At 44.7% G+C, this 70,911-nt stretch overlaps 3 protein-coding genes across 6 annotated transcripts; 1 reads left to right on the top strand and 2 right to left on the bottom strand.

The window, feature by feature from the left end:
* Positions 1–983: 983 nt before the first annotated feature.
* Tmprss5 (transmembrane serine protease 5) lies at positions 984–20,491 on the bottom strand. Of its 3 annotated transcripts, none has more exons than XR_015626387.1 (13): positions 20,340–20,491; positions 14,354–14,456; positions 13,971–14,069; positions 13,227–13,349; positions 11,183–11,318; positions 10,870–10,983; positions 8,692–8,735; positions 7,854–8,016; positions 6,795–6,973; positions 5,769–5,871; positions 5,182–5,324; positions 4,736–4,888; positions 984–3,247 (listed from the first exon to the last, which is right to left on the bottom strand). XR_015626387.1 is itself a non-coding variant. In NM_153311.2 (13 exons), the coding sequence occupies exons 2-13, from the start codon at positions 14,427–14,429 to the stop codon at positions 3,239–3,241; spliced, it is 1,338 nt and encodes a 445-aa protein (NP_695223.2). In that variant the 5' UTR covers positions 14,430–14,456; positions 20,340–20,412; the 3' UTR covers positions 2,311–3,238. The 3 variants fall into 3 exon arrangements, 2 of the variants coding, with proteins under 2 accessions (XP_087416816.1, NP_695223.2); NM_153311.2 differs by having other exon boundaries at positions 2,311–3,247; positions 5,773–5,871; positions 20,340–20,412; XM_087560690.1 differs by lacking the exon at positions 13,227–13,349 and having other exon boundaries at positions 5,773–5,871.
* Positions 20,492–37,652: 17,161 nt separating this feature from the next.
* On the bottom strand, positions 37,653–65,840 carry Zw10 (zw10 kinetochore protein). 2 transcript variants are annotated; one of them, NM_001429477.1, is made up of 16 exons: positions 65,663–65,840; positions 63,352–63,486; positions 61,108–61,209; positions 60,871–60,948; positions 60,551–60,726; positions 59,404–59,553; positions 57,894–58,085; positions 54,685–54,848; positions 51,274–51,456; positions 49,544–49,779; positions 47,141–47,212; positions 45,414–45,583; positions 44,683–44,813; positions 43,722–43,853; positions 42,792–42,994; positions 37,653–41,120 (listed from the first exon to the last, which is right to left on the bottom strand). In NM_001429477.1, the coding sequence occupies exons 6-16, from the start codon at positions 59,483–59,485 to the stop codon at positions 41,000–41,002; spliced, it is 1,686 nt and encodes a 561-aa protein (NP_001416406.1). In that variant the 5' UTR covers positions 59,486–59,553; positions 60,551–60,726; positions 60,871–60,948; positions 61,108–61,209; positions 63,352–63,486; positions 65,663–65,840; the 3' UTR covers positions 37,653–40,999. The 2 variants fall into 2 exon arrangements, with proteins under 2 accessions (NP_001416406.1, NP_001019972.1); NM_001024801.2 differs by having other exon boundaries at positions 60,567–60,726.
* Positions 65,841–69,724: 3,884 nt separating this feature from the next.
* Positions 69,725–70,459, top strand: Cldn25 (claudin 25). Its single transcript, NM_001398571.1, has one exon. It carries the CDS (start codon positions 69,725–69,727, stop codon positions 70,412–70,414), a length of 690 nt encoding a protein of 229 aa, NP_001385500.1. The 3' UTR covers positions 70,415–70,459.
* The last annotated feature ends 452 nt before the right edge of the window (positions 70,460–70,911 follow it).

The following is a 70,911-nucleotide window of genomic DNA, read 5'->3' as shown; positions in this document are numbered from 1 at the left end:
ACTGGCTGGTCACTAGTAATTTATTGCAAATAAGTCTCAATGCTCCAAAAAGAGAGTTGGCTTTTCTATCTCTAAGTTCCCTACAAAGCTTAACACATCTGGGATCCCACATAGTTCTCATTACTCCCTCTCTGGACTTGAGTTTTCCTTCCTTGAAGCCACCTCCAGTCTGCACTCTAGCAAGGAGGGGGCCCAAGGGAACAGAGCTGACAGGCTGCTCACTTTTCTTTCTTTCCCAAGGACTTGTCTAGCAGATGCTAATAAAGAAGAGCGGGAGCTTCTGAGTCCACAGATGGGACCCGCAGCCTGACAGAAGCCACCAGAGTTTCCGTCCATGAGCAGAAACTTCCTTTCTGCAAATTCTCATGTGCAAGACGATCTCATCTGTAAGGTTTTAGTCAGACCTTGAACTCAGGGGTTCCAAAAGTCTCCATCAGGAGCCTCCCACCTCTCTCTCTCTCTCTCTCTCTCTCTCTCTCTCTCTCTCTCTCTCTCTCTCTCTCTCTCTTTCTCTCCCTCCCTCTCTCTCTCTCTCTCTCTCTCTCTCTCTCTGTGTCTGTGTGTGTGTGTGTGTGTGTGTGTGTGTGTGTGTGTGTGTGTATACGAGCATATGCAATTTTCCATGTGTGCATGTGGAGACCAGACATTGACATTAGATATTCTCCTCCATATTTCCTCTCTTTGTTCTTTCAATGAGGTCTCTTACTGCACCTGGAGCTGGATAGTTAGACTAGTCTGGCTTACTAACAAGCCCCAGGGATCCTACCTCTACCTCCCCAGCACAGCATGTGCCGCCTCACTCAACTTTCTATGTGGGTGATAGAGATTGGACTTGGGTCCTCATGCTTGCATGGCAAGCATCAGGCAGTACGGAAATACCTGTACTTCCAGATCCAAGGAGACCAGAGCCTTCTGGTGTCTGTAGATACACATGTACAAACCATTCTCATCACCACCACCACCGCCGCCGCCACCACCATCAATATTTTTAAATTATATTTATTTACAGGTGCCATGGGGTACATGTAGAGGTTAGAGAATGAACAGAGAGTTGGTTTTCTGCTGCCAGCTTTTGGCTTCCAGAGATCAAACTCAGACCATAAGACAATGTTAAGTGCCCTTTTCCTGTGAGCCACCTTTCTGGCCTCTGGGATCCTACAGGTTGTTGTAGGGAAGCAGGTGACTAGGTCAGGTGATCTGATAAAATACCTTGCAGTTCTACACGTCTGTGCAGTATTGGACTATTTCGCTCACCCATGTGCAAGCTAAGGATGTGGGTTGATAGTAAAGAGACAAACTCAGGTCTTACTTCTCTAGTGCCTAGGAACTAGGTCTTCTTACCGGAGTCACTAAACCTTTTTGAGCTAATCTTGTTGTCTGCAGAATAGATGAAATAATACCTTTACCACACGGATGCTGTGAGATCACACACATCAACAGGTTTTCTAAACTGCCAAGTATGCTCACATGTCATTGATAACTAGAAGGCTATGAGGCTATAATAATAACCATTTCCCGCTAACCAAACAATGTTTGTAGCTGTCATATGAAGTATAAAAATGAGCGTAGCCTGTGGATTTGCTTTTAACTCCTCCCTTCCCAGGGGAACCTTCTGTCCCCTCACTGCCTCCTTTGGGGAAAAGCCAGGGAGAAAATGCTGGGCTCAGGCTGGAGGCTGAAGACATTTTACCATCCACCAGAACTTTGCATAGGCAATGTGAGCGTTGACTCTCAGTAACTTTTTCTACAGGTAATGAAGCCCAAAGTAAATTGAGGCCTTTGTGTTTCAGTGCACAGCGTGTAAGGAAAGAAGATAGACCCTCCAGGAAGAATAATTACTTGGATAAACCCTCAACAAATATGCTGATAAACTCACAAAGTTCTTGTTATTGCTCAATGCTAATTGCATTTCCCTGGGTAATCACCATGAAAAATTCATTGAGTTTTTTTGGAAAGAAGATAGCCATTGCATTTTAATTGCTAGAGACCAGCAAGTAAGGAAGAAGCTTCCCTGGGAAAATGCTAACTGGGAATAAACTCAGGAAGCGATCTCCCCAGGCTGAAAGATTTAGTTCCCTCAAAAACAGAGCTAAGGGGAAAAGCTGAACCTTGTGGGTAAACCAGCCTTTCTAGGAGCACTGACTTCAGTGCTCAAACTCAAAGCCACAGACCCCCTGGACAGTTGGTCTCTTTGCTACAGATGGTGACATATATGTTGAGCTAACTTAAAGAATTTAATAATTAGGAACCTACCAAAATTCCATAAATGATGAGTTGGAGGCAGAATCTAAGTCTCAAGAAACATATATAGGAGGAAATTTGTATTTCTATTCAGTAACACGTGTGACAGTGATGGCTAGTCTTTGCTGACAAGTATGCTGGATTTTGAATCACCTGGGAGACACACCTCTAAGTACATCTGTGAGGGACTTTCCTGAGAGGTGTAACTGAGACTTGCCCTGTATGTTAGGGCCTCTAAGCAATGGCCGAGGTCTACGACCAAAGCCCCAGCACCTCCTCTCCCTGCTTCCTGACAGAGTAGCACCTCACATTCCTCAGCACAGTAGACTGGATCTTTTGTCTCTGAGCCAAAGTAAGTTCTCTTGACCGTGTATTTCATCACATTAGCTAATACAGAGAGGGAGGACCTCAACCAAGATTATATATAATCTCCACTTAATATCAAGCAATTTACAGAACTGTCGTGTGAAAAACAGCATCCTAACCCAACTCCATCCTTCTTACCTTGTAGACCTCTGCTTCACGGAGGGCTACTTAGAGTTACCTCAAAACAGGACCAGCATGGGGGGGATCTTGATTTCGATGCCTTTACCTGAGCTGGTCCAACCTTAACATTATCTGCCTAAGACCCTTGAGACAGGGCATCTTCTAAAGTTGAACTTAGGCCTTCCCTGGCCTCAGAAGAAAACAGGGCTGGGGCACCTCCAGCATCCTCCCAGTGGATGCACATGGGGTGTGTGGAGAGCAGAGGGCAGTCTCCCAGATGCTTCCAGAAGCCTCTTCTGTCTCCTCTGTCTTCTTATCCCTTCCTCTCATCATCATTCCCAACCCAGCCCCAGACTCTTCTCTGTTGTGGAGGTTCTCAGATGAGAAAGACAAACTAGAAGTCAGAGCCTTTGGGGAAAGGCCCAGTGACCCAGATGCTAGTCCTCAGTCTGGGATGATCCATGGGAGATCCACAGTTCTGTGTCGCAGGCAGCAGCTGCTTCTTCTTCAGCTAGCGGACCTGCCACGGAGCCAAGAGACATTGCTGTGTAATAAGACTGAAGAGACCAGTGTCATCTAACAAGGAGTCACTATGTGGCTCTACCTCATGCCAGGCAGGTGACAAGATTTCATGTGCCCCAGACTGGTCTGGAACTCTAGCCAAAGACGACATTAAACTTCAGATCCTCCTGTCTCCATCCCTTAAGTGTTCCAAATACACATGTGCACCACCATGTCCCATTTATGGCTCAAACCCAGGACTACTTGAACACTAGGCAAGCATTCTTCCAACTGAGCTAAATCCCTCATCCCCTTAAGTGACTTTATATTAGCACATCACATTCGGAAGGTAGACGTCTGTCTACCAAATGATCCCACACAGATCTGCTGCTCTAGGATTTTTTTTTTAAATAAGATTTATGTATGGATGCAGAACCCCAAAGCTCTAGAGTTTGCCGCATGCCAATGGTTCTGAACCCCAACCTTAGGGATGCTGTCCACCATCACAGCTTGTGAAAGACTACTTAACACAAATACTGTGCTTCTTAAAATCTTTCTGTGGTGTGGGGGATGGGGGATTATGATTGACCTGTAAAGTCAGAGGACAGCCTCAGGTGTCAGTCTGCACCATTCACCCATCTTCTTGGCTGCTGAGTACACCCAGCAACAGCCTGGGAGACTCAAAATACCGTCCTGTCTCTGCCTCCCATCTTGCTTAGGAGTGCATATACATACTATACCCTTCTGTGACCCACCCCAGCTGTCCATGAGTTCTGGGGATTCGAACTCCCTACACTTACATAACAAGTACTTTACCCACATTGCCATCTGCCCTGCCCAATACTATGCTTTGATATGCACTGTCACACTTGGTCCTCTCTCTAAACAGATTCAACCCGAGAGTCATCCAAGACTTTGACTGCTAAGTCCTGAGCTCTGTCTGTGGAGTAGGAAATGCAGCTGCTGGCATCTGCTTTAGAAGTCATGGATGAGGGGCTGGGGATTTAGCTCAGTGGTAGAGCGCTTACCTAGGAAGCGCAAGGCCCTGGGTTCGGTCCCCAGCTCCGAAAAAAAGAACCAAAAAAAAAAAAAAAAAAAAAAAAAAAAAAAGAAGTCACGGATGAGTGATGTTGGAGTAGATGATAGAGCAGTAACACTGTGGCTACCCACCCTAAGCCTAGTCAGGCTCAGGACGAATTCTCTTCTAATCCCCACCAAAGGGGAAAACACAGCCAAGATGGTTATGACGAGAAATCGTGGGCTTACCAAGAGTAGGGACTTGCCAAAGGTCACCCCCAAAAGGCAGATCCAGGTCCCAGACTCAGTTTACCCTTTCCCAGCTAGTGCTCATATTACTAGAAATCCATGAGGGTTGTGTTATAAATGTTCCTTCTCTCTCTCCCCTCTCTGGTGAACATTCCCTAGCCCTATTTCCAGCCCTCATAAGTCCCCGGTGTCCTAAGGCAGTTCTTTCAGAGACAGTGCTGCTCTTCTGACCCACACTCACCTGCACAGTGTCATGGATCCAGTCCAGGAACTCTGCTACTTTGGCATAGACACCTGGGCGATTGGGCTCTGCACAGCCACGACCCCAGCTGACCACCCCTACAAGGTGCCACGTGTCACCACTGGGACACACCAGGGGTCCCCCACTGTCTCCCTGAGGAATCCAGGAAAGGAGACACAAAGAAACAAAAGTCAGACCTGCCTGATGAAGCAGCACCAGTCTTCCATGGAGAATGAATTCTCCTGCAGGAGAGGAAGGCTCCTGCTTCTTGACATTATACCCGCTGACTTTACCTTCCATAACACTGTTTGTAGTATGAAGTCCCTAGGTAGTCTGCCATCCCCCATCCATGAGCACTAACCAAGGGATCAAGCTGCAGCAAGTTTCCTGCCCCCTCCTTCCACCACCAGGAGGTCCCCCATTCCTCCCTCCACGACCAGCCACACCTGGCACGCATCTGCCCTTCCATCCAGGTAGCCGGCACACAGCATGCGGTGTGTGAGTGCCCCACTGTACATGCATGAGCTGTTGCAGAGATCGGTGCTAAGCAGGGGTACCATTGTGTCCTGCAGTGTATCTGAGCTATGAGCTGTAGAAGACACAGAGAGAAGCTGCAGGGTACCAAGCCAGGCCAAAAAGGCAGGACATCAGGAAAGAGATGAGTCACAGCTCTTCAGGACACAAGGACCCATAGAAGGAAGAATGGGCAGGACAATGGACCTGGGCCAGAGGACAAGTCTTCCAGACTCCCAGCTGGGAATGAGGAGACCACGAGGAAGATGCAGTCTACCAAACGCTGAGGTCATGATGCTCCTGGGACCAAAAGGAGGAGAGTGAAAGAGCCCAGGCTGCGGGAAAAGTGTTCAGTGGTTGTTCTCCATAGGAACGCCCAGGCAGGGGAGACTGAGTACTCAGGAGTCACCAAGGGGGGAAAAGAAGTGCCTTTGTCAGGTGCCCAGGGGAGGGGGAAGTGCCGCAGTTTAGAAGATGCCTCTCCCTCCCCCACTTTATACTGAGGGCCCTCGGAGCTCACTCACTATGGCTGGGGTCGGTGTGGCCCCAGCCAGACACCCAGCACTGCGACCCTTGTGGAAAGTGCTGCTCCTTGGCCGGCAAACACACAGCGCTCACAGTGTCTGTGGAGAAGCACATAGTTGTGGTCCTGGCTCAGGCTAGGCTTCTCTCCTGCAGAGCCTGAGTGAAGAGCCTCCTCACCCACTTCACAGTCCTGGGACCTGGCCTCCACCACCAAGCTTGCTAGACAGAGAGATAGGTTGGACAATGTCCCATCTGGGAGCGCGCGTGTGTGCGTGCAAGTGTGCATGCAGCCGTGTGTGTGTGTGTGTGTGTGTGTGTGTGTGTGTGTGTGTGTGTGTGTGAAGGTATGGCACCCCCTAGAGGAGGTGGACAGTGGATTCGTTGCCTTGCCCCATCCTGAGGGCTGGAGGAAGAATGGAAATTCTTCTGTCTCTGAATATCAAATTTCTAACAAGACCCATTTGTCCAGAATGGTTCTTCTCCTGCAGAGTGACCGATCCTTCTTGGGATGATGGTTTCAGAAGTGTGTGACATGTTCTATGAGTGGAACGAAATACAATTTTAAGTTGTACATTGACATTCCACAACATAAACATGCTTCCGTGTAACTGCAACAAGGAGAAAAATTCCAGTTGGTGCTGGACCGCACCCCTTGTGATGCTGTCAATCTCCCTGCTAACTAGAAGGAGGCCCTGGCTCCATGACATCTACGGAAGACCCCCAATCTAGAATTCTAAAACTCTCTTGTTTTCAAATTACAGATCTGTGTTAATTCGTGAATACATGTGTTTGGGACTGTGAGTAAAGGAGTCTGAATGGTTGTCCTCCAAAGAGCCTTGTAAGTGTTACTTCAGTTTGATCTCAGACGCATGTGCACGACCTATCATCCCCGTGAGCTGATGGGCTTACCATCTGCAGTGCTACAGGAAGCCTGAGGGATCAGCTCGCCCCTCCTCCCATCAGTGTCTGTTCCTTAGACACCACTGCACCCAGTCTGCTCATTCCAAGGCCGGAGCCTCACCTGAGAAGTTGATTGGTGTCCGGAGCTGCAGCAGAGCCACATCATAGTCATGGTTCTGGGCGCTGTACAAAGGGTGGGGAATGATCTTCTCCACCATAGTTCCCTGGTGTTGTCGGACAGCACTGTGGCTGACCAGCCCTGCATGAACCCGCCAGCTGGATAGACGGGACAGCCTGAAACTGTACATAGAAACCTACTGAGCCCAGGGAGGAGGGGGAAGGGAAGGAAGACAGAAGTAAGGTGGCGGGTGGCAGGAACTCCCTCGGGAAACCATTAGTGAGCTCCAGGAATCCAAAAGTCATGTTTCTTAATATTATCCCCAGTGGCTGGCAGGACACTAGACATGCAGTAGATGCTCAGGGACTGGACTGAAAGACAGTTTGGTCAGCAAAGTGCTTTCTCCACGCAAACATAAGGAGCTGAGTTCAGATCCCCAATACCCACATAAAAGGCTAGGCATGGTTATAATCTATAATCTAACACTAGGGAGGCAGAGATAAGCAGATCCCTAGAGCATGCTGGAACACACACACACACACACACACACACCCCAGACATACACACATACCCCAGACACACACACACACCCAGACACACATACATACACACACATCCCAGACACACACCCCAAATACACACACACACACACCAGACACACACACACACACACACACACACACACACACACACAGATGTAGATATGGGCACATAATTTAAAATAAAGTAAATCTTTAAAAGTGTAAGGTTGAAAAGCAATTGAAGAAGTCAGTGTCATGTGACTATCCTCCACATGTGCATACAAACACACATACACACATGCATACATGTGCACATACAAGGGAATGTGCATATGCACATGGAGGATGGGGAACATAAGAAACGTAAGTCTTTGTGTTATGGTTGCTATTGATGAAGAGCTGAACTTGGCGTTAAACAAGAACACTGCCCCCGCTTCGTTGAGACAGACAGCAGGACAGAGACATTTTATTCAGGACATACTAAAGACAGACAGAAAGGTGACTGTGACTCACCTCCCATCCACGTGGCCCTGAGACTCACCTGTACATGCAGTGGGCGGCAGTCACTACCCAGTAGGGTGCCAGCACAGAGGCCCCACATGTGTGTCGGGAGCCGAGCATCACACTAGCTTGCCACGGCCAGCGCCCAGAAGCCACAGCTTGACCGCCAACTATTCGAGAAGCCAGAGGTCTTGCCCCACACTCTGCAAACAGAAAAGGTTAGGATAGAAAGAAAAAGTGCCGAGTGCAGACGGAGGGCTGGAGTAGACAGCTTGCCTCTGTTATATAAGTAGGGGACAGGAAGTTAACGGTATTGGTTACCTCAGCCTGTGCACTGGCTGAGACCAGGGACCACGTCTATGGGGTCTGTGGAGCTCTCATGCCCATCCCATTGAACAAGTCAAAGTGTCCAGGCATGATGGGTTCAAGAAGGGACTGGTAAGTAGACAGGCGTATGGGGAAGTGAGCAAAGGAACCCTACGCAATGTTGATCACTTGGCTCTAATGCACTACCCGCCCCTCAGTCTCTCCCAGCTGCTGACAGAGCTTGAATCTGCACCCAGTAATAATGCCACTTACAGGGCTCTTCAGAAGGAAGAGGCAGAGAGTGGCAGTGGTGAGGGAGAGAGACCATCAGCCCAGCGCAGTGGCTGATGGGACACATGATAGAGATGTCAAGGGACTCTGTATGAACAGGTTGTGTCTTCAAGGAGCCCAGCAGAAAGATGAGCAGGTAGGCAAGGTCACGCCAGCCCAACTCACATATGCACACACAGGAACCTGAATGACCCCCTCCATACAGCTCTTCCGCACTCAGGAGACCAGGAAGACTCCCTCCCCTCCCACCACCGACTTCCTGATCACAGGATATGACTCACCAGAACATTTGAGAGAAACAATTCGGCCAGAAGGACAGTTAGTGCTGCAAAATAGGGGTGTTCCTAAGACACTAGGCAGTGCCACATAACGGCCATGTACACCCAAGGGCATGAGGAGTGGTCAGGGGGTTCCTCACAGTTTTGCTTTGCTTTCTTAAGACAGTGTATTACGGGACCCAGGCTGGCCCCACACTCACACTATAGCCAAGGATGGCCTGACCTTGCCACAGCTTCCCAAGTGCTGGGGTTACAGGCCTGTGCCACAACAATCAGCCTAGCTTTATCGTTCTTAAAGCCTTCCTGTAGTCCCAACCTTATGATGCCACCATTCTTATCATTTTCTCCCACCCTTCACAAACAACCAGGCCCTTCCAGGACAGCAGGCTGCCCATTGCACCCCAGTATCAGAGGGAAACAGAAAGCATTCATAGTCCTGGAAGATCTGCTTGGATAAGGTCCAGGAATTGACAAATGAGAAAACCCAGTGGTTTCCATGCGCCTTGAGTAAGTAGATGTTCATGAATGGCCATGCTGTTGTGAGTGACAAGAGCCCTCCACCCAGGCTTCTTCCAGGCCCAGCATCTTCTCTGTCCCAGGCCCACTCTTGTTTTTGTGCTCCTTCCTGCCCTTTCGCATAAAACTCAACTGCCTTTTGATCTGACATTCTTGACTTGCCCTTCCTGTCTCTTCCCTCCAGCAGCCCACTCCCTGGTCCACTTGGCTTCAATTTTCCTAACCCTGTAGCCCTTCTACCCTCCTGGGGGACTTGGGAATCCCACAGAGGAAAAGGGGCAGCTGGGGTCACTCGCTCTGCCTCCAGTGCATTCCTAAGAATGGAGCTGAGCCTTGAAAGAAGTTGAGCAAGTAGGCTGAGATAGCTCCAGAGCACAGATGGGGCATCTGCCTGCACCCTCCCTGAGGCTTCCGGCAGTTTGAAGGAGCCTAAGCTGGCCAAAGACCTCCCAGCCTGTGCTGCCTAGAGTAGAGTAAGAGGTTTGGTCCATCCTGAGTCCCCTTCTTTCAGATGCTCTCATTTTCTCTTGAGAGAGCAGAATTATACAAGCAAAGCCTAGCCACAGGAGTCCCTGACTTGGCATCAGGAGCCTGGCCCCCAAATTGACCGTTTATTAGTCAATCGGGATAAAGCCTTGGATAAAGTTGTTTAACCTCACTGAGCCTCAGTTTCTCTACCTGTAAAAGTGAATTATGAAGGGCTAGAGAGATGGCTCAGAGGTTAAGAGCACTGACTGTTCTTCCAGAGGTCCTGAGTTTAATTCCCAGCAACCACATGGTGCCTCACAACCATCTATAATGGGATCCGATGTCCTCTTCTGGTGTGTCTGGAGACAGCTACAGTGTACATAAAAGTGAATTATGGTTTGAATACAAAATGACCCACAAAAGTTCTCCAGCAAAGCACCTGGTCCTCAACCCAGGGCACTGTTTTTAGAAGTTCTGGAGCTTTTCCACCTAGAGGAAGCGGATCTCAGGAGTATGTCCTTGAGTTATATCTTATCCTAAATCTGGCCCAGTCCCTTTTATGTCCACATAAGCAGCCTCCTCCTACACCCATTCCTGTCAACATGGTGCTCTGATGTAGCACATGGAACCAAGCCATCACTGGCTGAACCATCTACAATTGTGAAGCAAAGAGGCCTTTCTTCCCTTACATTGCCTTTCACATGTATGGTCATAGCAACACACAGCCAAGAAAGGGGGTGCAAGAGGACCTTTCTAAATCCTGTTCCAGGAACTAACAATCTTGGGGGGTGGGTTTTGGCTGTTTGTTTGTTTGTTTGTTTGTTTGTTTGTTTTGAGATATGTCTCCTGCATCCCAGGCTGACCTCAAACTCTGTATATAGTTGTGATGACCTTGCTGACCCTCCTGCCTCTACCTCCTGCTCAGAATTTTAGCAACAATACCTCCCAGTTTATTCAGTACCGGGGATTGAACCAAGGGCTTGGTGTGTGCTAGGCAAGCCCTCTACAACGTCTGAGCCACATACCCAGCCTTGCATTTCTTGGGTGAGGTAGATATCATATGACAGGGCATGTGACCTGGGTTTGTTGCCTGTGACTGGGAAATGGTCTTCTCTGCCCATGTCCTCACCATCAAGCTGCCCTGCAGGAAGATCTTTCTAGACTGCCCACCACTCACCTAACCTACAGAAGCCCTACCTGGGCTGCCATGCCTCCTCTACAAGGCTTCCCGGTCTAGCAGAGAGCTGAGCAAACTCCTGGGATCTGTTGAGCTTGATGTCAGACAGATTCACTGCCTTGTGTTGAGTGAGCCTAGACAGAGGAAGAGAAAACAGGAAGAAGTCAGCTTCAAACTGTAGCCTGAGCGAGGTCAGGGGGTCAGAACCACACTGTGTATGAGACAGACATGGCAACATTGTGAATGAGCCAGAGCATGAAGGCGACTTCTGAAGGCACATTTCCAGCTCCAGTGTCCCCACAAGCCATCCAGCCCTATAAGTCTGACTGTTACCTGAAATATCCAAGACTCTGGCAGATGTGCATCCCCAGGGCAGGGTTCCAGCCCTCATGGCAGACCAGGAGCCAGTCTGGCCGAGCCCTTACTTGCACTTCAAGCAGAAGATCCTCACCATTTATTCTGAAAGATACTAAAAGCCCCATGTGAAAACCCTCCTGCTGCCCAACCAAGAGGAGCTGGACGCTTGGACCACCCCAGGTCAGCTTGCCTGCCCCCCTGGGTGCCTGGTCAGTGCTGAAAACAAAAGCTACCATTTTGTAGATATTTCAGTTCCGTGTTTTGACCATGTGCTTTAAAAGGTGCTCTGAGGCAAGGGAGATGACTCAGCAGATAAAAGCACTCATCATCAAGCTTGTCAACCTGGGCTGAACCCCCACAGCCTATGTGATAGAGAACCAACAAATTGTCTTCTGACCCCCACACTCAGTCAGTGGCAGACGTGCACACACACACACACACACACACACACACACACACACACGAGAGAGAGTAATAAACAGGGGTATTCTACCACACTCTTAACCATAACAACCCTACAAGAAAGCAGTTAACTCCCTCAACAGAGGGGATATCGAGGCACAAAGGTGAAAGCAACTTGTCCAAGACCAACAAGGGATAGATCTAGAACATAAGCCAAGTCTCCTGAATTCAAATATTGTGACAGTAGTAGTCAATGTTTATAAACTGCTTTCTCCCCTGTGTTGTTGCATATTCTCTCTGTGTCTCTCTCTGTGTGTCTCTGTATCTCTGTGTCTCTGTCTCTCTCTCTTTCTCTGTGTGTGTGTGTCTGTCTCTCTCTCCTCCTCCCCTCTCTCTCTCTCTCTTTCTGTCTCTCTCTCCACCCTCTCTCTCTTTCTCACTCTCTCTATTTCTATCTCTATCTCTCTCCTTTCCTCCCTCCCTCTCTTCCTCCAGCCCTCCATCAGTTTAACTGTGTTTAGAGACAGAGCTTTGAAGAAGGCATTTAAGATTAAACAAAAGGCCTTGTTCTACAGCTTCATTGACAGAGTCCTTTCCTAGCATGCACAAAGCCCTGGGTTTGACTCCCAGTGCTGGCTGTGGTAGAACAAGCCTGTAACCCCTACACTCCAGAGGTGGAGGCAGGAGCTAGAGGCCAGCTTGGATACATTAGGCACTTAAAGATGAAATGAGATCCTGGGGTGCTGGTCCAGGGGGGCCAGTGTCCTCATAGAAGACACCAACTCATTCATTATTTCCCTACCCACCTCCCAGCAAACAGAAAATACTGTAGGATGATACTGTAGGGAGCCAAGAAGAGAGCCCTCACCAGGAACCAAGCTGCTCTTTGTAACTGGACGTCTAGCATCCAGTCTGTGAGAAAATAAACGCACACCCCATCTGTAGTGCTTTGTTATGGCAGGCCAGATGGCGGATACACGGGCTCACAACTACGCTTCTTTTATGTATTTCCATGCTTTGTTATTACAATTGCACGCAGTAAATACTTTTCTTTTTCACTGTGCATAGAAAGAATTGGAAGCTCAAGGAAATAATGTACCCATCTAGCAATAAATAAATAAATAAATAAATAAATAAATAAATAAATAAATACATAAATAAGAAAACCCCAGGCTTGATCTAACTTCTATAACTCTTTCTAACATCCGACCTTTGGACAGCATTGTACTGTGTGAACTCCAACTCTTCCTGGAAGAACGGACAGTGGAGACAGCCAGGGGACAATGTGGAGTGATGTCCTCAGATGACCTGGTGGCCCTGCTGTTCACACACTGTCACCCCTACCGCTAGCTCCTCTTCCCCCACATAAGCTTCATTTCTCTACTGCCCTGGCCTCCTAACCACACCCCAGCTAAAGATCGGGACACTCCTTAGGGAAGACCGTAAGCCCTAAACCCGACCTCAGTGCTGCCAGGTAGACCTTGTTACAACTCCCATCCAGTAGAGGAAGGGACAGAGGGTGATGGCAAACTGCTGGTCCTTCATTTCCGTCCTGAAGTGTAAAGGGCCCCGAGCTAGGAGCAAATCTGGTTCCTGTAGCTTTGAGGACATTGCCCACCTGCTTTGGGAAGAGATGGAAGGAGTTTTTCCTCACTGCTCACTCCTGGGCAGCTCAGCGTTACCTCCTCCTCCTGCAACGTCACCGAGACGGGTGGAGAGGCAGCCGGCCAGAGATACAACACTAACAAAGTGCAGAGAAAGTCACAGAGAGACTGGGAACCGGGAGGAAACCCCCAGAAAGGCTCAACGTGCCTAACAAGTCAGTACAGCAGTAGGGGTAGGCCTGCCTTCTAAAGAATCTCTGTGGGGTGGGGATTTGGCTCAGTGGTAGAGCGCTTGCCTAGCAAGCTCAAGGCCCTGGGTTCAGTCCCCAGCTCCGAAAAAAAGAAAAGAAAAGAAAAAAAAAAAAAAAGAATCTCTGTCAGCCACACTGACTATAGATAGACCCCAATCAATCAGTAAGAGAGGCACAGGACTGTCTGTCAGACTATCCTGTGTTTCTATTTGTCTGTTTGTCTCTCACTAAGAACAGTGTCTAGGTGGGGGAGGAGGGAGAATCTGACTAAAGCCATGGACCATCCATACAAGTAAGAGGACTGTAGGGTCAAGGTGTTCCCTCTATGACCCTTAAATCCTTCCATTCCATGGGTAACCCCTTCCCTGTCTGGCTGTCCATACAGCACAGATGACAGAGGGGCTTGTCCATCTACATACAGTGGCTGTTCAGCACCTGCTTCCATCTCCAAGCTTCCCTCAGATCCTGTCCTCCTCCCCTCTTCAGACAGAAGGGCCCAGTACTGACCTAAGAGCCAGGAACCAACACCTGCTCCAGCCAGCAGCCCCAGGGCTCCCAGTATTACACAGCCACGTTGCAGGCAGCACCAACGCTGGGACTGAGAGACTATGAAGGAAGCAGAGAGCTGTCTGGGTTGTCTCCTCCTGCCAGCAAGCTTTACTCAACCTTGAAGTTCAAACAGGAGCCTGCCCCCAAGGGACAGAACCTGGTTCTGGTCTCTGAAGACCAACCAGATCCCACTCAGTCCTGAAGCAGGAAACAGCAAGTGGGGGATAAAGAATGAGATGTCCCACATCCTCATACTGACCCAAGAACGGTATAAGGGATGGAGGAAAAGCATTCTTTGCTGATCCCATCCTGTCCCTCCCTTGTAGCCCAGTGTGACTTACTGGGTTGCTGCTGGTCTCCCAACTCTGCTCTGAAGATCCCAGGCCCAGGACCCTCTTCTGTGCACCGGATCTCCATTGGGCATTGGTCATCCAATGTTGAACTCTGGAGAAATAAGGGTTAGAAATCCAGCAGCCCTGTACCAGGGCTGCCAAGAGAAGACCAAGCTCTCACCAAATTCCAGTGCCTATCTCAGCCCTGCCCCCAAAGCTATCTGTAAGTCTATATTTACCTTGGAGATGCCTATCCAGGCCTTTTCTGCTCTCCTGGAACCCCTAACCCTATCCACTTCACTCTCCCATGGCTGCAATAGCAAGGAGAAAACTAGAACCCAGACCTGCTCTACTGCAGAGCCCATGCTCTCTATTAACCATACTCTCTTCCTGCCTCCTGTGAGCATCCAAAAGCTCACCCCCTGAGGCCCGCCAATGTCTCACTCTAGGCACCTCCATTCCTTCCTATCTCAGAAAAAGAGGATGGATACAGACACACACTACATAAACCACCATAGAAGCCAGGATAAGTAATTCAGGATAAACCATCATGAACTAGAATTCCTCAAAGAATTCTCAGTCTTGTCCCAAACACAACTCATAGTATTCGTTAAATGACCACAAAGAGTTCAACTGAAGCACCAATGGCTTTCAAGAGGCATTTTTCTCCAACAAGATCAGGGACAGCTTCTAGAGGGGAGAGTCCCTAAGGCAGTATCCTCTTGGGTGAGTGGAGCTTGAGTTGATGTATTTTTGTCAGGTATTGTATGGTCAAAAGATGTTGATGAAGCAAAGATGAGGTGGTTAAGAAAGAAACGAGGAGTGGGTTGGGGATTTAGCTCAGTGGTAGAGCGCTTGCCTAGCGAGCACAAGGCCCTGGGTTCGGTCCCCAGCTCCGAAAAAAAGAAAAAAGAAAAAAAAAAAAGAAAGAAACGAGGAGAGTTCACATGTACGCCACCGGGAGCTCCTGACCCATGATGAGCAATGAAATAATATAATTACAAGCACTGAAAAGTTCATAACTAGGTCTTACAATCTATCCTGTGAAGTTAAGTAACTCAGACCACCACTCCAAACTTCAATTCACCTATCATTCTTAAAGTAAGAGCAATAACTCCCACCCTAGTCTCCTCTAGTTATAGTTGGTAAAGGGTCATCAGCCCAACCCTCAGGAAGGGATTAGGTTACTGTCCTGGCCAATACTCTCCATGTTATAAAGCCCAAGTAATCTTTCTAAGATGTGACGATGGTGGTCCAGTCTTTAAGGGTCCCAGTGAATCTTTGCTGCCTTAGCATCTAGCTAAGCCTCACATCAGAGCTCCTAGGCTTTCGGGATCTTACCCTACCTCATCTCTCCCTCCTTGTGCAAGCACCAGCTCTCTCCACAGCACTGTGCCATCCCTCAGCACCTTCAGGCGCTCTCACACTACACAGGTTTTGTGTCTGCTGCACCTGCCCCACATAGCTGCCTCCTACTGACCCTTCAGTGTGGAGGTCATTTCTTCAGAGGATGTCCTTAATTAAAGAAAACTTATTGACTTATGTGGGCCTCACTTCTTTCTCTTTCTTTCTGCACTGGTCTATATATACCGAGGACTGGCACAAAAAGGCATGGAAGGAGGAAAAAAGAAGAAAGGGAGGGGAAGGGGGAGTGAGGAAGGAGGTAGAGAGGGAGAAGGGATGAAGAAAAGAAGGGAGGAAAACAATGTGGTCCAAGGGACTTTATAAATTATAAAACACAATTTCAATAAGAAATACATGTAGGCCATAAATCCTTCTTCAAGGAATTTGTAATCTGATAGAATAAATATAATGGGGCTGGAGAGATGGCTCAGTGGTTAAGAGTACATGCTGTTTTCAGCAAATGGTGCTGGTTCAACTGGAGGTCAACATGTAGAAGAATGCAGATCGATCCATGCTTATCACCCTGTACAAAGCTTAAGCCCAAGTGGATCAAGGACCTCCACATCAAACCAGATATACTCAAACTAATAGAAGAAAAACTAGGGAAGCATCTGGAACACATGGGCACTGGAAAAAATTTCCTGAACAAAACACCAATGGCTTATGCTCTAAGATCAAGAATCGACAAATGGGATCTCATAAAACTGCAAAGCTTCTGTAAGGCAAAGGACACTGTGGTTAGGACAAAATGACAACCAACAGATTGGGAAAAGATCTTTACCAATCCTACAACAGATAGAGGCCTTATATCCAAAATATACAAAGAACTCAAGAAGTTAGACCACAGGGAGACAAATATCCCTATTAAAAAATGGGGTTCAGGGGGCTGGGGATTTAGCTCAGTGGTAGAGCGCTTACCTAGGAAGCGCAAGACCCTGGGTTCGGTCCCCAGCTCCGAAAAAAAGAACCAAAAAAATGGGGTTCAGAGCTAAACAAACAATTCACAGCTGAGGAATGCCGAATGGCTGAGAAACACCTAAAGAAATGTTCAACATCTTTAGTCATAAGGGAAATGCAAATCAAAACAACCCTGAGATTTCACCTCACACCAGTGAGAATGGCTAAGATCAAAAACTCAGGTGACAGCAGATGCTAGCGAGGATGCGGAGAAAGAGGAACACTCCTCCATTGTTGGTGGAATTGCAGACTGGTACAACCATTCTGGAAATCAGTCTGGAGGTTCCTCAGAAAATTAGACATTGAACTGCCTGAGGATCCAGCTATACCTCTCTTGGGCATATACCCAAAAGATGCCCCAACATATAAAAAAGACACATGCTCCACTATGTTCATTGCAGCCTTATTTATAATAGCCAGAAGCTGGAAAGAACCCAGATGCCCTTCAACAGAGGAATGGATACAGAAAATGTGGTACATCTACACAATGGAATATTACTCAGCTATCAAAAACAATGACTTTATGAAATTCGTAGGCAAATGGTTGGAATTGGAAAATATCATCCTGAGTGAGGTAACCCAATCACAGAAAAACACACATGGTATGCACTCATTGATAAGTGGCTATTAGCCCAAATGCTTGAATTACCCTAGATCCCTAGAACAAATGAAACTCAAGACGGATGATCAAAATGTGAATGCTTCACTCCTTCTTTAAAAGGGGAACAAGAATACCCTTGGCAGGGAAGAGAGAGGCAAAGATTAAAACAGAGACTGAAGGAACACCCATTCAGAGCCTGCTCCACATGTAGCCCATACATATACAGCCACCCAATTAGACAAGATGGATGAAGCAAAGAAGTGCAGACCGACAGGAGCCGGATGTAGATCGCTCCTGAGAGACACAGCCAGAATACAGCAAATACAGAGGCGAATGCCAGCAGCAAACCACTGAACTGAGAATAGGACCCCCGTTGAAGGAATCAGAGAAAGAACTGGAAGAGCTTGAAGGGGCTCGAGACCCCTTATGAACAACAATGCCAAGCAACCAGAGCTTCCAGGGACTAAGCCACTACCTAAAGACTATACATGGACTGACCCTGGACTCTGACCTCATAGGTAGCAATGAATATCCTAGTAAGAGCACCAGTGGAAGCCCTGGGTCCTGCTAAGACTGAACCCCCAGTGAACTAGATTGTTGGGGGGAGGGCGGCAATGGAGGGAGGATGGGGAGGGGAACACCCATAGAGAAGGGGAGGGGGAGGGATTAGGGGGATGTTTGCCTGGAAACCAGGAAAGGGAATAACACTCGAAATGTAAATAAGAAATACTCAAGTTAATAAAAAAAAAAAAAAAAAAAAGAGTACTTGCTGCTCTTCCAGAGGTCATGAGTTCAATTCCCAGCAACCACATGGTGGCTCACAACCATCTGCAATGGGATCCAATGCCTCTTCTAGCATGTCAGTGACAATGTGCACATATATATATATATATATATATATATATATATATATATATATATATATATACATAATCTTTTTAACAAAAGATTACAGGTGTGGACTACTATACCTGACTTTTAAAAAAAAGAATGAATATAACATCTCAAAACTAGACTCTAGCTAGGTGTGATGGGATATGCCTGAAACCATAACAGTCTGGAGGTGAAACAGAAGACCCACAAGGCCAGCTTTGGCAACAGCAACAAAAGCCTGAGGCAAAGGCAGGCAGATCTCTCTGAGTTTGAGGCCAGTCTGGTCTACAGAGGGAGTTCCAGGATAGCCAGGGCTACACAGAGAAACCCTGTCTTGAAAAACCAAAAAATGAAAAAAGCAAACAAACAAAATAGGACTTAAAATAAATTGGGATGGGTTGTGGATTTAGCTCAGTGGTGAGCGCTTGCCTAGCAAGCGCAAGGCCCTGGGTTCGGTCCCCAGCTCTGAAAAAAAAAAAAAGAAAAAAGAAAAAAAAGAAATTGGGACTGGAGAGATACCTCAGGGGTTAAGTGAACTGGCTGCTCATTCAGAAGCCCTGAGTTCAATTCCCAGCCACCACATGGTGGCTCATGACCATCTGATACCCTCTTTTGTCGTGTAGGCATACGTGTGAATGGAGTATTCATGTACATAAATAAATAAATCTTTAAGAAAGGAAGGAAGGAAAAAGGGATGAAAGAAAGAAGGAAAGAAGGGAGGAAGGAAGGGAGGAAAGGAGGAAAGAAGGGAGGAATGGAGGAAGGGAGAAAAGAAAGAAGGAAGACAGTTTGGTCAGTAAAGGGCTTCCATAAAATCACAAAACCTTATAGTCTATTCCTAGATCCTATGTAAACCCATGGCCTGGTAGAACATGATTTTAGATCTCTGGGGCTTGATGCAAGCCAGTAAGAGATGCTTTCTCAAAAAAGAAAGAAAGAGAGAGAGAGAGAGAGAGAGAGAGAGAGAGAGAGAGAGAGAGAGAGAGGGAGGGAGGGAGGGAGGGAGGGAAAGGATCATGACAGGTAGCATATGAAGAATGACACCTAGAGTTGTCCTATGAAATATACTTGTGTATGCACATGCGTGTATGTGCATGTGTGCATGTGTGCATACACACACACACACACACACACACACACACACACATACACCCCAAAATGTCTTGATTCCTTCTCTAAATCACCTTCTGTCTTGACACATTGGATTATCCCAAGCAATGGCAAAGCCTAAACCACTGACCCCAAAGCGATGTTATCTTAGGTGTGATTTTCAGGCATTCAGTGGAATATCTCCAGGGTCTTGATTCTGTGGCCTGCTAAACTGGCTTTCTTCGCCATTCATCTAGGGTAAGGAAAACCTGTCAACCTCATCCAGTACAGCCCCCTAAACCGTCCGAAAGTGGATTCACTAGCCTACCAATGAGCCCCAGGCCAGTTTAGATTGCACAGAAGGCAGCAACCCTAACCCTTCCTATAAAGTGAGACACCATCCCACCACCCCCACACCATTCACAGCCAAAGTAGGACTGGGCCTCCCACAGGGGGCTGGCCATACTTCTGGAAAAACATAGTTCCCAGTGTGTGTACACACACACACACACACACACACACACACACACACACACACTCCATCTGTGCCCAGAGATGAGAGCCAAGGAGAGCGGGCCATAGGTATGTGTGGTTTTCTCTGAGGATGTAGTTCCTCTTGAGTGGATGCCCTGTCCAATCAGAGAGCCCATTATAGAAACAATTCCCCAGCACACCCCACCCAGACTTTCCTCTTAATGCCTGAGACACTAGACTTCAAGCCTGGTCTCTCAAGTAATCACCTTGTCTCAGGCACCACCTCACCTCAAAATGTAACCTGCCCAAACTCATGCTATAGCCTGAAAACATGAGCCTCCAGTAGAAAGACACCTCTTTGCTGTACTGAGCAGGAGTCTGTTTAATGCTTTGCTCAGTACAGCCACATGCAAACTACTTATCAGCCCAGCATAGGGATGGCAAAAGAAAGGCAGTCTCGGAGATAACTCTAGCTCCACAGCCCATGACAGGATACAATTCCTGCCCTGGAGCGGCCAGTAGAGGCTCTTCTAACAACCTTGCATCCTGGAGTAGAGGGTGAGCAGGGATGGAGGGATGGCAGGGGTACAGCCTTACCAGGTGAGTCAGTTGCACTGATGTAAGGCAGTAAGGTCTGCTGGGCAGGGTGTGGCTCCTGTCCTCATGTCAGGATTGATTCAACAGCCCAGCCAGCGTGGTTGGAGGATGAAGTCTCCCTGGTTCACACACAACCCCTCCCCTTGTCTCCCACCCCTACACACGTAGACACGCACCAGAGAGACAATGAACTATGCTCAGGGCCCATGAATAGGCCCCTTGTTGTAGAGAATCGGGGCAAGGGCTGGGCTGGGCCTGGTGGCCCCAGCCCCTGCTATCTGCTAACTGGAAGCTTGGAAACAGAAAATAGGGAGGTGGGGCAGGCTATTGTTGCTTAGCAACCAGGTTCCTTGTGCCCCCCCAAAAATGTGTATACTAGCACAATTCCCCCCCCCCCCTTCTAGCTGGCAGGGCTGCACTAAAGAGTGATGTTAGCACGTGTGGAAATGTCTCTGAGCTCTACGGAATCTGGCCTTTCCAGCAGTCTCAGGATGTCACCAGGTTGGGGCTGACAGATGACAAGGTATCTTCATTACTGCCTTCTCAGCCATAATGCATCTCTCACCCGACTGCTAGGAAGTGAGGCCTCCTCACCCAGTTCACCCCTGGGATCCAGTAGCCATTGGTGCTCTCTTGTTTCTTCTTCTTCTTCTTTTTTTTTTTTTTTTTTCCGGAGCTGGGGACTGAACCCAGGGCCTTGCTCTACCACTGAGCTAAATCCCCAACCCTGCTCTCTTGTTTCAAAGTTCAAGATAATGCAGCTGATCCCAGACTAGAGCTGGACACACCTGGAGCCATGTCCCTTTAAAGGAGAAGCCAAGGGGTGAGTACCAGGGAAGCAGGCATTCTCAGTTACGATCTGCCGTTCATGGATCCCTCAGATGCGTCAGTTCAATAGCACGGGCTTTAGAGTCAAATCTCTCCCAAACACAGTTCTCCCACTCAGCCGCCCTGTGAATGGAGAGTCATAGTTCTTACCTCATAGGGTTGAAGATGAAACAAAATGAGATATTGAATATAAAATTCTTTTTCTAGTATCACTATCTTAGACTAGTGATATGGTTGTCAGAGAACTGAAGGGAAGAGATGGTTCTTGTGGTAAATGACCCAAGGTTAGAGACATCTACCCTAGAGCACCTTCCCCAAAGAAGACCAAAAAGGAACATTCGGGGAGTTAATGAAGCTGGAGTTCAGGAAAAAAAAGACAATATAGTACACCTTACATGAAATGCTGAAGCTGCTTGGCGCACTGAGGGAAGAACAAATCACTGAGATTTCTGATCTTTTGCTGATGCTTTTATTGACATAACCATGAAGACAGCATTCTCCCCAGGGATGTGAGCCTGTATTCCATCTCCCTGAGCCAGTCAAAGTAGTAAAAATTAGCTGTATCTATTACTCTTGCTTTTACCTTTACAGCAAGTTCAAGGCTATTTTGAGTGGCTCAAAATTTGGAATGAATATTCGAGATAGAATATAGCTAACTCTATTCGTTTTAAGATTCGTGTCCACATTATGTGTCTGTGTAAGTCAATGTGACATGTATGAAGGTGCCATTAATGGCCAGAAGAGGGGGTCAGATCCTTTGGAGCTGGAGTTAGAGGTGATTGTGAGCCCCGCAGCGTGAGTGCTGGGAACTGAACCGGGGTCCTCTGCCAACATAGGAAGCACTCTGAACTGCCAAACCCTACCTGTATCCTTGCCTGTGGTTCCCTCTTAGCTTTTGCTAACTTGGGGTCATAAAGGCTCCACTAAACCTCCTGACTATCATCAGCCGCCCCTCTCGCAGGCTGGGCCCCAGCTGCTCTTCTGGTTCTCTTTTTTGACAGATACAGTTTTAAATGACTTGCCACTCTTTATGTAAACCAGGCCAGTCCTGAGCTCATAGAGCTCCACGTGCCTCTGCCTCCTCAAGGTTGGGATCAAAGGTGTGTGTCACCACATCTGGCTTGGCTCATTTTTAGCTGAATAGAGACAAGCAGGTTAGGGCTCGCCCCCTGAAATGTTGTCACTGAAAGCTGTGAGTTGCTTGTTTGAGACTCTGCTTCCTCTCTCATCTCCCTAACTTCTTGCCCACCCCACCATTATTACTTTGCCCACGCCAACCATACTGTTACCTCCTGCTTCTTTTCCTCATGCACTTACTGAACCCACACACAGTGATGAAGACACAGAGATAGACACAGAGGAGAGACCTGGTGGCCAGAGCTGAGACTCCCTAGCTAGGACTCCTAGAGCAGTGCTCTTTAGCTTACAATGTCAACCACTTACTGTGTGTCCTGAATGAGCCTGGGTATGGCACAGGCTTATTTATCAGACCCATAGACTAGGCTAGGAACCGATAAAAATAACTCATTTGTGAAAAGTGAAATTACAGTGACATAGAAGTATAGGAGAGCAGGGGAAGAGTTGATTCATCTACCCAGAGAGCCCAGAGAGGGCTTCTCAAAGGAGAAGACATTTGGACTGAATTTTAGAGAGACGGGAAGGGAAAAAAAAAAGATGTGGCAACTACGGAAAAGGGTATTTCAAATAATTCCAGGTGATGCCTGTGAACTGAAAGAGAAAATTCTCTTCTCCACAAATGCAATGAGACAACCAGAAGAAAAAAAGTTAGAATCAAGTCTTGCAAAGTCCTGGAGATTACTCAGAGACCCGTGGCAATCTGGAAAGTGTTATTCAAAAGATGCAATGCTCAGTGAGTGTTATGAATTTTAACTGGCTGGAATCCCATCCCCCTCACCCCAGCTCTGCAGTAGCTTTAAGGACCAACATCCCACAGGAACACTGAACAGTCACAAGAAGGGAGAACACAGGCTTATAGCACAACTTTCTCAGAGAGCTGTCACCTTATTTGAGCCCTCCTGGTGGGTCCCTAGTAGAAAGTATTTACCATGCTGCCTTCATCTGACCGAACTTGAGGCTTGACTCTGTTTCAATCTTTTTTTTTTTTTTAACTTAAAGGCATGGGGGAGGGGCAGTTGTTAGAGCTTACGGCTGTCTGAGGTGGTGGGCAACAGTTGATTACAATAAACTGTATTAAAAACCCTTAAAGAAGAATCTGGGGATGAGATGCTCCTCTTTGAACCTGGTAACTTCGTTCTTGTCCCGATCAGTCTTCTTCTGCCTTTCCATATGGCTTCATCTTCAAGAAGGCTATGGGTGGATGGCTCGTGTGCTTAGAAGAACTCTTGTCATTTTTACATGAGCCTGTAATAGCCAGCATCCTTTCCAAGCCAGCCTCAAGCTCTGTTCATGCCTGTTGGCATCAGGCGTACTATAATATTGTCATTGATATAAATGAACACCTTGGGTTGTGTGTGTGTTAGAGACAATGGGAATCTTCAAACCGTCTCAGTTCTGGCCAAGTCTGGCCTCAAACTTGGGATCTTCCTGCATCTGCCCCCTAAGTGTTAGGACTACAGGGACGTATCATCATGACTAGAAAACCTTGGATTCTAATAATGATATGTCAAAGCAATTGCTATATATATAATCTAATTAGTAACCTCGGTAAGGAAAGTAAACAGAAGCCATTGAAGACTCCAAAAAGTACAGAGCTGGAGAGATGGCTCAGTGGTTAAGAGTCCTCATCTCACAACTGTTCCAGGGGATTTGATGGCCTCTTCTAGCCTCTATGGGCACTGCACTCATGTGGTAAACACACATATACACTTAGGCAAAATAATCACATAAAATTAAAGAAGTAAACATTAAAATGTGCAACCAACTCTTCATCCAGATATAGGTTCTTCATCCAGATATAGGTTAGAGCATGGCAGAAATAAGTACATTTCAACCTAACTACAGAGTCAACACATGCACATGCGTGAACACACACACACACACACACACACACACACACACACACAAGTGGGGTTGGGGCTAACAGTCCTGAGCTCAACAATGTCATGCTGAGACATGGTACGAGGTGACTGCACTGACGCCCTGACGCTGAGGACAGTCCATAGTAAAGGTGCTGTACTTACTTCTAACTTAACCTCTAAAGGTGGCACCACTAACCAGGTCATGAAGGAAAGTTCAGAAGCCAGGCTCTGACAGGACAGACAGGCTCTGGGAAGGTTAGTATGTTTGGAATGCTATATCTATTGTGTTATAAGGGACATCTGGACTGCTGATAGGACAATGTGTGCACACAGAAAAGTAAAGCAGGTCTACTTCTCAACTCTCCAGAGCAAACTGAATCTGCTGAATCCTGTCATTACTTTAGCCTTGGCCCCACCACCACCCCTTGAAGATCCCCAAGAAAAGATGAGGCTATCTGGTTTGGTCTTTTCTCAACACAGTTATGATCAGCATAGGGTGCCTTCCTCTAAGGGTGAAGGCTGTGATCCTCCTCAAATGAGGAGATTGTTTAAAAAAAAAATCTCTAGGATTTTGTCATGGAAACATAACCCCTTTGGACAGGGGCCCTGTCTCTGTGTTTTCAGCCTGATGATTCTGGGCATATGTTGCCTCAAATAGCTTCTTAGTCATTTTAGCCCCATGAAGCAGCAGAAGGAATGGAGGAAGAGAAAGTCATGTTATGAACAAACTATTGCTTATCAAGTCCCACTAATGTTCTTCCATGGTACAAAGCATGGGAAATCTCTGTTTCTCTGTCTCTGTCTCTGTCTCTGTCTCTGTCTCTCTATCTCTGTGTTTCTGTCTCTGTCTGTCTGTATCTCTCTGTAACTGCGTGTGTGTGTGCGTGTTTGTGTATGTGCGTGTCAGAGGACAACTTTGTGGAGACAAACCTTTGTAAAGGTTTCTCTCCTTCCACCTTTACATGGGTTGACGGTATCAAACTCAGGTCACCAAGCTTGCTTGGCAAGTGCCTTTATCCGCTGAGCCATCTCATCAACAGGTCTGACGTCTCACAGGTAGCTCTCAGATATCAGGGATGCTGAGACAGGAGGATCACAACTTCAAGGCCACCCTGACCTACAGGGTGAGTTCAATGCCAGGCTAAACAATGTAGAGAGAGACCCTATTCCAAAATAAAGAGTAAAAAAGAGGACTATAGTTTAGTGTCTGGGTACTTATATAGCATGCATTAGACCTTGGTTTGGTCCCCAGCACTAGAAGAATCAAATAAATAAACAAGATAGGTATATGTCTTTGTCAGCTACTGCATGACCCAATGGTACCTCAGAGGACACTGCTGTAAGACGTGGTGTCTGCAACATCCTGCAGAGGCTTGTGCTTTAAGGCAGGCTGGGTTGCCATAGGAAACCACTAACCATCCTTATTGGCTTACACAATAAAGCTTTATTCTTGCTAATGTTTCCATTCCATAGGGGTCAAACTACAGCATTCTTTCCACATATCCTCAATTAAGACTTCAAGCTGGGCTAGGGAGCTGGCTTGATAAATGAAGTGCTTGCCGTACACCATGAAAGCCTGAGTTTGGATCCCTGAGACTTGCTGGTCAGTCAGCCTAGCTGAAGCAGTGAGCTTCGGGCTCCATGAGAGACCCTGTCTCAAAAAATAAAGTGAAGAGTAATAACAGAAACCATCTGATGTCAACTGCTGGCCTCCACATGTGCACATGGGTATAACAGCATGCATATGTGCACAATACATGAACACACGCAAACGCATAACACACACAACACACACAACACACACACACACACACACACACAAAACTTCAAGCCAAAAGAGAAGTCTCTGTCTGGAAGGTTGTTAGTCACAATGATGAGAGAGTAAGTCCTAGAGGACTTTGCACTGTCTGCACTTACTAGGACCACCCACCATAAATTGCTCCAGAATTACTCGCCTCCACCAACCACAAGGAAACCATAAAAAATGTAATCCTGCAATCTGCTAAGAAGCACTAATAACTACCATGTTGGATACCCAATAAATATTTATTTTTAAAAACAGATGGGAAGAAATTCCCTTGCAAAGGAGAGTCATTAAATTCACATTTACACTCCAATGACAATTTCGTCCCCCTGGGATGAAAGAGTAGTAAACAAAAACAAGGCCAAAGACTGACTTCTCTGTCACCCAATTGGCACCCAGTTAGGGATTCTCACTGGCTCTTGTCTCCACCAAGAGCCCCCATGTCTGAAGGGAGGCAGCCCAGTGGCTTGAGTTCCCTGGAGTTATATTCCAGTTGGAGTCAGTGGTGTGGCTGTGCATTGCTGGCAATGGCAGGACATCAGGCCTGCTGAGAGCAGCTCTGATCTCTTACAGAGTAGAGGCCACATCAAATGGACCTTGTCTCCCTCATCACCCTTCTCTGCTTGGCATCCAGAGCCAGTCTGGTTCACTCTGGCTATTTCCCACACTGAGAGATTGCTTAACTCTAGGTTGGAGCAAAAATGACCCTAGAATATAAAAGTGAAGTGTGGGAATCCCTGAAGAACGGCAGCCTTAAATGATGTGCTCTACCTGAAGCCACCTAACACACAACCCTCTGAAAGGAGGGCCAGAAGCCTGTGTTTCCACCCTGGTGATGCTGACACGGCCTCAAGCAAGTCCTGGCCCTGCTCCCACTGACGACTGTCCAATCCTCTAGGCCTACTTCAGGGCTCTCAGAAAGAGTGTTCCTTTTCCTCCTTCGGTCACTTCTGTCAAAAGCATCAAGGGCCCTTTTCAACTCCTCCGGATGGTCCCTGGTATGCAAAAGATAGCATGAAGTCCTTCCCTTTCACCCAAATAGAAATACCAAATTCTAATTCATATGGAATTCTTGGGCTTATAAAGAATGAAAATACTAAATCTAAGCTTTCTCCATTCCGAGGGATAAAGAGGCTACCAAAGGTGGACAGCATACAAGCCCAGGCCTCTTCCCATCCAGAATCGTTCCCCATGCTGACCCCTGCACACGCTGCATTAGTCATATATCCGCCCCACAACCAGGCTCAGAAGGAAGAAACCCCACCTGTAGACACTGGTCAGCACCATGGACTCTCATAGTGTTTTCCACCCCTCCCCCCTTCCTAGACTATGGATTCAAGACTGGCTGTTACCTTGTGTTCTTGACTGCCTGCTCTGTGGATTTCAGGCATAGTTAGATAGCTCCCTCAATCATATCAGCTCCTCATGGAATCAATATGTCTCCACCTCACTATGCTCGCTCTCTCTGATGGAGAGAGGAAGGTTGGTTTTCCAGCTGATGGTGAGACAGCATGGCCCTGAGGGATACAGGCTTAAGAACGTACTTTTTCTTCATGATGATGATAGTGACGGGTTCATCTCTGTCAGCAACGCATCCCTCATTCTTATCCAGCCTCTGCTGCAACAGGGTCCACTGCATCCATAGTGTCCTCCGGTCTCCTCATACGATTACCCTACCCCTTGTAAGCTCAGTATGGAATCCCACCGTGGTTCGTACAACCCACCAGACACCTCAACCACCACCACACACAACCTGAAAAAGCCCAAACACACATCTCTCTCCATCCAGACATCTGGAGAGAAGTTTTCTCAACAACAACAACAAAAAAAAAAAAAAAAAAAGAGAGAGAGAATGATTCCTGAGTCTCAGAAAAGAAAAGCTTTAATTAGTAAAAACTGGGGAAATGCTGGAACTAGTTAATTTATTCCACATTGCTATTGTGTGCGAGACCCCCTGAGTGACTGCTGCTACCTTCCCCGCTTCTCTATAAAGAAACTGATGAAAATGTATTTAGGAAGAAAACCCAGGCGGTTCCATGCAGTAATGAGCCGCTCCTTTGTTGGCTTGCTGCATTCTGAACATTACATTCTACCTTGTTTATCCTACAAGAAAGGAGGGCGAGTAACCTCCTCAGAAGAGCTTTGAGAGGCCTGATGTGACTCCCACTAACCTCTCTTCCTCAAGGGCTTCCGCCCCTTCCAAAAGTCCCATTGTGCGTAGGGGGCAGGGGGAAAACTTTGTGCCACCTCAGTTGGGCAGTATTTCAAACCTGCCCTTTTGTCCAGCCTCACAGCTGTCCTAGCCACCCTCTAGCATCTTCCCCAGGATTACCATGACGACCACCTACTGATCTTCTGATTCTAGTTTTCATCATCAGCCTGGACCAACTTTCCCTTAAAGAAACTCTGTCAGGCCAAAGAGATGGCTCAGTGGGTAAAGTCTCCTGCCGCCAAACCTAATGACTGAGTTCAATCTGCACAGATATACATGGTGAAAGGAGAGGTCAGACTCTGACATGAGTGAATTCTGACCTACCTGTACAAACATACACTCGCCCACCACACACACACACACACACACACACACACACACACAGGTGCACACACAGACATGAACAAAATAATGTAATTTAAAAATTAAAAAGCAAATCTACCGGGGTTGGGGATTTAGCTCAGTGGTAGAGCGCTTGCCTAGCAACCGCACAGGCCCTGGGTTCGGTCCCCAGCTCCGAAAAAAAGAAACAGAAAAAAAAAAAAAAAAGCAAATCTACCAATATGAAATAATAAATAAATGTAGATGGATTCTTCTCTTTCATGCCTTGCTGCCAAAGCAGCATTGCCAAGAGCAAGCTTACATGTAATAACCTTCCATGGACCCTCATGCCTGCCACAGCCTGGTGGCCATTCACCTACTGCTTATTCACTAAGTAGGTGTTTGGGGGTGTTTACCAAGCACTGTTCCAGACACATTATGGGAACAGTCAAGACAGACAAAGTCTGTCCTAGAGGACTCATAATCTATCTTGGGTAAACTAGCCATTCATGTACATTCTCCAATAGTCAAAAAGAAGGTGCCCTTGTCTGCCACCAAGGTTCATCTTTTGCCTCTACTTTGGGTTTTTGCCCCATAAACCAGCCATTCATTTTCCCTTGAAGAACCCCAGAATAAGCCACAAGACCATGCTCCTACTGTTTCCTATTCCTGAATGTCTTTCTCCCTTTGACTCTTTGAATCTAACACATTTATTGATGATATACAATGAGCACACTAGACATTAGTGGAAAAACTGAATATACAGTGATGAGCAAAGCCAGACACGAGATCTTTCTCTCTGGTAGTAAAATGTGAAAGTCCTAACTGAAAGAGGGCTAAAAAGAGAGACTCGAGATGCTAATGAAAGCCTGGGCCACTCACGTGACCAAGTCTGAAGATGCAGGAAAGACTTCCTCAAGGAAGCCAAGAAGAGAGAGTCTGGGATTGGTAGAGCATGCTCCAGGCAAAGGCTGCAGTCAAATTCCTATGGCTAGACAGAGTGGAACCTCCGAAGAAGATAGACTCAGGGAGAGAGGAGATGCTCACTGAGACTGGAGGAGCACACAGGATAGACCAAGTAAAGCTCCAGAGGCAGGCTAAACATCTTCGTCACCTGACGAAGGGCAAGCATTTCTAATAAGATACACGATCAGCCTGCCACCATCCAGTAAGACGGAATTAAATGTTTCTCAGTGTCTCGGGACTGTGGTTCACTGATAGAGCACATGCCACCTTCTAGTACTCAAGGAAATTAATGTGTATCTGGATCCTGAGCCAAGGGAAGATTTTCAAGAGTGGAGGCCTGTTCTTTTCACCATCATCACCTCGGCACACAATCTTAGCAAGTAGTGAGAGTATGTCCTATCAGTCAATCTGCATACACAGTCAAGATAATTCCTCCCACCTCAGTAAACTCAATCTAGAGGCTGGAGAGCTGGCTTAGTGGTTGCTCTTCTAGAGGACCTGGGTTCTATTCCCAGGACTCACATGGCAGCTTACAACCTGCCTGTAACAGACATATGTGCAGGCAAAATACCATTGCACATAAAATAAAAATAAATACAATTTTAAAAATTAAAAATAAACTCAACCTAGAAGCGCCCTTACAAATATGCTTATCTCCTAGGTGATGCTGTCAAGTTGGAAATCAGTATTAACCATCACATCACCTTTGGCCTCATAAACCATTGCCCTGTGGCCCCATCCTTCAGGTAGCCACCAGGGTTTCTTCCTAAACCAAGTTCAGACCTGACCACTCTGCTTCTCATCTAACCTTTCTCTGTCTCCCCTTTGTTAGCAGCATAAACTTTAAATTCTCCAGGCCAACCATCCAATGAACTTCATAATCCAATCCCAGACCGATAAGTTTTGGGCTCGTGTCTCACTGTATTCTGTCTTCCCTGTGCCCTATATCCTAATGACAAAACCCTAGAATAGTTAGATGATGCACCCCCATGCCTGACTTTCATTTAGTCTGTGCTCTCGGTCTGCATAGTCCTTCCCTCATATTTTTTTAAACTGGTACTTCAAGATGCGGCTCAACTCTCAACACATCACACACTGCACTTCTAATGCCCTAAATCCAGAACAAGTGTCTTCTGTTGTACATGGATATTCATCCAAGGCACTTTGCTCGGTAATGACACACATAGTCTTCAATTGAGGGGAACACTAGCCCCTTCCATCCCCTGTGCCAGCCACCTCAGCAGCAGCAAGAGAAGGAATGTCAGAAGAACAGCTCTCTTCTCCCTACGCAGGACCAGGAGCAGCCAGAACACAAGGCTGTCCTTATTGAAATACACAGACCAAAAAAAAAAAAAAAAAAAAAAAACCAACCAACAGCAACAAAAAGACCCAAGCTGTATTCTGTACTCGGTATTCTAGGAAATGGATTCTAAGCCTACAAAGAACTATTCATTTCCCTGGACTATTTCTCAGGCTCTGAGATAAAATATGAAGTTTATAATTTACATACTACCAATTAAAAGGCCTTCCTCATATCTGATCATTTTATAAAGCAGTTTGTTTAAAAGCCATTTGTAGAGGAAGGAAAGGGAAGGGAGAAATGCTGTAACTGTATTATAATCTCAAAAATTTAAAAAAAAAATGAAAGGATGGGAAAGGAAAGGAAAGGAATGGGGGGGGGGGAATGCCATTTGCTTTGAGAATCATTCAGGTTTCCATGTGAAGACATGCAAAATAAACTCAGCTGAAGACCATGAGAAGAGTTCCTTCCCCAGAGAGGGAGTCAGTGGCACTAGAACATTTCCCGTCTACTTTAATTAAGACCCAAAGAAGCAACAAAAATATTAATCGTGTGGTTAGTCAAAAGCAACTTCCATAACATCTGCTGTGGATCAGTAAGTGCAGTCTAAAGCTTTCCATCGCTGCCCAGGGCATGACGCGAGTGTGAAACTTCTGTGGCTTGGAAAAAGTAAGTCACTCTGCACATGTGCGACCTCCTCTGATACCCAAGTCTTTGCTTTACTCTCCAATACTGTTTCCATCAAGTATGCCAATATAAATCAGCGTGTGTGTGTGTGTGTGTGTGTGTGTGTGTGTGTGTGTGTGCGCGCGTGCATGTACGTGTGAGTGATGCAACACGGGTAAGATCTCTAGTCTCCTTTGTGTTCCATTAGCCTTTGTAGAGACAGGTCCTTTAAACGTTAGTCAGTGTTCAAAACCATCCTGAAGGATGGAGACAGAGCTCCATCTGTTGACCTGAGTTCAATCCCTAGGATCCATATTTTTAAAAATAAAATACATTTAAAAAGCTGTGTGAGATGGGAAATGCTTGGAATCCCAGAACTAGAGAGATGCAGACAAGTGGATCCCTGGAGGTCAGTGGCCAGCCAGACTAGCCTACTTGTCAAGTCCCAGGACAATGAGAGGCCTTGTCTCAGAAGAAAACAAAAAGGAGGGGGCAACCTGAGGAACACCACGTGGGGTTGCCATCTGGTCACTACATACAAGTATCAAAACCACAACACACACATACACCACACACAACACACACAACACACAACACACACATACCACCATATCACACACACACACAACACACACGCACATACCACAACACACACACACAACACACACACACCATACACACACACAACACACACAACACACACACAACACACACACACCACCACAACACACACATACAACACACACACAACACACACACATACCACCACACCACATACACACACAACACACACACAACACATACACCCCAAAAAGCCATCCTGAGAAAAAAGCAGAGCCGGACTTTCTATCTCCGTTTGTAAGGGACAAGTGTAAGTGTGAGGTCCGGTGTCCCGAGTGCGAATCCTGAGCTCTCTTCTCCGGGGCTGACTGCTACATGCTACAGCAGGGGAAAGAGCCACAGCAAATGTAAACGTAGACAGTCAATGCTCCTGTGAGGAAAAGCTGGAACTAGGACAAGTGACCCATTTGAAGTCATGCTCACTTGAACCGGTTGATAAGAAAAATCCAACCAACAGAACATGGAGGCTTTGTAGTTTAGGAGTTTTAGAGACCTTCTACAGTATATAAGAGCTAAACTGATGTGTGGAGAGGAGACTGAAACTTTAGGGCTTGCCTTGTAATCTAGGCCCTTTTATTTTCAAAATACACAGGACTGAGACCCCCAAATGCTCCTTCAGGCTCACTCTCCTGCCAGAACAGAAGCAGAGTTCCCAGGGCCTGGGGCTGTTTCGGGGATTTCTGAAGCGTGCTCTGCTAGCCTTGTCCCCTGTTGTCTGCCAGCCCGAGTCAGTTACGGAGCAGCTGTCCCAGCAACTCGGCTAATTAAATTAGAGTGCACTGAATGCTTTATTGACCTGGAGTTCACTCCAGCGAGCAGGCCTGCTTTGGAGGTGACGGTAGTCACAGCTGTTCACCAACAGATTAAATAAATGGACAGACGATAAGGGGCAGTAGGAAAGTGAAGTGTGTGAGCAGTGCTGTCTAAAGCACACCTGAAGTGTGAGCTGGAGACCTGTGAGGTGTTGGGAATGGAACTGTGCCCCCACCGCGTATGGTGTCATGCTCACCAAGTCCCTTGCCTACAATTGTCCTGGCATACCAGAAGTCCTCACTCCCTCAAAATGGGACCTTATTTGGAGATGAGGTCTTTGCCGAGGTAATCAAAGTTTTGAAAAGGACTCCAAGCCAATGGGATTTGTAAGTACAGGACTTTTGGACAGCTGGGGTGACTGTGGCACATGTTTCTAATCCAGTACTTGGGAGACAGAAGCAGGCATCTTCATGCGAGCTCCAGGCCAGCCAAGTCTACATAGTGAGAAAGAAGACTGTGTGAAGGTACAGGGACAAGGCCATCTATGAGCGTTCAGTAAGAGCCAAACTTGTGAACATCTTAACTTTGAGCTTACAGCTTCTGGAACTATGGGCATTCTAACTGGTCAAATAACAGCAAGCGCCTGTGCTTGGGCAGTGGGAAATGGAGGTCTTAGAAAGTGGAGGAGGAAGGAAGACAGAGGAAGAAGTGGAAGGACGATGGAGCAGAACCACATGGCCTGGAGAAGCCACAAGGAGCAAGGGTCTCGTAACTGGGGAACAGATTAGTGTCTAGGCATACAGCTTATAAATATAATAACTGGGGCTATAGTTTGCATATGCTTAGCCCAGGGAGTGGCACTGTTGGGAAGTGTGGCCTTGGAATAGGTGTCACTGAGGGCATGGGCCTAAGACCTTAACCCTAGCTGCCTGGAGTCTTCCTCTAGCAGTCTTCAGATGAAGATGCTGAACTCTCAGCTCTGCGTGCACCATGCCTGCCTGGATGCTGCCATGCTCCTGCCTTGAGAATAATGGACTGAACCTCTGAACCTGTAAGCCAGCCCCAATTAAATCATAAGGCTTGCCTTGGCCATGGTGTCTATCCATAGCAGTAAAGCCCTAAGACAACTGGGTTGTATGTTTTTTACACAGGCTTATTGGAGTTGGAAATTTACTGCAACAGGGGCTCATGGGAAGTGGTGTTGTGTGTGTGTGTGTGTGTGTGTGTGTGTGTGTGTGTGTGTGTGTGTGTGTGTGTGACTATGTAGACTTGGCTGGCCTGGAAGTTGCATGAAGATGCCTGCCTCTGTCTCCCAAGTACTGAATTAAAAACATGTGCCATGGTTGTTCCAGCTTTCTTTTCCTTTTCTGTTTTTAAGTCGTCCAGTCTGTGGCATTTTGTTACTATCTAATTATTAAGTCTATTAAGCTAATATATCTAGAGACATGGAAAGTAGAGAGACCTCTGTATGAGGCAGACTTTTCTAGAAAAAAGACATGTTATAGAAGCAAACACGCCTGGGTCAGGAACTTGGTATCACATGGCCTTCTGTGAGTCCTCTATCAAAACACTTCACCTCTCTGTGCTATGGCCGCTCATCTGTAAGACAAAAATGTTAATAGCTACCTCACAGAGATGTTCTTAGGACTAAATATGAATACAGTCTTTGCTTACGCAGATCTGGATCTCCCATGGTCCTCTGGCATGCAGGTGCAAGGTCCATTGCAAATTCTGATGCATTAGTCCCTTTTGTAAAATAACTACCAAATGTTCCAAGGCTGAAGCAGCGTCTTCCTCTATGGGATTTTGTTCACCACATGGATGCTTCTGCTCTGAATCCTGTCTGCCATGCTGAACTTACCCAGCTTGACTCGTGGCTCGGACAGAACTGTTATGCTCAGACATCACTCTCCTTCATTTGTCCCGCCAGACCAGGGCCAAGGAAAAGGGTGCTCTGAGCTGCAGGGTCTGCCTCCCATCACCCACCTGTTCACTCCAATATGACCATATCCAATGCTGCCAAAACCCTCATTCACTGCCTTATTTAAAATGCTTATTCCTTAAAATAACAATAAAACCAAATGATAACTGCCCCCCACTAACTATAAAAACCAAGCCATATAACACAGTCCTATTTACAGAGAAACACGACAGTCAGCTGTCTTAATTCCCTGCCTGTTCCACCTAAGCTACCCTGACAAAGCAGAACATGGTAGCATATGCCTAGACCCCATCACTTGGGAGCCTGAGGCAGAAGCATAGCCACAAGACTGAGGCCGGCCTGGGCTACATAGCAAGGCTCTGTTTTAAAAAGACCAAAGAAAAGGAAACATCTGACATACATAACATAATACAAGATTCAAAATACAAAACATAATAAAAATAGTGTTGCTGCAGATGGGAGCCAACAGTGAATTCTACAAAAGGCCATTAATAAGCAAAAATCATAAGAGTGGCCTCGACATGCAAAAACAGCGTTGTGAAAATAAAAATCTAGAATACTCTCAAGCTTACTTCTTTAGAAACTATTTCCATTAAGGGTGTGTGTGTTAAAGATCAGTGAAAGAAGACATAGGGCCAGGCTATGCTTAGAGTTCATGTGATATTTTAAAAGTAACAGACATTGGCAACTCCGATACTATTTTGCTTCCATACTCCCTATCAAAGAGAATTATCTCCAACTGGAGATGACAGAACAAACGCAGTTAAAAGGATCACAAAGTCTAAGATTGTTGAAAAGATAGGTGGGGGGGGGGGGGGAATTAGTTTTAAATGAGTTCATGATTCTACACCCAAATGAATTATATCTCCTGGGACTTACAAATATCAGAAGCTGCAGATGTAATCCAAAAACCATTACATAGTCCTTGAGACGAGTGAGTGCCCTAATTTTCAAGAGTTTGATAAAAGATGTACTGTGACTTCAGTCCAAGGCAACTGAAGTCGATTTTACAAAAGAGCAGATTACAGAGTAGTTGGTGCCAGGTGTGGGGGTACAGGAAGGCAGAGCCCATGGATCTGTGAGTTCCAGGCCAGCTAGGCTTAGACAATGAGACCCAGTCTCAAACATTGGTAAGCACGAGCCCACAGGTCCTAATCTTTGTGTGTGTGTGTGTGTGTGTGTATTTTGTTTGTTTGTTTGTTTTAAGACAGGGTCTCTCTGTGTAGCCCTTGCTGTTCTGGAACTCACTCTGTACACTAGGCTAGCCTCAAACTCAGAGATCTACCTGCCTCTGGTTCTGGGGTGCTGGGATTAAAGGCATGCACCACCACTGCCCGGCTCTCATCTTTTAAACAATACAGATAAAGATACAGTAGTCTAAAGAGACTATACTTAAGAATAGAATGGTAATGAAATGTAATTTGTAACAAAGCGAGGGACACAGTTGATGTTACCCATATTGTTAACACACAGCATTGTGATCAGGTATAAATGCAGGTTTCCCTGCCAAGGAAAAATCCTAGTGGCCTTCAAAGCAATTTTCATAAAGCGGAGGACGGAAGGGGAGACTGGAACTAGGTGGCAGCACTCCTTTCTCCAATATGCTATCCAGACCGACTTTTGGAAAGACGTTGCTTTGTCTTAAATTGAATACCAGATTCCAGAAAGCACTGTCCTAGCTGGGTAGCCATGTTTTCTGGGCATCCTGGTGAAATCTGTGTTTCAAAGACAAGTTCTCTCCTGTAACTCAGCAATTCTTTCTTTCTTGTACAGTGTTTGAATACTCTGAAACCATGGGATTACGTTAGCTGAAGTAAACGCTAAGGAAGTCAGGGTGTGAGCCAGCTGTCAAGTGCTTTCAGGTTTCACAGCCAGTGCTCCAGGGTGAAGTGCAGTAGACAGAGGGAGAGCTGCAACAACTGAGGAAGGGGTGCAGGCAGTTCCCAGGACTGTGGTGAGCAACATGAGAAAGTTTCTCAGCAAATGGGCTGAGCCTCAGGTTTAAAATGCACTGTGGCATCTGCTTCCATGCTGCATTGTTTGCAAGCGCAGAGGAAGGAAGGAGCACTACAGATGACAGTGACTGACGAACAGAGGTTCATCATGCTACTTTTAGTGTATTTCTTCAAGTTTCTTGGAAACCATTAAACATTAGACTGAAAAAAAAACTATTAGCCATCAAAAGGAAAAAAGCCATTAGCCATTAGATTGAAAAAAAAAAAAACATTACAAAGAAAACCACGCAGATGCCTACAATGACCAATGGGCTCTCTACCACCTTACCCATCATCTGCTACCTCTGTCCGCTCTACTCTTCCCTCTCCGCTTTCTGAGCTCTTCCTCTCTCAGTAGCAGCACCTAAACAAGCACTGGGCTCATCTACCTCTCAAGGCAGGGCAGAATCACCATCCAATGTAGAACTGAGGCTGACCCTCACTGTCCTACAGGCATTTGCGTTTGCGTCTCCTGCAGCGCCATCTTTAGTCATCCTGGCTGCTTCTTCTTTTCCACTAGAATCTGGATTAGCAGAGGGCAGGGCATTTTTGTTCTGGAGTTTTGCACAGCACTTACAACAATGTCTGCTACCTAGTAAATACAGAAGGTTGGGTCCACGGTATGAGAGAGTACATGCCACTAGTTTAAGTACCAATCTCTTCTTCAATAGTGGGTGTAGCAAAGACCTTACCGCCAACTCCTGCACTAAACAAACTAGGACACCTGATTTCTGAAGGAGTGAAATCTCAGGGATATCTTGTCAGTTACTACCCACTTCCTAGCCACTATGTAGAGCTCATGTGACTAGATGGCCAGTGTTATTTCTAATTTAATTATCATAACCTGTGATCTCACAAAATTTATAACCAAACTTCTTCCAATAAAAGAACTGATCCAAAATCATAATTCTAAATTTCCACAAAACTAGGGCTTTATTGTTTTTGTTTTTTAATTTTTGAAGAAAATAGTAACAAATATTCACAACCAGATTGGTGATTAGGAAGGGTAAGCATGGAAAACCGAGGCAGAAACCACTCACTTTGTACCAATGTGCAGCAGACTTCCTCCCCGTGTTCCAGCTACCTGTCACCCCTATGCAGTTTCATTTATCCATGGCACAAAACCAACCATACAGCTTGAACAAACTACTTATTCAGATTATTTTTATAATCACAAAAGTATTTTGTGTCTATGTTTCAGTACTTCCAAAGGCAAAGGGAAAAGTTGGGAACTACAAAATAAAATACTGCACCCACCCCCCAAAAAATCCTTAATAAGTATTTGCAAGCATGGGAAAAGAATTATAACTCCCATCTTCAATGATATCACTAATCAAATTCTGTCTGATTCACTCACAAGTGAGCGAATAGTTTAGAGTGCAGGTACTGTTCAGAGTCTAGATGACCTTTCTAGAACTGACCAAGGCCAAAATGTTAATTCAGGAGAAAGCAGACAGGTTCTTTAGCTCCCCTCTCCCCCATTCCACCAGCTGGGTGCCTTGTATGCTCAGGCCTGAGGAAACAGCGCCATCTGGAGGGTCTCCATTTCAGAGGAATCCTTTTGTAACCAGGACCGTAGGTTCAGCCAGGAATTCAGGATCCTGGTAGCAACAGGAACCAGCTCACTGATTAGGCAATTTGCACTTACCTTTTGAACAATTTCCTGTTTGTGATGATTTGTGGAAATCATTCAAGGACTTCATTTCTCAAGGTCTTCTGCATACTCCTCCTGGTTGTTCTTGAGAAACAGGGTCCTCCCACTTGGACACAGATCCTCTCAGTGAATGCTTCCCAGCTCCCTCTCTGCCCCAGTGGACATGCTCTCTAGGAGTTTCTCCACCCAGGCCAAAGGATTTTCCCAATCACAAGTATCCTCCAAGACTGAGTATGAGCCCCGAGAACACAGTCCCATCTCTAAGCAAACCATAAACACCTACTGGGCAGCTATCAACGACACTGGCCAGGAAGGCTGAGCGAGCCTGCACTGTCCTGCTTACAGACTGCACAGAGGCGGGGAGATCGTCTCCCAAGCCTGAGCTTATGCAACCCAGAAACTACAGCTGAGGTTTTACGTTTAACTGAGAGGAAATGAGGAGACTGGTTTTCAGAGCTGAGATCCTTCCCACCTCCAACAGGGACAGCTTCTGCGAACAAAAAATATCTGTTCCGTAATAGTCCTGCAACGCACTGATTTCAGTGCTCTCCCTTAGGTCATTCTCTCCATCACTGAGAAGAGAATGCCATCCCCAGTTGTGAATTCTTAGCAACAGTATTTCTCCACCTGTGCAAACGGCCCCTTCCTTCTTCTCTCTTAAATAAGCCCACTTCTTTGTTCTCAAACACAACTAATGACAAACCACCATAGTTGGTTCAGACCATTTTCTCTCTCCTCTCATAGGAGAACATGCCAATTACAAACAGATCGTCATTAGCTCAAATGAATGCTGAAAAAAATACTCCTTTTTTTAAATTTTTAGCTCTATGATGATCAGAAAGACTAAGCAAACAGAATGATTTGATTAAAAGAATTGAATCAGAACTAACAAGGAAAGGGTAAACACAGAACACGAAAGACAAGTTTCCTGTAGGCCAGGGATCGAGACACTGCAGACCAAAGCTACAGGCCATATAGTGCAACCCCTCAGAGAGCCCTTGACTGGAAGCACATGAAGCGAATACTGCCCGGCCTCCATTTTGAAAGCGCACAGGACGCAAACTAGAACACTCCCTGAGATAATTTATCATAGTAGGCACCTCCAAAGATAATAAAAATCTCAACATGCTAAGCTAGGCTGAGGGTTGGAGAGATGGCTCAGTGGTTAAAAGCACTGGCTGCTCTCCAGAGGTCCTGAGTTCCATTCCCGGCAACCATATGGTGGCTGATGACCATCTATAAAGAAATCTGATGCCCTCTTCTGGTATGTAGATGTGCATGCAGACAGAGTACTCCTATATTTAAAAAAAAAATACATAATACATTTAAAAAAAAAATCAATACAAAGCTAAGCTGTAGGGAGATGGCTCAACTGGTAAAGTGCTTGTGTACAAGTGTGGGGAAAGGAGGTTGGACCCCCACCACCCACATGAATGCCAAGCCACTGAGGTGACCCACCTGTAATCCTGGCACTCAGAGGACAGGGCATCTTCAGAATAAGCTACATAGCTAGACTAGCCAAACAGGCAAGCTCTGCCTCAAAACAGAGGGTAGAGAGCAACGGAGAAAGACACGGAACCGCAACCTCTGACCTCCACCCACACATGTGAACATACACAAACCACACACATATATAAATAAAAAATCACCTATGTGTACCAACTGAAGGACTAGACTACACAGCCTAGACCTAGATTTCACCCACATAACATTCCAAAGGAATTCTGGCAATGCAGAACCTTTGACACTGACAAAGAATGGTACTTCAGAATGGGGACAGGGAGAAAGGGATCCTTCCAAGAAATTAGAATTTAGTCACAATAGCAAAACATGCCAGAAACTTCTCAGCAGTCAGCCTGAACTACAGAGCCAGAACCTAGCTCAAAGGAAGAACAAGTCCTCAGTGGGAGACAGAGACTAAAAAGCATGTAAGAAAACTGGGTTTGGGGAACTGGAAAGACAGCACAGTGGTTAAGACCACTGACTGCTTTTCCAGAAGTCCTGAGTTCAATTCCCAGCAACCACAGATGGCTTACAGCCATCTGCAACGGGATCCAATGCTCTCCTGTGGTGTGTCTGAAGACAGTGACAATATACTCATATATATAAAATAAATAAATCTTTTAAAAAACAAACAAACCTGGGTTTTAACCTCTTTTGCCATAGCCCATGTTATTAAAGATACCCACGCTGAACTCTGAAAGGCATTATTTACTGGAAAGAAATATTATAAGAGGTTTCCCGAATTCTTGTAAGACCAAGTAATGTGCCCCTAATACCCACCCCCATCAAAAGAAAAGTATTTTACAAATTCTGAACCCTAACTTTGGAATGTCCAAAGCCAGGGTCTAAAATTATCAAGTTTACAACTCTCAAGAGGGCCAGGGAGCAAATCACACTGGGGAGCAGATTCACACTTGACAAGGGCTAGCAGCAACAGTCAAGGAACCCAGTGCTTTGCTTAAACTGACCATCTTAATGTCCAGGCCAGGATGTCCTTATGTGAAGTCACACTTCCATGATGCATTGGTTCACCAACACCAACGAGTAATTCCAAGACGTTTGGAAGGAAATAATCATACCAAAGGAGGAAGGGGGAGCTATTTAATCTTAGCAAGGGCAGCCGCTCTTCTTTCTGTGTTCTGGAACAAGGCACGAATTAAAGCTTTTACTTCGCTGGAAGGGAATGCAGTTGCCAGGGGCCCTTTTCCATCTGCCCACCTGCAAAACAAGACAGGTTCTATTTCCTATTCTGTCTAGTAGAAGCCAGACCTTAAATTGTCTTACTTGATCCAAACACTTAAGTGGAATTAAATACATCCTGTGAGGCCCATCCTCCTCTAGCTATTGCTGATCATGGCTGTATCTGGCACCAGCACAGCCAGAGTAGAAGCAGAGGAGAGATGGTTCCAGTTAAGAGCACTAGCTGCTCTTTCAGAGGACCAGAGTTCAATTCCCAGAACCTTCATGACAGCTCACAACCTTCTGTAATTCCAGTTCCAAGGAATAAGACACCCTCTTCTGGTCTCTATGAACACCAGGCACACATGTAGTGCACAGACATACAAGCGCACAAAATTCCCATACACTTAAAAGAAGTAAATCTTAAAAAAGAAAAGAAAAGGGGGCTGGAGAGATGGCTTGGTGGTTAAGAGCACCGACTGCTCTTCCAGAGGATCTGAGTTCAATTCCCAGCAACCACATGGTGGCTCACAATTATCTGTCATGGGATCTGATGCCCTCTTCTGGTGTGTCTGAAGACAGCTACAGTGTACTCATAAATAAGTCTTTAAAAAAAGAAAAGAAAAAACAAAAACTAGAGCCACATATGGTGATGGCTCATACCTCCAATTCAAGCACTTGGAAGATGGAAACAGGAGGGTCATTTGAAACCCAAGGCCAGCCTGGTGTCCATAACAATTCCTAGACTGGAGTATATAGTTAAACCTTGTGTGGAAAAACACAAAACGTCCTCAGAGGGGTGTGGTGCTTAGGCTCCTACACCAGGGGTTCTCAACCTCCCTAATGCTATGGTCCTTTAACATATGGTCCCTTATGTTGTGCTGACCCCCAACCACAAAACCTTTAGTTGTTACTTCATAACTGTAATTTGGCTATTGTTTTGAATCACAATGTAAATATCTGATATGCGACCCCTGCAAAAGGGTTGGTCAAGCCCCAAAAGAGTTTGGACCCACAGGTTGTAAACCAACATCTTAACTATTGCACTCCCTGCAGAAAAGAACTGGCCATTCAAAAAAATGGCCTCACACTAAATACTTAAGATTTGACAATCCCTCGTTTTTTCCTTTTTTCTTTTCTTCATTAATTTATTTATTCACTTTACATCCTTACCCCAGCCCCCCCCCTCTTCCCTCCCAGTACCACCCTTATAGCCCCCTTCCCCCATTGCCCTGCTCCCTTCCCAGAGAAGGGGATGCCCCCCTTTTAACTCAACTGAAATGCTGGGGGTATCTTACCATTCTGACAATACATCATCCAGGTGTAAGAAGGACGGACTTCTAATTAAAAATTGCCAGAATATCTATACTGCTGCCAAAACTACATTCTCTATCAAAAAGTATGGATGAAAGTCCTTTTGTCATTAACTATGAGAAGGTGGTCATAAGATCTGCCCTATGAAAGACTACTAAAGGCCTCAACTACTGCACTGGAACATGAAATTCTTAACTGAATAACTCTAAGGAACAGAGGGGCCGGAAATGTGGCTCAGTAGCAGAGGGCTTGCCCAGCATGCAGAAGGCTGTGGGTTCAATAACCTGCGACATGCACACGCATGCACACAGTGGGAGGAAGGTGCAACTGCCGCTGGTGGTCCCAACCCTCTTTCGTGACCATGTATATATGCCTCTATAGAAAACACATACGCACCGATCTCCGATTTCCTGCAAGCTAGCTTGTAGCATTATCATGAGTTCTTTGAAAGGCATCCACTTGGACACATAGACCGGAACCTCTTCTTGGTATTTCTTGTTTTTGTTTTCATCAGACAGAGGTGCAAATACTTGTGGCCCTTCATCCATCACTGTTTTGCACAGGGAATACAATCTATCGCCATCTTCAGTCGAGATGTCCTAGATTAGCACAAAGAGAACATAACAGAATAGAACTGACCAAAGGGCAGGGCAGATCAGATGATTTCCCAGTAATGTAGCCCATCTTACTAGTCACCAGATCCAATCAGCTCTCTGATAACCCTCCTGAAGGTAGAATGATCTAATCTGTGTGTCAGCCAATGGCCAGCAAGGCTCTACACAGGAGCCTGTGTCCCCAGCACAAAGGGCTACACACAGCTGCTATGAAGGACAGTGCTACAAGGGCTTGGTTGACCTATGCTTTGAAGGGTCAGCTAGCCACATCCAGGGAATTTTCCTCATAGTATCACCTACAGTCCACTCAACTGCACAGTGTGTTGGCAAAGTGGTGCCTGCACAGACTGTGTTCACGTTGCTAAATTAAATTACCTAGTTCATCTGCTGAACAAATGACTTCATACTAAGTAATATGTCTTGGGACCACTGCCCAGTTTCCAATGTCCCCATTCCTAATTTAGACGCTAGACTAAGAAATCCCACAACCCTACTTTCTTATCTAGGTATAAAAGAGATTAACAAGTTCCCAGCAAAACAGAACTCAGACAAGCCTGGAACCAGCCAACCAAGCTGCAACAGCGTGAGGCAGGCACGAAACGACCAATCTCTTCTATCACTGTGCCCATTAGCACAAGACTGCAGTATCACTTCCTCGCTACAGTCATGGTGTAGGACAGGACCTGCCTTCCAAGTGGATATCCGCTCTCACCTCTAGAGCAGTGATCCTGCCAATCATCTCAGCAATCACGGTGTTCAGCAAGGTCCCCATAGCCTTGCAGTATATGTTCACCGGCAGGACATCCTGCCACACGATCCCAAGTCTCTTCAGCTGGTGCAGCACCTGGAGAAGAAGAGGGTTACGATTCACACCCGTCACTTCGTGGGAGAAACAGAATGGGAGAAAGAAGTGATACAGATGTGAGGTAATGGGGACTCCGTGGCTCTTGAATGTTTACCCTCTGTGATATCCTTGAGTAAAGAAAAGCAGACTCTTCCTGAGGAGGGAGCACGGCAGTGAGGAGGTAAATCAGCAGAGGGAGAAACTTAATGTAGTGTGTACACCATGGAATACTGCTCAGCCACAAAGACCAAAGTCATGTCATTTGCAAAAAAACATACACAGCTGGAAATGATCACTGTAAGCAAACTAAGTCAGTCTCAGGGGACACAGATCACAGCTCTGCTCATCTGTGGTTCTGAGATCCTACAGTACACCCATACCATAATGTATGTATATTGATGAATATATGTATAATGTATGTATACATGATATGAGAGTAGAGCAAAAGGGAACAAAGGGTCTTAGTACTTGCTGTGAAAGGCAAGAAAAAGGAAAGGGACAGGGGCTAAGCGCTCTATTAATATTTGCATGCAAATGTCTTTATAAAACCCAGACCATACACAATGAATACACACCAATGGGAGGGGGGGCGCCTCACTTAAGACAGAGGTAGAGAAGAAAATCTACATTTAAATGTGTTCACATACAATGAGTTAATATTATTGAGTCAATGGAAAGATGGCATGTCTTGGTTGAACAGAAAAAAGACCTTACACACAGCTGTCACAAGCATCTAGACTTTGCAATGGGGAGCATAGGATTCAACTGATGGACTTACTAGTGGGGTGAGGGACCCCCAAGGACCTCGGTGCCTGCATCAGCCTCCTACCTGCCTCACTGCCTTGCTCGCTGCAGAATAATTCTCTTCATCATCCATGTTTGCAAAGCTTCTAGCACTTGATAATCTCTCCAGAAGTTCTCCTTTCTGGGTCCGCATCTGGGCCAAAAAACACTCCGTCCCTACAGAGGGAAAACAAAAAAGTGTAAACCTGTTGAATCCCACACTGCAAAACCTAAGACTGTCAGCTGCTTGGCCTGTGTGAGAACAATCTCACTAAATGTGCTTGTTGTATAGAATGATTCTGAGTCCACTTAGCCAGTCCCTCTGACCCTTTCACAGCATAACAGGAAAACCTTTTCAACAGTTTGCATGGGATATGAGACAACTAAGAAAAATCACTTCTACAGATAAAGCAGCTTACTATTCCAACATCTATACCACTGATGGAGAGCACCTACAACTGAAAAGCTAAATGAACAACTTTTCTCAGGATACTCTCATAATTAATATTGATTTACCATACAAACGTGGCTCTCTCCTGACACAAGTGACTTGGTGGAGTAAAGTCTGACATGCCAACATACCACAAAATCATGTCAGGAAAAAATGTTTACACAAAGATGACATCCACTTTATAGAATAACTGGAAACTAACCAATCAGAGGACCTCCTACACTCTAACACATCTAATAGATCACTAACTCCTAACCACCTCACCTATTAAACTACAGAGTACTAGGCTATAAATCACACTTCCCCAAGTGGGAAGCGCCAGTTACCAAGTCTTCTGAAGCCAGGTACAAGGTCCACAAAAGTGGTCGTGCCATCACAAAGAATGGGGGTGAGCCGCGATCTGAACTGATGGCCGAGGGTCAGCAAGTGGTGAGCAATATACATGCAGTTGTTATGGTGAATGGCAGCCAACTGGGGAAGCTTCTGAAGGTTCTCCCTAGGTCAAGAGGAAGGACAAAAGAGGAAACCACCTGTTGGTTACTCAAGTCGAGCTTTCTGGAAAGTCATCTGTGCTCTAAGGTGACAGGCAGCCTTGGCTTTCCCCACTCTTAAGTCCTGAGCACAACAAAACATGCGGTCGCTCTAGCTCGGTGAGCTGTGCCAGCCTGACTTTAGCCAACAAACTGTCCCGGGGAGGGCTGGAGAGGGGGCCTCAGCAACTACAAATGCTTGTTATTCTTGCACAGGCCTGAGTTTGGTCCCCAGTATCCAAATCAGGTGGCCCACAACTACCTGTAATTCTACCTCCAGGGGAATCCAACTTCTGGCCTCTGTGGGCATTTGTGCAAGGAGACACACACACACACACACACACACACACACACACACACACACACACACGTATGTTAAAAAAGAAAAGCCAAGAAAATAAAATAAACAACTGTGGATGTGTTACTTCTGGCACAGGAGACAGGAGACACAGGAGACTTTACATCCTGCCCTGAAAATTCAGCCAAGAGAAATACAGGCTCACTTTTCTGCTTTCTGAACTCCCATTTCACTTATATAACAAAACACTGAAATCAGATTAGAATTGGATTTAAAACTATCTACTTGTTTAGACTTTATCCCATACAAGTCCTTTGAAGTTGACTACAGATCAGAATCATATAGAAAATTTTTAAATATAAAGGTATTTAGAATTTTTCCCAGAATAACCTTTGTGAATGAAACCAGGCATTTTTACTTTTTGAAATCTCTGTAGATAATGGTTTTAACCCAGAACTGAAATTCACTACTTCAATTCTTCCACACAAATTAGTCTCTACCCAGTTCAAACCCTATGAGAAGGTTTGAACAGGTATGGCCTCCATAGAGACTTTGACTGCTTGGCCATAGGGAGAGGCACTATTAAGAGGTATGGCCTTGGAGGAAGTGTGTCACTATGAGGGCAGCTATGAGGTCTACTATGCTCGAGCAACGTAACACACAGCCTCCTTCTGCTTCCTGTCGATCAAGATGTAAAACTCTCAACTTCTTCTCCAGCACCATGTCTTCCCTGCATGCCACCATGCTTCTCTCCATGACAATAAATGTCTGAAACTATAAGCCAGCCCCAATTAAATGTTTTCCTTTATGAGAGTTGCAATGGTTATGGTGTCTCTTCACAACAATAGAATCACAGGACAAAGACTTTTCTATTTCCTAACCAAGAAACGTAAAATGGTTCTGAAAATGCCCAGACATTAAAAACTGGATACAGTGTGTGTGACCTTCCTACACACAAAATCACTGTTCACGCCACAATAAAGTCTACAGCCTTTAAAAGGTCTGAATTTGGTATACTTTTTTTTTTTTCCGGAGCTGGGGACTGAACCCAGGGCCTTGTACTTGCTAGGCAAGCGCTCTACCACTGAGCTAAATCCCCAACCCCAGAATTTGGTATACTTTTACTGTGAATTTTAATCACTGTCTTTGGTGAAAATATGAAGTTATTGGTTTTAACCTGACGTGACGTTTTAGAGGTCCAATTGTACAGGAATAAGATACTCACTTGTGGTATGTGGGCACCACATCATGGAACAAATGGAAGATATTTCTCACTGAGTAAAAAAGCTGGACAGCACTGGAAGGAAAACAAACACTCAGAAAAATCATACAGAATGAAGCAGGTATTCTGTTAGTGAAGGGCATGTGATAAAAACCACCGCTGCAGAAAACACACGCCTTCATCACTGCAGGAAAACACCATGGCCATCAGTGGAGACACACTCAACCGGTATCTCTAAACTGAACTTCTTTTCTAAAACCTGGATACATTAGCGACCTCAGAACAGGAGTGTTCAACCCAAAGCCTCTTCTCTACTTATCCATTTGTGCTCTGCCAGCACCCAAAGTATCTTCCCAGTGACAAACAGAGTTAAGCCTCAAGCAAATGTCACCCGTTTCTTGATGCATTCTGCAAAGGGCATCAACAAAGGCACTCACCAGCTCTTTCAGAGTCAGGCTGACTTTCAGCTTTCACCTTTCCCCATCTTCCCCAATGCAAAGGATGAATCAACATTTTTGTCTAACCTTCAACATCCTTTGCCCTTTAAATCTGATCTTTAACTACCTAAGGATCACCATTAAGATGCAGTTAAGAGACTGTGTGTGTGTGTGTGTGTGTGTGTGTGTGTGTGTGTGTGTGTGTGTGTGTGTTGTGGGAAGACAGGGAAACTTGGCCTCCAAAATGAACCTTAAAAGAGAAAATACACAGATGGGAAAAAAAGGCTCTTTAAAAGCCCATTGTGAATGTCAAAATGTGTAAATTTTTTAAAATTATTTTTTAAGTAATTAAAATAAGTATTAAAAAGCAATCTATTGGGGCTGGGGATTTAGCTCAGTGGTAGAGCGCTTACCTAGGAAGCGCAAGGCCCTGGGTTCGGTCCCCAGCTCCGAAAAAAAAGAACAAAAAAAAAAAAAAAAAAAAAAAAAAAAAAAAAAAAAACCAATCTATTGCCAGTAGAATGAATGTAAGTACTGAGTATACCAAAACAGTGTTCAGTTTTTTTTTTTAAAAAAATTTTTTTAAATATTGCCATATATCCCCAACTTCTGGTCTGATGTATTCGAAGAATGTCATTTGAGGAAATAATGTCAACTATGTTTACCTTGCCAAAAGAGCACATCAACATTCTTTATAAAGAAACAGATGTTTTTCACAGGGGCAGGGAATGGCTCAGCAAACAACAGCTCTCTGGCAAACCTGGTGACCCGAGTGTGATCCCCAGAGTCCACGTAAGTGGAAGGAAAGAATTGATTCCACAGAGTTGTCCTCTGACCTCCACATGTGCCATAGCACGATCAAGAACATACATACATGCATATACACTAATAATAAAAGTAAGTACAACTTTTTTTTCTGCTTAGAATACTAGAATCATGTTCTATCCAGAACAACATAAAAAAGAGTATTTGCAGCCTGGAGAGATGGCTCAGAGGGTAAGAGCACTGACTGCTCCTCCAGAGGTCTTGAGTTCAATTCCCAGCAACTACATGGTGGCTCACAGTCATCTCTAATGGGTGTCTGAAGACAGAGACAGTGTACTCACATACATTAAATAAATAAATAAATAAATAAATAAATAAATAAATAAATAAGTAAAATAAATTAATTAATTAATAAAAGTATTTGCACACAGAAATAACAAGACCTGAGGATACAATGACTAACTCAAGCCTAATTCCACAGCTTTTCCTAAGGCTGAGAAGAACAGCTCCATACAGACTCACACTGATGGCCTTTATCAGACCAGCTCTACAATCAACTGGCCATTTCTCTAATACCACAGGAGCCTTTCAAAACAAAAGGATTCAATATGAGATGTGAAATAAGCCCTGAGGTATCCTGAACACACTATAGATTAGGTGAAGTCATCTTGAAAGGGTGAAGCCAGGGCTGTAATATGTTCTACTTCCAAAGAAAATCGACTCTTCCTCCCTCTGCATGTTGCTGCTATGTAGAGTTCGAATGTGAATTCACAGGTCCCTCTGGCTCTCCAGGCTCATATGGTATAACAACCATAATTATCCAGCAATGAGCATTTCAGTATTAACCCTTTTCAAACAAGTGCTCTAATGTAGCATTGTTTGATCACAGATAGCCAAAATTCGACAAAGTATCACTTACTAAAAAGTAAACCACATTTTTAACACCACATAAGCCTACACATTTACCCACCAGTGCAGCATCTACTTCTCGGTTCCTTCTTTCATACCTGGACTGTACTAGGTATCCCAGGCTGGCCCAGACCTTGCTTTGTAGGCCTGGCTGACTCCAACCTCACACTCCTGCCTCAGCCTTCCAACTGCTGGGTTATGAACATGGACCAGCAGGCCCCAGCTAGCATCTGCTTTAACACTTTTACACCTGTGTTACTGTAAGGAAATGACAGGGTCAAGTTATCTGTGTTACCATTGGTCGCTACTTGTTGTTGCCTCAAGTAAAGTCTGATAAGCGAGCTCCATTAACTTCTTCACAGCCTCACTGATGCGGCACGTGGGTAAAGAGAAGGACCGAGGGTCCAGCGAAGTCTCGGGCTCTAAGTTTCCGGCATCGGTGAACTGCACTTTGCACACCTGCACTTGTAGCCTGTGGTCGGCATCAGGACTGGGCAAGTCTGGTAGGGTTTCCTCACAATCAGGACCAATCTAAAATTCAAACATAGCAACAGAAAAAGACGTTTCCAGGAAAATGCAAACTCAAGCACACAGCAAAGGCTAAAGACACTCAAGGCTTCCGTGTTGATGGAGCCATGGCCCTACAGGTGACTAGAAGATGCTCACACGAGTGGTCTGATTAAAGGACTGGCTGGTCTGGACTGATAGCACACCAAAAGAGATAAGCAATCTCATGTACTGTGGGATTCTTAATATTAATGGAAAAGCAAAGATTTGGAGAAACTGAAAAGACCTGTAAAACTCATCATTCTCAGCTCTCATAAAAACTCCAACTTGCCTCAGAATGTGCTAATATCTGTGTGCCTCAAATGGCTAAAAATATTGTTGGAAGAGACAATAATGGGCCATGCCAAGGAAATGAGGAACGCAGAAGAATAGATTAAGAACCCAGTGCCCGGGCTGCATATGGTAGACACCTTTAATCCCAGCACTTAGGAGGCAGAAAAAAGTGGATCTCTAAATTCGAGGCCCCCCTGGTCCATGTAAGTTCTACGCTAGCCGGGGTTACACAGTGAAACCCTCCCTCAAAAAAAGGAAACGCAAGTAGAATCCAATGCCCTCCAGGCCATTTCAAGCAACTCAGAAAAATGGCTGGGAAAAATCTACTAATAGGTTGCCTTAGTCTGTGTTTTAGTAATGCTCAGTATGTTTCTATAACACTTTGCATTTACCTAGTACTGTTTTATATATACTAAATGATGTAAATATATATTATATATTATGTTATATTATTGTATGTTATATATTATACATTATTTTTATATTATATATAACATATATGTAAATATTTAAATAGTATATGTGGATAAATACATGATATAAACAAAAAAAGCCCAAAATTATCAAGAGTCAAACAGTAAACTGCTCTTCATGTAAGTTCATTCCCATTGCAAGTAATTATTTATACCTTCGAGAAAAACATTTATTGGGCTGGAGAGATGGCTCAGTGGTTAAGAGCACTGACTGCTCATTCAGAGGTCCTGAGTTCAAATCCCAGCAACCACATGGTGGCTCACAACCATCTGTAATGAGATCTGGTGCCCTCTTCTGGTGTGACTGAAGACAGCTACAGTGTACTCATATATAATAAACAAATAAATCTTAAAAAAAGTGAGACATTTATTTTGTTTTTATTTGAATGTGTGTGTGTGTGTGTACACACGTGCACCCACATTCTCCACACATAATACAACCCAAGCACATATATCTTCAAGTAATGACAAGAATAATCTGCTTTTTAATCCTGACAACAGCAATGCACAACATTTGTAGACTTTCTCAGTTTATACAGTGGCTTTCAAGTATGCAGTTTATCTGGAACTCGCAATACTTCAAGAAAAGGGAGACAACAGGAGCACTTTGAAGAGGACCATTTGTCTCCAAGAGCTTGACGACTGCTCTCTTCCCCATAAGTGTCTCAAAACTAAGCTGCTCCCCATAAAAGACGCAGTAAGCCCCACATACCTTCACGGTGTTGTGAATTTCGGAGGTCATTAGATGTCTAGCCGCCACAATCACATCCTGGCACTTCTTATTAGCAAAATGAGAATTGATATTGCGAGCATATTTCAGCAAGTCAGTAGTATCTCCTTTTAAAAATCTCATCTCTTTTAGGGACTTTTCAAATTCCTCTGTGGACTGTATGATCTGACACAGACAAGCATAAGAAGAAGAGAAAAAAACTCTATGTGGTTATCCCTCAGTATGTTTTGGGAATTAGCTCCAGAACACCCCCCTCAGAAATTACAATCCATGGATGTTCAAGTCCTTTGTATAAGAAAGCACACTGCTCACATACAAACTATGTTCACCCTCTCATATACTTAAATCATCTCTCGCTTATAGTACTTGATAGAATGTAAATGCTATGTAAATAAACACCATCCTCTGACACTCCATTGTTTCACAAAAAAATAACAAGAAGGGGGTTGGGGATTTAGCTCAGTGGTAGAGCGCTTGCCTAGGAAGCACAAGGCCCTGGGTTCGATCCCCAGCTCCGAAAAAAAGAACCAAAAAAAAAAAAAAAAAAAAACAAGAAGAACTCATATAAATCTAGTAAAGAAACAAATTTTTCCCCAAATATTGTCAGTCAACTGTCAGACTGAAACTATAGAAACTGTACATCAACCTTGCATACATTTCAATATGAAAATTCCAAATCCACTGTAATGAAAAGAATAAGAACCAAGATTGAAGTGGAGATTTCTGGTTTCTTTGGAAGACTGGATTGTATCACGTGGTGCGTTTCTGGAGCAATCTGCTGAGAATGTTTTGCTGAGGCAGACAGTTGAGGATGCATGGTATTTGGAAAGAGTATAAGTAGAACCAACACACAGCGAGGACGCTCTTGCATTGGTTCGCCTTGCAGGACTTCACTGGTCTTCACTCACCTTTGCTCGCTGTGACTTGGAAGAGAGAATAGAGCCAAAGAACTTCTGGTATTTTGGCTGCTTCTTTATGATGGACTTGTGCGTCTGCTACTGATTCGGGTTTGGGATTTGCTGACTGGACAGGACTACCAAAACTGATTTGTGTTTAATGCTTTGGGCTGAACTGCTGATATCCTGACACGGAAGACTGGAACTGTACCAAAGAGCTACTTCTAAACACTGCCCTTGTCTGTTACCCATCTTTCTCCCCTACTTTTGGTCAGTGGGCTAGAAGGGAAGTGGAAGCATTTAAGAAACCTTACTAAAGGGGTTGGGGATTTAGCTCAGTGGTAGAGCGCTTGCCTAGGAAGCGCAAGGCCCTGGGTTCGGTCCCCAGCTCCGAAAAAAAGAACCAAAAAAAAAAAAAAAAAAGAAACCTTACTAAAGGAGGTTTTGAAAAATCTAAGCCAACACAAGATGGCCATTTAGATAATAGGACAATTCATCAGTTACTCAGTTTAAAAATAAACACTCTAGGAGCTTGAAAGATGGCTCAGCAGTTAAGAGCACTGGTTGTTTTCAGAAAGCTGGGTTTTAAATGGCAGTACCTACATGGTAGCTCCCAAAACCATCTGTAACTCCAGTTTCAGAGGCTCTGATGCCCACTCCTGGTCTCCACAGGCACCAGGCACATGACGCACATACATACAGTCAGGCAAAACATTCCTAGGCATCATTTTCATTATACATTCTTCCAAACCTTGATTCATTTGGAAGAGAATCTTCAATAGAATTTGAAGACTCCAAAATGGTGTCAAGATTTTATAAACAAACACCCTTACTCTAGCATTCAAACAACAACTAAAATGGGGATATCACAAAATAGCTATTACAGCTGATAGAAGTATGAAAAATTTTAAAAAGGTATAAGAAAGCATACTTTGTGCTCCAACATATGACAAGGGCACATGCTCCACTATGTTCATAGCAGCCTTAGTCATAATAGCCAGAAGCTGGAAAGAACCCAGATGTCCCTCAACAGAGGAATGGATACAGAAAATGTGGTACATCTACACAATGGAATACTACTCAGCTATCAAAAACAATTGACTTCATGAAATTCACAGACAAATGGATAGAACTAGATATTAGCCCAAAAGCTTGGATTACCCAAGATACAATCCACAGACCACATGAAGCTCAAGAAGAAGGACAACCAAAGTGCAGATGCTTCAGTTCTTCTTAGAAAGGGGAACAAAAATATTAATAGGAAGAAATATGGAGACCAAGTTTGGAGCAGAGATTGAAGGAAAGGCCATCCAGAGACTTCCCCACCTGGGCATCCAGCCCATACACATACAGCTACCAAACCTAGACAGTATTGCTGATGCCAAGAAGTGCATGGTGACAGGAGCCTGATATAGCTGTCTCCTGAGAGGCTCTGCCAGAGCATGACAAATACAGAGGTGGATGCTCGCAGCCAACCATTGAACTGAGAATGGGGACCTCAATGGAGGAGGTAGAGAAAGGACTTAAGGATCTGAAGGGGTTTGCAACCCCATAAGAACAACAATATCAACCAACCAGAATTCCCAGGGAGTAAACCACCATCCAAAGACTACATGTGGACAGACCCAGGGCTCTAGCTGCATATGTAGCAGAGGATGGCCTTGTTGGGCACCAATGGGAAGAGAAGCCCTTGGTCTTGCCAAGGCTCAACCCACCAGTGTAGGGGAATGTCAGGGCAGGGAGGTGGGAAGGGGTGGGTTGGATGGGTTGGGGAACACCCTCCTAGAAGAAGAGGGAAGGTGTATGGGATAGGGGGTTTATGGATGGGAAACCAGGAAATGGGACAGCATTTGAAATGTAAGTAAAAAAATATTCAATAAAGATAAAAATTTTTTAAAAAGCATATTTTCTTAATCAAAGAGACAGGAAGCCAGAAGAGAAACAAAGTCATTTGCTATTTTCGCTCCTTATTAATAGTTCTTGGTGTTGTTTTTTCCAGACAGGGTTCCTCTGTGTATATTTGGCTGTCCAGGAACTCACCCTGTAGACCAGGCTGGCCTTGAACTCATAGAGTTCCTCCTACCTCTGCCTCCCAACTACTGGAATTAAAGTCGTGTGCCACTCTGCCTGGTTTTTAATAATAATAATTTTGTTTTCCTTTTTTAACATTTATCTATTTATTTACTTACTTATTTATTTACTTATTTATTTATTTACTTACTTATTTACTTATTTATTTATTGTATATGAGCATGCTGTTGCTGACACAGAAAAGGGCATCAGATCCCATTACAGATGGCTGTGAGCCACCATGTAGTTGCTGAGAATTGAACTCAGGACTTCTGGAAGAGCAGTCAGTGCTCTTAACCGCTGAGCTATCTCTGCGGCCCCAGTAATAGTTTTCTTAAGGGTATCACTTAAGAAGAAAAGATCAAAACATCTGCAACACAGCACAGGACTTTCCCAACTGAAAGCCTGCTATCCCTCTACTCTTTACCTCCTCATATTGCTGTAGCTTGCTGCTATTGGTGGGAATAGAGTAAACCAAGCAGTTTCTGATGAGGCAATCGGACAGGTCCTCCCAGATCACCTCACCAAGCATCTCAGCCAACACGATCTCAGGGACTTTTCCAATTTCTAGGTCAGCATCAAGAGGCAAATCTGAATTCAAAGGAAAAGGTTTTAGACACACAGTCCTGACAAATTCATAATCCCTAGTCTTCTAAACTGACTCAGTTTTAAGATGGTGGGCAGAAGAGGTGACCAAGGTAACACAGAGAAAACAAAAATATATAAAAATTAAAATAAAAGGGTGGTGGGAAAGAAAAACTGCACAGATAATGCCATGGGTACCTCAACAGGCTGTGCATGACAACGCACAGTGTAAAGTCAGAACTGTTTACCTCTCTCTGCTCAGACAGACCCTGCTCACCACAGCACTCCTGCACTCCATGGCAATTCACATTGTGCCCACTACATTGTAATCATCTACCCATAAGCCATTACTCTGATTATGTAACAAGCACTCAGAAAGTATGCATTCCAAAACTAGTTTTTAATAAAAACCCTACAAAACCTTACTTCTTTTTAATAATAAAAAAAGCGAAAACAAAAGAAAGAACGCTGTACTTTTGCATCTCAGTATATGATTTAGGAATTTATCCTAAGCAAAGCTTCCGTAAGTTACATGAAGCATGCTGCCTAATCTGCCAAGTGATGTCTTCGTGCCTCCTTTGCAGTCCATCTCATGGTTCCTTTTTTCCAAAGGACCAGTATATTTAGAATAGCACATTTACCATTTAAATAACAGTTAAGAGCCAAATGAACAGCACAGTGGGTAAAGATGCTTGGCTTACCATCAATTCCCAGAACACCCACATGGTAGGACAGAACTGACCCCTAAATTGTCCTCTGACATCCACACTCAGGCTATGGTCAATAGGTAAATAAAAGGTGGCGTTCACCTTTAATCCCAGCACTCAGGAGGCAGAGACAGGAGGAACTCTGATGCCAGCCTGGTCTAAGAGTAAGTTCCAGGAACTACACAGAGAAATTCTGTCTTGAAGAAAACCAATACACAAATAAATATGAAAAGAAAGAAGAGAGGGGAAGCCAAGATGTTGGTGCTTTCTTTTAGACTCCATACCGGCTTTTTTCTGAACAGACTAGGAATAATAAAGTCATTACAGTTGTTTAAAAAAAATAAATAAGCTAGAGAAATTCTGCCTTGAAAAAAAAAAAACAAAACAAAAACAAACACACCAGTCTATATACAAGCCAACACTATAAATTATCCCTGGTTTACAAATGACTATAAAAATGTGCTCTTCACTGCTGCTCATGAATTATAAAACAGTTTCAGAAAGTCTACTGAAACAGTTTTCACTGAGATTAAAAAAATACTTGCTAAACATCCAAATAGCCGAAAATGAGCATTTGGATTTAGAAGGGTGTAATACAGAATGAGACAGGGTTACTCTGCAGCCCAGCCTAGACTGGAAGTCACTGTGATCCTCCTGCCTCAGCTTCCAGTCTACTGACTGTACAAGCATGAACAACCATACTAATATTTCTCACTGATCTCATATAAAAAAAAGGGAGGGTGGCTGTCACTTGTCACTTATGCCCCCCCAGTGTAACAGTTTAAGGAGTTCTGCTCCTATCAATTCTAAATCACTTAAACAAAATAAGTAACTTTCCTCAGAAGAATGCTGGCCGGAACATTCCACAGAACTACTGAGGAAAGCAAGGCGAACATAAGTCGGACAAGCTAGAGACAGCAGCACTGTTTTTAAAAACCAGAAGAAACTTCTTTTGTTGTTTTTTTTCAAGTCAGGGTCACCAGAGGCTTAAGTATACACTTCAGCAGTGCAGCCCTGGCTGTCCCGGACCTCACTCTGTAGACCAGGCTGGCCTCTAATTCAGAGATTCACCTGCTTCTGCCTCCCAAGTGCTGGGGCTAAAGCTGCGTGCGCACCACCACCATCTGGCTTAGAAGAACTTTTTTTTTTCTTTTTCTTTTTTTCAGAGCTGGGGACCGAACCCAGGGCCTAGCAAGCGCTCTACCGCTGAGCTAAATCCCCAACCCCAGAATTTTTTATAGGGGTGTGTGTGAGTGTGTGTGTGTGAGTGTGTGTGTGTGTGGGTGTGAGTGTGTGTGTGGGTGTGAGTGTGTGGGTGTGGGTGTGTATGTATGTGAGTGTGTGGGGGTGTGGGGTGTGTGTGTGTGTGTGTGTGTGGGTGTGGGTGTGTGTGTATGTGAGTGTGTGGGTGTGTGAATGTGTGTGTGAGAGAGTGTGTGTGAGTGTGTGTGTGAGTTGTGTGAGTGTGTGTGAGTGTGTGTGTATGTGTGTGTGTGTGTATGTGTGGGGGTGTGTGGGTGTGAGTGTGTGTGTGTGTGTGTCTATGTGTGTGTGGGTGTGTGAATGTGTGTGTGAGAGAGTGTGTGTGACTGTGTGTGTATGTGTGTGTGTGGGTGTGTGGGTGTGAGTGTGTGTGTGTGTGTGGGTGTGTGACTGTGTGTGTGAATGTGTGTGTGAGAGAGTGTGTGTGAGTGTGTGTGTGAGTGTGTGTGAGTATGTGTGTGTGAGTGTGTGTGTGGGGGTGTGTGTGTATGTGTGTGGGTGTGTGAATGTGTGTGTGTGAGAGTGTGTGAGTGTGTGTGTGTAAGTGTGTGTGTGAGGGTGTGTGTATGTGAGTGTGTGTGGGTGTGTGAATGTGTGTGGGGGAGTGTGAGTGTGTTTGGGTGTGGGTGGGTGTGTGTAATATCTGAGTTAAAGCAAAACAGGCAATTTCTAATCCAAGTACATAAAAATTAGCAATAGGCCAAGTGGTAATGTGATTTGTTCCTGATATTCCTTCATTTGTTTGCATCAGGTTAATGGGGATTTTCCCATGGAAAAATATACAACAGGCCTGGCTCATTTATCCTATTTTTAAGGCAAGTATCCCAAAACATGATGTTATCAGATGTCCAATAAGAGAAGTACATCCTAGACTCTAGCTAAAATACCATAGAAATACAGGCTCTGAGAGGTCACTAATAACCCAACAGGGCAAAGAGAAAAACTATAAATTAGGCAAGAAGACGGAGTCCCCTGTGCTTCTGTGGCATGACTTACCCGGAGACCAGTGCTTTGCTCTATAAAACGTGTAAAAGTAGTACACACATTTCCAAACTGTAAAAGGCTATTTTGGTGTACACACCTAGAAGCTGTTTCTGGAGCACTTCCAATACCAACTGGATCTTTGCAAAAGCTTCGGGTGGTGGTGGATGTTCTGAGTCCGTCGCCAGAGACTGGAAACAAATGCTAACTGAATTCGGCTGCCTTTCAATCACAGCATGGAGCGACGGGCAAGTCACCAGAGGCTTAAGTATATACTTCAGCAGCATCTGACCTGAAATCATTACCATGGGGACACTCAATGACAAACACCAGAAATACACTACTCATATATGAAATTCCCAAACGTAAGAGTAAGACATTGATTCAAAAACATAAAAAAAAAAATCAAAATTTAAAAGTCACGAGTTGCCTTTAATCCCAGCACTTAGGAGGCAGAGGCAGGTGGATCTCTGGGAGTCTGAGGCCAGCCTGGTTTACAAAGTGATTCTAGGACAGCCAGAGAAACCCTGTTTTGAACAAACAAACAAATAAACAGATGTCAGGAGCTGAAGAGATGGTTCAGAGGTTAAGAGAATTTCTTGTTACTGCAGAGTACCCAGGTTCAAGTCTTAACACCCACACATAGCTCACAACCATTCATAACTCCAGTTCCAGGGGATCTGATGCCCTCTTCTAACCTCCAATGTACCCTTGATGCAGACATACAAACAATCAAAACATATATATATATATATATATATTATATTTAATATATATAAATTTCAATATATATTATATATTTACTATATAAATTTCAATATATAAATATATTATATATATAAAATATATAAATATATATAAAATATATATAAATATATATATATAAACTTTGTTTTAAAATCATCATTAGAAGAAGTCTCTAAGGAGTAAATGTGCCAAAGATATATATCACAAGGAATGAAGAGATAGCTCAAGGTTAACAGCACTGGCTACTCTCACAGAGGACCTGGGTTCAGTTCCTAGCACCCACATGACAACTCGAAATTGTCTCTAACTCCAGTTCAAGGGGATCTAACATCTTCCATAGGCACAAAACACACACAGGATACCCATATATATAAGTAAGCAAACTAGCCATATACATAAAAATGAGTAAATTTCAAAAAACAAAATATACCCATGAAATTACACACTGCAGATTTCCCAGAGTATCCTTCCCACCTAAACATGTTTACGTTATTCAAAGACAAAAGCTGTAAAAACTAAGAACTAGTTAGGTTTGTTTTTTTTAAATATTTATTTATTTTATGTACGAGAGTACACTGTCACTGTCGTCAGACACACCAGAAGAGGGCATCAGATCTCATTACAAACGGTTGTGAGCCACCACGTGGTTGCTGGGAATTGAACTCAGGACCTCTGGAGGAGCAGTCAGTGCTCTCAACTGCTGAGCCATCTCTCCAGCCCAAGAACTAGTTTTAAAAAGGACCCATGCATTACTTAAAAAAGGTATTTGTGACCATTCCCTTTGATGAAGTTTGCGGACTCTTCAGTCATCCCTTTAACACCAGGCCTTCTGAAACTTAATGGGAATGAAACAAACCACTTACCAAATGACTTCAGCTTGGTGGGTAATTCTCCAAGAATAGAAAACGCCAAGAGGACAGAGCTGATGGATGGCAGAGGAGTCATCTCCTTCTCGGGCTGCTCAGTGCATAAATGAAGTTCTGTTTGTAGACAAGATTCTAAGCTGCTGGTATCTAAAAGGAGGAAAAAACTATCAGCTGTCTTAGCAATGTAATGTGATCCTCTCCTCTCAGCCCTTCCTCTACTGAGATTCCTAAGCACGGCTTCATTACGCCATGCTTATGTGGTTGACTGTGATATCCATGCCCTAAATATGTGCAGAATGACTAAAAGCAAGCAAGAATTGCAAAGTGAGCTCGCTTCCCAGACCGTCCACACCCCGGCACCACCAAAGGTGTAATACGAATATCAGAAAGACTTCAACACTGCTGAGAGCTTCACATCTAAAACTTTCTGAATCGTTTCTTTCAAAATACCGGGCGATACAATATGTAATATACGAAGCGGGGGCAAAATGGATATAGGAAACGGAGCAGGATAAGGTTTACTTTGAAATACACTACACTGGGCTGGAGAGATGGCTCAGCGGTTAAGAGCACTGACTACTCTTCCAGAGGTCCTGAGTTCAAATCCCAGCAACCACATGGTGGCCCACAACCATCTGTAATGGGTTCAGATGCCCTCTTCTGGTGTGTCTGAAGACAGCTACAGTGTACTCATAGCCATAAAATAAATACATCTTTAAAAAAAAAGAAAAAGAAATATACTACATTTCAAAAATCTAACACAGAAAAATATATGTCCTTCACATACCTCTTCTAAGGTAAAAATAATTTACCAAAGTGAGCTCAGTCTCAGGAGTGAGAGGAGAAAGAGAAGAGAAATGGAGGTAAATATGACCAAAATATATTATCTATTTTGTGAAAATATCATCATGAGATCTATTACTATATATTACTATATACAATATATTATTTTGTTATGTACAATATGTACTAATCAGAAAGATGAAAACAGAGATCTGAGGTAGGTCTGAAGATCAGTAACTGAGATACTGAAAAAGAATAAACTAATACATTACTAAGCGAAACGTTGTTCTTTTTTAAAGTAGACATTTAGGATGTATTTGGAGGTTAATGTGCGTCAGGCAGATTAAGCAAAACAGTCCACCTGAGGTCAGCAGCACCTTTTGATGGCGGGAACTTCCATACAACCAGCTTCTGCCAGTCTTCTCCCAGGTGGTAAAGGATGTTCTGCTTCTGTACCGTGAGCTCCATGCTGAGAGACTTCAACATTTTTAAGTCAAAGCATTTTTTTGATTTTAATAACTTCAAGCATTCCTGTGCCTGGTAACAAAATGGAATCACTGTTAAACAGCTCCTCCAGATTCACAAAAAAAAAAAAAAAAATCAGAGCCCACGTGTTGCATGACCATAAAGATATCAGACATAGGGACGGCACTGACTGCTCAGACGTCAGAGTATGCATACCTCCTCCAGGAGCCGAGCAGCAGGGATGTATTTCTTCTCTGCCAGTGCACTGTTATACTCTTCAATAGCAGAAGAAAACTGAAACAGAGAGAAGCGCAGCATTTAAATTCCTGTGTCTGTTTTAACATCAGCTTGTAAGATGTGAAAACACCATTGTCAGGGAACATCGGGACAATGAGGAGAGAGACAACCTCCTCCCCGCCACCTTAGCACTAGGGTTCCACTGAGCTTCCTTACCTCTTGCAGCTGTTTGAGCAAATTTAGGACGACAGAGTCTCTTTCCAGCCGCTGCTTCAAGTTCGTAAACTCAACAGTTGATATGTGAAGATCCCGACAGACCTAGTTTACACAACAAAAGTGTAAGTAAGTACTTCAGGCCTTACCACATCAGAGGAATAAAACATGGATAACCTATCACTAAGCCTTAGTTCCCCAGTGGGATTTAGGTTGAATTTAAACACAGTTCCCATGGAAATAAAAAGCACAGAAGATGGCTGGGAGAGGCTGGGTCCAGGTTCAAAGCCTTACCCTAAACATGAAGGCCATTCTCAGGTCAATGAGATGGCTCAGTGGGTAAAGTTCTTTTCCCCATTTACCCACCAAGCAGGATGACCTGAGTTTTAGTGACAAGCATCTAACATAGAAAACCAACAAAGAATACCTATTCTCATCAATATCAACTGTCGAGTCACCCTCTCTTCTTTTTTCTGTTTGAGACAACACAGCCTTGGCTAGCCTGGCACTCACTATATGTAGACCAGGCTGGTCTTGAGCTCGTGGAGACTTGCCAGCCTCTGCCTCATCACCTCCTCTAAACAGAGCTCATCACTTGGATTACTAGAAAGGCAGCCACAGAGACTACGATTTTTTTTAATGTTGAAGAAAAATCCACTTCTCACTCTATTCCTTTCTCGAAAGGCCTGTGCAACATCAATTTTCTCCCTTCTGTGTTTGAAGCCGCCCATACCTCATTCTTCATTCATTCAAGAAGGAAGTAACTAGGTACTCAGGCATGCAAGGTGTCTCACACCAGACTTAAATAGGTTGAGTTTTTTCCTTTGGGAATCATTTTCTCCCCTTGAGCAAGCACTCTATCTCTCAGCAGTTGTCCTTCTCCCCTCCTCCTTCACACAATAAGCTTTTTCTGACAGTGGCAGACACAATGCCTTAACTCCTTACCTCAGGCAGCCCACATCTAACTTTAAGGAAGGTATGAGTTCCCCCAGTCCATCAAAACCATCCTTGTCAAAACACTGACTTTTCTCTGCTCCACCCAAAGCCTATCTTGCCAATACCAAGATAACACACTCCCACTTTCCTTCCTCCTCCCTCTCCCTGTCCCATGGTCCCATTCTCTAATGGTTTTCCTTACATCGCTAAAATGCTTGGCCACGTCTGGAGACATTTTTTGATTGCCACACTGAAGGAGTGAATAAAAGTCAGGAAGATGAGCAGCTACAATGTACAGGACAGAATCACTCAGCCTAAAATATGGAGAGCCAAGGGTCTAGATTTGTTTCACTGACCAATCAGCTTGATCCTCAGTTATCCTTGGCTCCTAAAATACACCACATCTCCATCCCTAGATATAAAGCACTAGGCCACAGAGCATGGCAGAACAGGGGGAGCGAGAGTCCTCTGCAAGCTCATGATAAGCAGAAGAGCTGTGGTGAGTAACACAAGCCACTTCATAAACAGCCAAATTCAAGAAAGATTGTTCTGACACTTACATGTCTGAGACCAGCTGCAGATCTAAGAGAGTGCTATTAAAAGATGAAAGGGTGGTTGCGCATAGTGACACAAACCTCTAGCCTCTAATTTTAGCCTTTGGGGTTGAGGAAGCTGAAGCACTGAAAACGGCCAGCATGGGCTACACGATGAACTCCAGGATGACCCGAGTTATACATACACAGAAAGACCTTATATGGGGGTGGCAGGAGGGAGACAAGCACTCTAACTAGGAAAAGATGAAAGGACCAAATTTTAAACATTTTCATATGAAAATATTAAAGTCCTGAGATTTTCTTTAAACAAATTCCATTTGGGCTGGAGAGATGGTTCAGCTGTTAAGAGCACCGACTGCTCTTCCGGAGGTCCTGAGTTCAAGTCCCAGCAACCACAAGGTGGCTCACAATCATCTCTAATGGGATCTGATGCCCTCTTCTGGTGTGTCTGAAGACAGCGACAGTGTACTCATATACATAAAGTGAATAAATCTTAAAAAAATAATCCATTTAAATGTAAGACATTATTATTTTCACTAAGAGAAAGTTACAGTAAGAGGAAGTAATATAGCTGAGTTTGAGAAATATTTCTAGTTTAGAACTGAAGTCACCCTACCACCACTTGATTCAACCTCTATTTACCAACAAGGAAAGGAAGGTCCTGAAATGTTCCACAGGATGGTCTTGGAAATCAGGAAGCCAATATGATGCCTCCCTTAGAAACGTAAATGTACCCCACACAACGATCTATGCTTACCTCAGTCTCTATCCTGGATTTCAGCTGGTCGATGTCATTGGATAGAGTGTCCACCTGGGTGACGAGGGCCTGTGCGCTCTGCATGGTAGGCAGGAATTCACTGTACTTCTTGCTGATCATATTGCACACCTCGCCCTATAATACAGGACGGAGGAAGTGCATGACAATGAAACGAACCAGCAACTTCATTAAAAACACACCGCATCTTCCAATGTTAGAACTTTATCGAGTTACCCACTGCTCACTCCCACAATGGGTGTCCTTCAAAAACATTTCATTCATCTGTAAAACGTAGGAAGAGGACAATTCCCAAACCCCAACAATGCTCTGGATTTGTACAGAACAGACTCCGGAAATGAGAAAGATGGAGCCAAACGAATCACAAGAAACTGTATCATACTTTGTCCATGAATTTTAATCATCTACCTAACTAAACATAGAGATCTATAATCTGTATAACTTAATTTACTAGTTTCTACCTTCTGGGTTACAAAATGTTTATCTTAAAACTCCTCGAATGATAAAAAGGGCTAGGGGGACGTCTCCAATAGTAAAGGTGCCTGCCACCAAGCCTTCTGACCTCAGTTCAATTCCTGGGGTCCACACTGCTCACTCCCACATGTCGTCCTCTGACCTCCACACTTGCACCATGGCACACATGCACCCACAGACATACACACATGAATAAATAAAATTTTTATAAAGGATTGAGTCTTGTTATCCTCCTTAACTCAAAACGACTTAATACCTTCTTGAACACTCTGCACTATGTAAATTATGCTTGCCCACAAACTAATTCCTTTTATGTAAGAAAGATAATATTCTCCAAACTGACCAAAATACAAGGTTGAAGTGTCACACTCCCACAGTTACAAAGCATCTCAGAACAAAAGAGAAAGACTCTCTCAGGGAAAAAGTCAGGCATTTGTTTTATGCAGGAGGCTAAAATTGAGATGGAAGGTGTGTGTGTGTGTGTGTGTGTGTGTGTGTGTGTGTGTGTGTGTGTTTGTAGAAATATATTTAAAGTGGTAAAAAGATTAAAAAAATGGCAAAAATATGAGAGCTAGCAGTACAAGGAAGATGTCTGCTTGAGGCATAGAAAATAGTTCTCAGTTGACTGAAGATTCAAGCTTACGTACGAAATGAGTGCAATTTTCTCATCCTGGATCATTAGAAAGTCATTTTTTAAAAAAGTAAGCCACACTATAGAAATGCCAGTGACGTGAATACATAAAATTAAGAAAGCTGGGCTGGAGAGTTGGCTCAGTGGTTAAGAGCGCTGACTGCTCTTCCAGAGGTCCTGAGTTTAAGTCCCAGCAACTACATGGTGGTTCACAAGCATCTGTAATGAGATCTGATCCCCTCTTTTGGTGTGACTGAAGACAGCTACAGTGTACTTATATATAATAAATCTATTTTAAATTAAAATTAAGAAAGCTAACATCAAAAACTGTTAGGAATGGGTGTGATGGTACAGGCCTTTAATCTCAGCACTCGGGAGGCAGAGGCAGGTGAATCTCTGTGAGTTTGACACCAGCCTGTTCTACAAAGCTTGAGTCCAGAACAACCAGGGCTATTCCACAGAGAAGCCCTATCTAGAAAAAACAAAAAAGGGAAAAAAGGTAAGAAAAGAGTTGTTGCAAAACTATTGTGTGCCTACACAGTATGTTTCACATTGTCTATGAAATTAAAGAACATTTGATAAGATTAAAAAAAAAAAAGAGTTGTTAGTGCCTACCAAGTTTGCTCCCTTTAGTTTAGACTTACATGTCATTTTCAAAGAAAGTCAGTGAAGATGTGGCTTGCCAGGTAACACTAATAGATAGTGAAACTATGGCTGTGAGCCGCAAATCCATTCAGGTACCAGCTCACCAGCCCTCAGCATGCCTCAAGTTCCGTGCGTGAAGTAATACTTTTATAAACATTCAACCAGCTTTTTAAAAAAATGCGAGGAGAATGGAGCGACTTTCTTAGAATTATTACATTCATCCATAAATGGAGGAGTGGATAGTGATGACAGATTGGGTGGTTGTCCTGTCCTATGTGGACATCCGGGCTTCCAGTTCCACGCCCCGGCTCCTCAGGTTTCTTCAGTCTTCTTCTCACCGGCTCACTATTGCCCAGTTTAGTCCCCCTCCCCAACACTAAACAGACGCGGCACTCCCTCGTTACAGTCCCAGGCCTTGGTCTCCAACCGCTCTGCAGCTGTGCTCCAAGAAGCCCCCGCACTTCTGAGCCTCCAACTCAGGGTTCTCTCCGTCGGCTCAGCACCCGGATCTCCCCAGCGGCAGCCGCCTGGAGCCGCCCTTACCTTGATCTCCTCCACCCGCCGGGTCAGACGGCTGATCCTGGTGCCCAGATCCTCCTTCTCCAGGCTCCCCGAGTGGGCCAAGACTTCCGTCACGAAAGAAGCCATTGCCACGAAGCGTACCCACACCAACAGGATAGGTCACTCCAGCAGCCAGCACCGCAGCTCGGGTCCCGCCAGCGGCCTCGCCGCACGGCCTGCCGGGAAACTGAGTTCTACGTAGCCCGGCACTCGCGCACAGGCGCCAGTCACACTACAGTTCCCAGCAGGCCTCGCGCCGTCAGACGTCCGCCGTTTCGGCAGCTTCTGGGAGGCACCAAAGTGCGCAGGCGTGATCCACTCCCTACCAGTTTTCAAATGCAAATCTGTTCCCGCCAGTTTTTTTCTTTCTGTATTTTGGTTTGGTTTGGTTTGGTTTGGTTTAGTTTGGTTTACTCTAGAAGCTGAGAAATGTTTCAGGTAGTAATCCTTTATGACCCTCCCTATACTGAGTAACGTTTTCCTGTGAGATTATCTAGCTCGATAGAGTCATCGCTATCTTTTTTGTTAGATATTCATTGGGCGCAGCAGTTGAATCTGCGAATTTTGCGCTCTGGAATTGTGCGAGAATGACATCATCTCATAAGTGAAAGGATCCCCACAATTGCACCTTTTTTATATTGTTTGTTAATATGCCTTAGTATAAGTATGTTGATGCATGGATATGGTACAAATTCATACTTGGTGTAACGGTTCTGTGTGTTAAAGACATCCTTTTTGTAAAACCTTCTTTCTAAGATAGGTATGAATGTTTTGGCTGTGTCCATGGAAGTCAGAAGAAGGTAACGGATTCCCTGAAGCTGAACTTACAGATGGTGTGAGCCACCATGTGGATGCTGGGAATTGAATCCAGGTCCTGAGTAAGGGCAACCAGTGCTTCTAACCACAGAGCCTTCTATATAGAGAGCCCCTAAAACAAGATTCTTAGCACTTCCTATCAGAGATTACAAATAAATTTCACCAAAAGCTTTTTATTGTTGTTTAGTTTTTAAAGTTTTCAGCGATTTCTTTTTGCTTTGTTTTGAGACATGGTCTCTATAGCCCAGGAAGGCATCAAATTCATAGCTGTCCTCCTAGGAGCCTCAGCCTCCTGCATACAGGGATTTGACCGGAAGACAGCTGATTCCAGAAAGCGTTATTACCAAGGCGACACTCTTTGTGGGAGAGGGTGTGTGCTGTAAGAGCATCTTGTCCTCTTTATACACGTTTTTGTTACTTGGCTGGCAGAACAAGCAAGCGGTTTACAAAAGCCAAATGGAATGAATGCCATTAGCACAGCAATATCATAAAGTTTAAAAATAACAGATGGGGTGCCGATACAGGTGATTAAATCAGCAGGGATTTAGAACAGGTGTTATCTGTCTCATGTTACCTTCTAGGAGCAAGCAATAAGACCAACAAACAAGTTGAAGTTTATACAAATGTCATCCTTTCCCTTGCTAATTTACCCTTTGTCCTAGTATATTGATGATTGAAAGGAAAATTCTTGCACTGAGAGCTTGACCTTTTGTGACCTTGAACATTCTTTAACTGAGAGATGGCTTAGGAGTTAAGGAGTTCCTGGGTCCTTGTGGAGGACCCAGGTTCCGGTCCTACATGAAACAGCTCCCAAACACCTGTAATTCAATCTAGGGAATCCAATGTCTTCTTTTGACCTCTGCGAGTTCCTGTACATATATAGTACACATATATACACCAAGACACATAAACATAAAAGAAATACTAAAAATAATAAAATCGTTTCATTATTGATAGGTACTGCATACTAGGAGATAGGCACACTGTATAGTATGATTCTTATTTCTAAAAAAATAAAATAGAGGTACAGGCCGTTCGTGGTTGCACACGCCTTTAATCCAAGCATTCAGCACTGAGGAGGCAAAGGTAGGTGAGTATGAGTCTGAAGTAAGCCTGGCCTACTAGTGAGTTCCAAGCCTGCAGGCCTACAAAGACCTTGTCTCAAAGACTGAAGTGTGTGTGTGTGTGTGTGTGTGTGTGTGTGTGTGTGTGGTGTGTAGTGTGTGTGTGTCTGTGTGTGTGTTTGTGTGGTGTGTAGTGTGTGTGTATGTATGTGTGTGGTGTGTGTGTCTGTGTGTGTGTTTGTGTGGTATGTAGTGTGTGTGTCTGTGTGTGTGGTGTGTAGTGTGTGTGTGTGTGTGTGTATGGTGATGGTGGTGTCTCTGGGTGGACTTTAATGGCTTAGGCTGCTTCTTCATGTCCTTTTCTCTGCTTTCTGTTGTTCTGCAATAAACATGTACCTCTTTGATTAAAGCATCTTCATTCTTTAAAAGGTGTCCTGTGGGGTTGGGGATTTAGCTCAATGGTAGAGCACTTGCCTAGCAAGTGCAAGGCCCTGGATTCGGGCCCCAGCTCCGAAAAAAAGAAAAAAAGGTGTCCTGTGAAACTGGATCTTAATTAGATCCTGACTCTCTAGGTCCATTGCAACATCGTGTCTGTAAAACAATTCAGCTTATCCCAATAGAGGAAAGGGCAGGTGGTTCTTGTTCTGTGGGGAAAGAGAATAAGCCTTGGACTGAGAAAGCAAGTGCTCTAAGGTGGCCAGACTGTCCTTGTAAAGCAGCTCTGACTAAGCCCTCTCAGCCTTACTTGAATACTAAATGTTACTAACAATAAATGCCCAATGACAAAAAAATAACCCACAGATGAAATTTCTGAACACCTGCCTTGTGTTTTCATTGAGGAATACTACGCGGCAAGCTCTGTGCTAGGTTTGGAGACCCCAGCATGTGAATTAATGATCACACAACAACACAGCGATTATTTTCAAAATAATGACCCATGGAAAACACAGAGTGGGGAAGACTCTTTTTTTTTTTCTTGTCTTTTTTTTTTTTTTTTTCCTGGAGCTGGGGACCAAACCCAGGACCTTGCACTTGCTAGGCAGGCGCTATAACACTGAGCTAAATCCCCAACCCCTTGAGGCTCTCATTTTTTAAGGTTTCATATCTAAAATGAGTTTTCTTGGCCTCCACCCTAAACCCAATAGTATGGGTATTTTCCTTGAATGTATGAACTGCCATTTCAGTGAGACTCAAACATTGGTTCTCTGGAAGAGCAGCCAGTTGGTACACTTAACCTCTGGGCCAACCCTCCAACCGTAAGAGAGAGCTTTTATCTATCTGTTTGTCTGTCTATCTATCTATCTATCTATCTATCTATCTATCTATCTATCTATCTAATGTATATGAGTACACTGTAGCTGTCCTCAGACACAAGAGGGCATTGGATCTCATTACAGATGGTTGTGAGCCACCATGTGGATGCTGGGAATTGAACCCAGGACCTCTGGAAGAGCGGCCAGTGCTCTTAACTGCTGAGCCATCTCTCCAGCCCTCAATATCACTTTTAAATGACTGTCTAATATTACCCAAAATGTATAATTATTAACAAGCTTCAGTGGATGTTTAAAATAAATCTTCCTATATAGTTACCTAGAAAATAGATAAACATCCTTTAGATAAAGTCTCCATCCAAGTCTATACATATTTTTAATTCTCAGTCACATTTATTCAGACATGTGTGCACACGCATACAAATCGGTTCTCTCCTTCTAAAATGTGAGACCTTGGCCTTGAACTCAGGTTGTCTCACTTGGCTGCAAGCATCTTTACCCACTGAGCCTGTTTACTTGCCTCATATATTTAAAAGTATGGAAATGTCCTTGGGAAAGATCATGTCAAGGTGTATTTCCAGAACACCGATTTTGTAACCTCAGAGTCGAGAAGTGATTTTTTTGACTTTATGAATGTATTTATTAAGCACAGTGATAAATTACTCTCTGGCTATTGGACTCTTTCATGGGACCCTCCTTCAGAATCCATCCCCACACCTGATCTCGGCCACACCCCTAGGCCAAATACTACCCGATTCTGAACACCTGTCTCAGCTGGGCATTGAAAATTAACACGAGTTCTCTGCAACGTCCATCTACTCTTAACTTCCCGGAAAGTCACCCCTGCTGACCAGTCCGTGAGTTCATTATCCTCTACTGCAGAGGGCACAACCATGGCCTGTAGCTTCCGTGGGAGAGTCCAGCTTGGAGGTCTGCTCCTCTCTGTCCTTGGCTGGGTATGCTCCTGTGTCACCACCGTTCTTCCCCAGTGGAAGACTCTCAATCTGGATCTGAATGAAATGGAAACCTGGGTCTCGGGACTCTGGGAGGCTTGTGTGAATCAGGAGGAAGCTGGCACTGTATGTAAATCCTTCGAGTCCTTTTTGTCTCTGCCCCAAGAGCTACAGGTAGCTCGAATTCTCATGGTGGCTTCCCATGGGCTGGGACTGTTGGGACTTCTGCTGTCGGGCTGTGGGTTGGAATGCTTCCGGTTTCACAGGCCCAGAGGAATTTTCAAGACTCGGCTGTGCCTCCTGGGAGGGACTTTGGAAGCATCAGCTTCAGCCACCACCCTCTTTCCAGTCTCCTGGGTGGCCTATGCCACATTCCAAGACTTCTGGGATGACAGCATCCCTGAAATTGTGCCCCGATGGGAGTTTGGAGACGCCTTGTTCCTGGGCTGGGCTGCTGGGCTTTTCCTAGCTCTGGGTGGACTTCTCCTCATCTTCTCTGCTTGCCTGGAAAATGAAGAGGGATCATCTCCTTGGACGGCTGAAGCCACAGCCCCACCAGCCTGTACTCCAGTAGAGGAATTTGATGGTTCCTTCCACCTCACACCAAGACCAGTGAACCAGGTCGTCTAGAGCTAGGATCTGCCTAGAAATCTCTATAATAAAGGAATGTCAGTAGGTTCTTTTCTCTTCCTCACCCTTTATGGTTCTGTTGCTATCAGATTTGTCAAAGGTTTGATTATCTTGGTGATCTGAGAACTTCAGTTGAGAATTAAAAATCAGGGCAGTTTTTTACAAACAAGTTCATCTCATTTGAGATTTTATTTATATAGAAATGCTTTCAACTGAAGGTAATGCTTCATGCTTATAATTTCAACACATGGGAAGCTGAAAGAACTGAGAATTTAAGGCCAACCTTGCCTGCATGGTGAGATGCTGTCTCAAGCTTTGGTGGTGGGGAGATCATGGTGGCTCTCACTTGCAATGCAAGAGAACTGTCCTAAATTCAAAGCCAGCCTAGGTTACTGTGTTGAAATCATAAAAGCAATAACAATAACCCTCATAGTATTATTTACTTAATCTCTTTATTATTAATGAAGGTGTTTTAAATCTAGTGTGAAGAGGCACTG

The sequence above is a fragment of the Rattus norvegicus genome, chromosome 8 (assembly GCF_021556685.1).
Source record: "Rattus norvegicus strain SHRSP/BbbUtx chromosome 8, alternate assembly SHRSP_T2T, whole genome shotgun sequence".
Taxonomy (NCBI): Eukaryota; Metazoa; Chordata; class Mammalia; order Rodentia; family Muridae; genus Rattus; species Rattus norvegicus.
This window is presented reverse-complemented; position numbering and strand designations above follow the sequence as displayed.

What these genes read in the sequence shown, in the direction of transcription:
- Tmprss5 (NM_153311.2), bottom strand. Translation starts at nt 14,429, where the DNA reads ATGGAGATCCGGTGCACAGAAGAGGGTCCTGGGCCTGGGATCTTCAGA. An exon ending in GGGAGACCAGCAGCAACCCA is followed by an intron (nt 14,070 to 14,353) that starts GTAAGTCACACT and finishes CTTCCTTCATAG; the next exon opens with TCTCTCAGTCCCAGCGTTGG. An exon ending in TGTTTCTCTCAAATGTTCTG is followed by an intron (nt 8,017 to 8,691) that starts GTGAGTCATATC and finishes TTCTGTTTGCAG; the next exon opens with AGTGTGGGGCAAGACCTCTG.
- Zw10 (NM_001024801.2), bottom strand. Translation starts at nt 65,767, where the DNA reads ATGGCTTCTTTCGTGACGGAAGTCTTGGCCCACTCGGGGAGCCTGGAG. An exon ending in CTGCTCGGCTCCTGGAGGAG is followed by an intron (nt 60,727 to 60,870) that starts GTATGCATACTC and finishes TTTTGTTACCAG; the next exon opens with GCACAGGAATGCTTGAAGTT. An exon ending in ACCTGGCTTCAGAAGACTTG is followed by an intron (nt 44,814 to 45,413) that starts GTAACTGGCGCT and finishes TTCCCTCTGTAG; the next exon opens with GGACGGAGTGTTTTTTGGCC.
- Cldn25 (NM_001398571.1), top strand. Translation starts at nt 69,725, where the DNA reads ATGGCCTGTAGCTTCCGTGGGAGAGTCCAGCTTGGAGGTCTGCTCCTC.